Source organism: Cornus florida, unplaced genomic scaffold (assembly GCF_030987335.1).
Source record: "Cornus florida cultivar Cherokee Brave unplaced genomic scaffold, ASM3098733v1 CherokeeBrave_3.0.0_Hap2_Chr09, whole genome shotgun sequence".
Classification (NCBI taxonomy): Eukaryota; Viridiplantae; Streptophyta; class Magnoliopsida; order Cornales; family Cornaceae; genus Cornus; species Cornus florida.
In genome coordinates, this window is record NW_026775579.1 from 22807047 (window position 1) to 22879135 (window position 72089).

The 72089-nt window shown below is 34.7% G+C and overlaps 2 protein-coding genes and 1 long non-coding RNA gene across 5 annotated transcripts; 2 read left to right on the forward strand and 1 right to left on the reverse strand.

Annotated features, from left to right (window-relative positions):
- Positions 1 to 26163: 26163 nt before the first annotated feature.
- LOC132273594 (uncharacterized) lies at positions 26164 to 30701 on the reverse strand. 3 transcript variants are annotated; one of them, XR_009470180.1, is made up of 5 exons: positions 29889 to 30698; positions 29652 to 29797; positions 29387 to 29491; positions 28005 to 28374; positions 26164 to 26509 (listed from the first exon to the last, which is right to left on the reverse strand). It is a non-coding gene; the product is annotated as an uncharacterized LOC132273594 (long non-coding RNA). The 3 variants fall into 3 exon arrangements; XR_009470179.1 differs by having other exon boundaries at positions 26168 to 26509; positions 28005 to 28067; positions 28267 to 28374; positions 29652 to 30685; XR_009470178.1 differs by having other exon boundaries at positions 29652 to 30701.
- A 782-nt stretch (positions 30702 to 31483) lies between these two features.
- On the forward strand, positions 31484 to 46920 carry LOC132273595 (uncharacterized). The gene is made up of 5 exons (XM_059774576.1): positions 31484 to 31952; positions 39835 to 39899; positions 39990 to 40165; positions 44485 to 44593; positions 46321 to 46920. The coding sequence occupies exons 1-5, from the start codon at positions 31676 to 31678 to the stop codon at positions 46621 to 46623; spliced, it is 930 nt and encodes a 309-aa protein (XP_059630559.1). The 5' UTR covers positions 31484 to 31675; the 3' UTR covers positions 46624 to 46920.
- An 18906-nt stretch (positions 46921 to 65826) lies between these two features.
- Positions 65827 to 70456, forward strand: LOC132273596 (serine carboxypeptidase-like 42). The gene is made up of 10 exons (XM_059774577.1): positions 65827 to 66522; positions 67661 to 67768; positions 67881 to 67973; positions 68108 to 68200; positions 68517 to 68602; positions 68898 to 69176; positions 69259 to 69392; positions 69733 to 69825; positions 69921 to 70038; positions 70157 to 70456. Exons 1-10 carry the CDS (start codon positions 66288 to 66290, stop codon positions 70322 to 70324), a joined length of 1407 nt encoding a protein of 468 aa, XP_059630560.1. The 5' UTR covers positions 65827 to 66287; the 3' UTR covers positions 70325 to 70456.
- Positions 70457 to 72089: the final 1633 nt, after the last annotated feature.

A 72089-nucleotide genomic window follows, 5' to 3' on the forward strand; every position in this document is an offset into this window, starting at 1 on the left:
ACAGTTGGATGATTTGAAAGCTAAGGGCTTTATTCGTCCTAGTGCTTTGCCATGGGGAGCACCGATTCTTTTTGTGAAGAAGAAGGACGGGTCTTTGAGACTTTGCATCAATTATCGCAAGTTGAATCACGCTATGATCAAGAACACATATCCTTTGCCTAGGATTGATGACTTGTTTGATCAGTTGAAAGAAGCGACATGCTTTTCAAAGATTGATTTGAGATCAGGTTACTATCAGTTGAGGGTTAAGGATGAGGATATATCTAAGACCGCTTTTCGTACACGGTATGGCCATTATGAGTTTCTGGTGATGCCATTTGGTTTGACCAATACTCCAGTAGCCTTTATGGATTTGATCAATCATGTATTCAGTGACTATCTTGACAGATTTGTGGTAGTGTTCATTGATGACATTCTGGTATACTCGACTTCGGTAGAGGAGCATGAGTATCGTTTGAGGACAGTGTTGCAAATCCTTAGGGATAATCAGTTGTATGCCAAGTTCGAGAAATATAAATTTTGGCTACCGGAAGTGAAGTTCTTTGGACAGGTCATGTCAAGGAGTGGTGTTGTAGTGGATCCATCAAAGATTGAGTCTGCGATAGATTGGGAGCATCTGAAGATAGTGTTCAAGGTTCGGAGCTTTCTTGGCCTAGTCGGCTATTACAGGAGGTTTGTTCAGGATTTCTCTCGTTTAGCGGCACCTATGACTCGACTTACTCACAAAGGAGTTAAGTTCATATGGAATGAGGCTTGTGATTTTGCTTTTTAGGAGTTGAAGTTCAGATTGACATCGGCTCCAATTTTGATCATTCCTGAACGTGGTTTGGGTTATGTGATCTATTGTAATGCTTCGCGGGAAGGATTGGGTTGTGTCTTGATGCAGACAGAACGGGTAGTTGCTTATGGGTCTTGACAATTGAAGACTCATGAGTTAAACTATCTGACACATGATTTAGAATTGGCAGTAGTTATCTTTGCCCTGAAAGGGTGGAGACATTATTTGTATGGGGAGAAGTTCGAGGTTTTCTCCGATCACAAGAGTCTCAAGTATCTTTTCTCTCAGAAGGATTTGAACTTGAGACAGCGCAGATGGGTTGAGTTCATAGAGGACTACAACTTTGAGCTACAGTATCATCCAGGGAAGGCCAATGTGGTGGCCGATGCATTGATTAGGAAGTTACGGGGTACTCTTGCTAGCATTTCCATTCACAGATAGAAGATGCTAGAAGAGCTTGCAGATCTTGGTTTACAGTTGTATGAGGATGTTTCACCGACTATCTTGTTTAGCCTTGTGGCTCAACCGGCTCTTGTTAGTAGAGTTATTGAGGCACAACAGGGGGATGGGGAGATGAAGTCCATCCACGATCGAATTTCAGGTGGCGACAATGTAGAGGGTTGGACCTTGCATTCAGACGGTGATCTCAGGTACAGAGGGAAGATGGTTGTTCCTTTGTCTTGTCGTGACGTTGCTCTTCAGGATTTTCACCATTCTCGACTCGCAGTTCATCCTGGTGGTACGAAGATGTATCACAATTTGCGAAGACAGTTTTGGTGGGAAGACATGAAACGAGATGTTTCTCAGTTTGTGGCTAAATGCCTTACTTGTCAGCAAGTGAACGCAGAGTATCAGAGACCGGTAGGGTTGTTGTAACCACTACCAGTGGCAGAATGGAAGTGGGAGCACATCACTATGGATTTCGTAACGGGTCTTCCTTGATCCAAGGCAGGGAATGATGCCATTTGGGTCATTGTTGACAGATTGACTAAGATGGCTCACTTTTTGCCTATGGCAGTGACGGATAACGTAGAGAGGCTTAGTGGACTATATGTGGGGCAGATTGTCAAGCTTCACGGGGTTCCGGTATCCATTGTTTCAGATAGGGATCCCAGGTTCACGTCTCACTTTTGGCAGAGTTTTTAGGAGGCTCTTGACACGGGGTTTCATTTCAGTCCAGCATTCCATCCTCAGACTGATGGTTAGTCGGAGCGTACCATTCAGATATTGGAGGATATGTTATAGGCTTGCATTCTAGATTTTAGGGGTAGTTGGGAAGACTACTTACCCTTGGTTGAGTTTGCCTACAACAACAGTTACCAGGCCAGTATCAATATGGCACCTTTTGAGGCGTTATATGGCAGACCTTGCAGATCTCCAGTTTGTTGGACCGAGATAGGTGATACAGTCGCCTTGGGTCCTGATATTATCTTTGAGACTGCAGAAATGATTAAGTTGATTCGGCAGCGGTTGGCTACAGCTCAGAGCAGGCAGAAGAGTTATGCTGACAAGAGGAGGAGATCCTTTTCTTTTGAGGTAGGGGACCATGTCTTTCTCAAGATTTCTCCACGAAAGGGACTTCTGAGATTTCGGCAGAAGGGCAAGTTGTCTCCTAGGTTCATTGGACCATTTCAGATTCTGGAGTGTGCCGGTGAAGTTGCTTATCGTTTGGCGTTGCCGCCAGATCTGGATAGGATTCACGATGTCTTTCATGTCTCTATGTTAAGGAAGTACGAGCCAGATCCATCGCATGTTTTACAGTGGACAGATGTTGTTATTGATGAGGATGTGACCTATGAGGGGGGTCCGGTCCAGATTCTTGATTCACAGGAGCAGGTTTTATGGACCAAGACCATTCCATTGGTTAAGGTTTTGTGGAGACATCACAGTGTTGAGGAGGCTACCTAGGAGCTCGAACAGGAGGTTCGCTCTCGGTATCCCATTTGTTCTCTCTTTCAGGTACGACTTGATTTCGGGGACGAAATCCTTTTAAGGAGGGTAGGTTGTAATGACCCGGTTTTTTTCCTCCTTTTTCTTTTTTCGGCAATTTTCTTTTTTTGTCTTTTTCCTATTTTATCTTTTCCCTATTTCATTTTTTTTCCCCTTTATCATTTTTCCTTGCATAACCTCACTTTCGGTGCTCAGATTTGATTTCGGTTTTGCATGCATTCATGATATTTGATTTCCATGGCATTTGTATTTTTACTTTTGTAGAAAATACATTCTAGTTGCTTACTTTTTCATAAAGGGCATGGATGCATACTTTATTGTAATTATTCCTTTTTTTTGGGATTTTTGTGTAATTACATAAAGTAATTATTTTTTGTCTTAGGGACCATTTTGTAATTTATTTTGGAAGATATTTTCAAAAAGGACCATTTTGTAATTTTTAGAAAATGTGACAAGTGTCACATTCTCATGGTGTCACTTGTTGGCAATGGGGTGGAGTGACTTAGATATATAATCTCTTGACATTTTGAGGGTAAAGATTCACCCACTTGTTGGCCTAGGATTAGAGCACTTGTTAGCTTAGATAGTTGACAAGTGTAGGCTTAGGATTAAGCCTAGGAAGGAGCCTTGGATTTGTGACAAGTGTAGGTTCACAATTAAGTCTTGCATTGTGTGTGTGAGAGGTAGTGTAAGAGCACATAGTAAGTGGAGGAATACTAGATCCTCCATTCACCACTTTCACTTTATCCCTTTCATTTTCACTTGTTTTCTAAGAACCCTAACCTAGCCACCATTGGAGAAAAGCTTGGTTAATAGCTTTGACTTCATTTTTGGCCTCCTTCCATTCATCCTAGACTTAGAACCGTGGAACACAAAAGTTTCCCCTCACTCTCCTCTTCATTAACCCTAAACTTGTTTTCCATTTTGAGTTTGGTTGTTTGGATTATAGAGATTCAATTCTCTATTGAGGTAGGGGTAGTAGTATGTTTATATTTTAAGTGTTTTATAATCCTTGGGGTTTAATATATATTGTATACATGCTTTTAATATGATAGATTTGCATATTATAGGAACCCCTCACTTCTTGACTTAGGGTTTATTCATTTAAGCATGTATAATATGTATAAACCATGTGTAGAAGGATTATATAATTTAGTAGTATGCTAAATTCTAGTATTTTCACATGTATAGTGATATAGAACTCTTGTAGAATTTTTAATGTTAGATACAATTCCTATTGACTTGAATTGCTATATTTTTTGTGGTGTTAATTCTATAATCTTGTTGACAATAATTGTGATTATTTTAGAAGCTTATTGCTAAAATGTTAAGATTTAATGTATAAAGCTTGTTGTTAAGGCATGACTTAAATTGATAAGTTGGTGGTATTGTTTTGCACATTATATCATGTTAAGGACTTGTCATTTATTATGTCATTCTAGACTTGGAACCCTAAGACATGGTTTGTGTGGTTTCAAAATACTTGTGCATGGAAGGTGGTATATATGTCTTAATATTATGTGTAAGTTTTGAACTTGATGTATTTTGGATTCTCTTGGGACATTGTTGCAAGTGACATGACTAGAGTTTGGCTCTAGTACGGGAGGTATGAGTTCTCCCCAATTGAGATAATGCGCACCAGGGTGATCTTCCCAGCGGGTTAATGCCCGGAACAACCATTGAGGTCTCGGCAGAATTCTGAGCTTAGGTGTCCAAGGATTCCACTTTTTGATTTCACATTCAATTCCAAGTTGACAATTAATGTTTAAATTGTAACTTATAATTTTGGTTTCATGCGATTTGATGTTGTTAAGTACATCCATTTTGATATGTGTTGCTAAGAGATATTTAAGTTAGCTTAAGATGATCCCATAGAACACCTTGAACATAGACGTTAAGTGGAATGCTCCCTTGTATTCGTCTATATTGATCTTACACTGATATTGAAACTTTAGGGTACACGCATATGCTTCTTCCTATGAGTAACTTGATTACTCACCCTAGTGGTTTGGGTTGTTTTTCAGGTAAGGAGACCATGTTCGTGGACGCTCATCATCCTTAGAGGCTTATGAGCAATTTGGAACATTTTTGTATATTGACATGCAAGTGCTTAGCATGCTTCACTTTTGATGTTATATTTTTGCATACCATGGATGTATGGTATTTTTTAGGCTAATGTAGCTACCTTGATGTGTAATGATACCTAAGTACTTACTTTTAATATTACAAGCATGTATGTAAAGAGGCCAAGGGCCAAGCATGTTTATTTTAGCACTTGTGTTCATTTGATACCAACTTTTGCTATAAAAATGTACTTTTACCAATTTTGGAGGTTTGGTGTATGAAAATCTTGTAATGAACATGTATGAGGCTAGGAGCCATTGTTTTACATTCAAATATGCATATGAAGTTGGTTGTCATGTTCACATACTCAAATCTCATAGAAAATCACATTTAAACTTTCATTTTTGATTCATTACATGAGGGGGTTTTAAGCATGGGTTGAACCTTTACACACTTGGCACATAGTAGGTCATACAACAGCATTTTGAGGTGTTTCGTTCGACCAAAACTCTATTTTGGTCGACCAATGCCAATTGGAATCATCAATGCACAGTAAAAACTCATTTCCAGAAGCCATTTCTACTGTTCAGGGCCATTTCGGTCGACCGAGGGCCTATTTCGGTCGACCGATGCTTCATTTCGGTCTACCGAACCAACCAACATTTAAAAAAATGTTTTTAGAAAATATTCTGTCCAGTTTAGTCGACCAAAACTCTATTTCGGTCGACCGAAATAGCTTGAATATGCACAGCTTCTCTATTAGGTTCCAACACTGAAGTTCCAACTTCAAAAGGGTATAACTCCTTCATTTCTAACCCAAATAGGGTGATTCTTGAGGCTAAACTTAAGGATTTTGAGTCAGCTTTCAAATGTTGCCAATGTAATTCTCATATTCTAATCACAGTGGGAGTTATTTATGTTTTAGTGAGGTAGTGTCAGTTTTTGCTTAAACTGGGAAAGGACATTTTGTGGGATTCTTGTCCAAAGTTCTTAGAACCTCTTGGAGTGTTGTGAAATAATTAGATTAGGTTGTATTCACCTTTTTTGACTTGTTTAGAGTCAATTTTCTCCTTTTAATTGTGAATTGACCATTTTGCCCTTCATTAACGATTTTTGTCCGTTTTAACACTAGTTTCCTCTTTCGATCTCTTTAAGTTCTGTGACATCATGGAATGTCACATTGGTGCCTTAGAGATGATTTGTATCTCAAAGGACTATGGTTTTATCTTTTGCTTCCGCATTTCGGACCTAATACCGGGTTAACTTTCGGGTCATCACTAACGCACCGGGTTGAAAAACTTGGGCCGTCACAACCGGCGATAAAAGCAGCCTTGGTTTTTAGGACCCTGCCCTTGTACGCGAATGCTTAAAATGGGAGTTGATGGAGGTTTTGGATTGGGTCTAGTATTACAATAAATTTAAGAAGTTTTTTGAAGTTCCCATTTTTTGTTGTATTTTATGATACTATTTTGTTGCTTAAGTACATTAGGTTGAAAATATTTATATGGAACAATTAATTCCTCTGAAGGCGAATGTGTCCCATTTTCCATCGTTGTTGTGGTCGAGAGGTGAAAAAGACAATACTAGTTGTTCGGAAAGTGAGGTTAAGGTAACAATATATTACTTTACGGTTAATGAGTATGAATGAAATTGTGAATATGCAATTAATCAGTGACAACCAATAACAATTTTTTATGCAGCGTTGCGTTAAAGATATTCGCAACGAAATGTAAAAAGACAGAAAAATATTAAAGAGGAAGCTCACACAAATGGAGAGTTTGGTGAGGAAAAAGTCAAAAAGGGGTGGAAGAAAAGCAAGTGTTTCTAGAGCAGATAGGAGAGCGTCTGTTGAAGAGAAAGATGCGCCACAGAATTATGAACATGAATTTGAGAGGGAAACATTTTACTCCCCCGTTCACACAAGTGAGGAACTATAATTTGGCGATAAAGATGATGCCCACTTTACTCCCACCAGCAATGACTTACTAAATGTGGGTGAGAGGACAGAGTTGAATGACGCTGTGGGTATGGCTTTGGAGGAGAACCTAGAAGCAGCAGAATCAACTCTCACTTGTTCAGTCCCTGAAATTTCCCTACAAAATTTACAAGGTAAAGGGAAGGATGCGGTGGAACAACTCAGATGAGGTACGAGGCACCCCGCAGCATATTACTACCTTCCATGGGTATGTAGGGACAGTGAAACAATTCAATTGACTCCAAAGAAGAAGAAATTATTGAGTTACGCTGCTGCGCGAGGTCGTGATGATAGGTAAGTGTAACCCACATTTCTAACATTCCTAAGTCCATATGTTGTTGTTTATTGTATTTTCCCTCTCTAATTAGTTAGTAAGAACAATTATAGTACTATTTGTTATTTCATAATTACATTTGTTAGTGAAATATTGGTTTTCATATACGATATGCATCTTTCTCGGACGGAGATAATGAGTTGTTTTACCCGAACTGGATCTCAATCTTAGTGCGTGGATTTACACAACACATTTAAATTAATTGATATGTATTTAGTCTGGTACCTTATGATATGATCAAGCTATTACAATTTCATTTCTCAATTCAGGTGGTAAAATTATCGGCAATGGTGTTGAACAAAGAGCAAAGAGGGAAATTGAAAAAGTACTATTTTGATAGTTATGCTGTCCAGTTTCTGAAAGAACACAATGTCATGAAATATGCAACTCCAAAGAATCGCAGTTATGTGATTAAAAAAGTCTGGGAACAATATAAACAAGGGTTAACTTCACCAATCTGAAAGAACACAATGTCATGAAATATGCAACTCCAAAGAATCGCAGTTATGTGATTAAAAAAGTCTGGGAACAATATAAACATGGGTTAACTTCACCAACATCCCCTCAGGTTTGGCCAAATATCACCCTCAAACATCTTTCGAAAATAACTATCACTCATATTACAAACTTTTGTTCCGTTTTTTACTCACACCCCAACCGTTAGTTAAACACTTCTGACACCATATAAAATGACGTAAATATCATTTGACTTTGTCAAAACAACTCTATTGCCTAAACAATTGAATTAAAAAGACTAAAATATCCCTAAAATTTTGTAAATTTACAAATTATATAGATATACTAGACATATATATACATACGTATGTATTTGTATATATATATTACACAAGACATATATACTCTTCTCTCTTTCTCTCTCCACCACCGTACCTATCTCTCTCCACCACCACCGCCGTTACTCTTCAATGTTTTTCTAACTGGTCTCTCTAATTCTTACTATTGTTAATATGTTTGATTCCTTTACGTAATTCTTGATTTTGCTAAGTACTTATTTTGGCCTTTTTTGTTCTTTAAACATTAATGTGTAGAAACCTTCTGTTCTAAACTTTTGTTTCCTTATTTCATTCGTGGTGGTCATGATATGCCATTTAATGAGTCCAATCTTCGTTTTTATGTAATCCAAGATCTGTTGTTCTTAGATGATTTTTGCATCTTGTGTCACTCAGTTTAGAAGTGAGCAGGTGCTTATTTTTATAGTAAAGTTGATACCAAACTGTTTAAGAAAGATTTAGATAATCATGTCTATGCTCTCGGGATCTTGCTCTATTGTCCTCTTGTTCTTACATATTTGGAACCAACTGTAGGTGACATGGGATGAGCCGAATTTGCTGCAAAATGTAAAGTGTGTCAGCCCATGGGTGGTTGAATTGGTTTCAAACATGCCAGTTATTCATCTCTCACCCTTCTCACCGCCAAGAAAGAAGTTGCGGTTACCGCAACACCCAGACTTTTCCTTTGACGGCAAATTTCCAATGCCGTCATTTTCAAGCAACCCCTCTGGTCCCAGCAACCCCTTGTGTTGTCTCTCTAACAACATTGTTGCAGGTATATAGGGAGCCAGGTATGCTCATTTTGGAATACCTTTACCAAATATCCACCCTAGCAATAAACTGCAACTGGGCTAATTCTCATCTAGTTTCCAATGGTTTGATTTACGTGCTAAAATCTTTAATAGCATCCTTCCAGGTAACACAAATAGCAATGAGAATATATCTTGCTTGCTAACCATGGGGAACTCTGTTCATAACTCAAAGAAAGCTGATAATATAAAGACACCCCGGTTCATACTATTTGGTCAACCAATACTGACGGAGTAGCAGATATCCCATAGTTGTTCTAGTGATTCAGTTTCACAAACGTTATGTAGAAAGGATTCCAAAAAAAGAAGAAAGATCTGCACTTCACCGGCAAGATCTTTCAGAAAACCAGTTCAGTGCTGGATTTCCATAGCATCAAGGTTTCCACAAAACTGAACCAGTCACTGCAAAGTGTTCACGGAGTCCGAGGATGTAGGCCGAACTATACATGTGTGTGTGTATATATATATTAGAGAGCACTTTTGACCAACTCAAAGGGTGTTTAGGGGCAAAAATTGTCTTTTACATATTTTTAATGGAAATTGTGACATAAAAGTGAAAATGGACTTAACTTTTTGAAATATGTTTGAGAGTGATATTTGGCCAAACCTAATGGGGTGTCAGTGAAATTTATCTTACAAACAAATATGTAAGCTCAAAGATTCCACGGTCTTCAACAATTCTGAGCTAATTAGTTTAATAAATTTGGAGTTATTTCTTGTGCATTACATTAAAGTAGAAGATGTATAATGTACGAATGATTGAATCGTACGAATGATTGCTATTTTGCAGCAATCTGTGTTGTTGTCCCTAACATTATATTCATTACTGTGTAGTTATTCTTCCCTGCAATGATTGATAAACATTGATTTTTATTCATGGTCAATCGGCCCAAGAAAGTAGTGGACTATCTATGCTCATTTGGACGACCGCATAGATACCCTGCATTTGCCAATTTTGTGGTACGCATCTATCTAATCAAATCAACCCCATTTGTTTATGTTTGGTTTATGAAAAATACAATGATGCTTTTTATGATGTGTATGACAGAAAGATTTTGTTGAGGTTACCCTGGAGGAAGAGAAGTGGCCATCTTACAAAACAAAGTTGGACCATAAAATCCCTATGCAGGATGATTCGTATGTAAACAACTCTTTCAATACAAGTATATAATTAAATTTTTATTCACCGTATCATAAATCCAATACTATCCCTTACTGAGTACATTACTTATATACTGGTTGTATATTAGGCATAGTTGTGGTCTGTTCGTAATGAGGTACATGGAGTTATGGAATGGCAGTAACTTCAGTCACAAAATTTGTGTAAATAGTGTTATAATTATTATTTCTATGTATGTGTAAACTACATAAGCTACACGTTGTAGTATTGTTTGTTTGTAATATTTTTAAATGTTACAGGGAGACTCCACAACAATATGTTCTGAGTTCCTTGTGCAAGTATTGGATGGTCCTAGGAATAAAGTCCGAGAGGAGTTGTACAAGGTTGCCAATGTTAAAGAAGTAGATGATTAATGTAAATGGTGTAATTTTTAAAGTGGTCATTAGAGTTCTTTGACATTTGTAGTATGTAACTAAGTTGATGATATGGTGTAAAGTTCTTGTCACTTACCTTCCTAATTTTGTTAGTAGGGAAGAAGTATAGTTGATTGGTACCTAAGGCTGCACAGCAAATGTAACTTGTACAAATATAGTAGTTGCTTTGACACTACTTCACACTAAATTTAAGATTATTTGTTTAGTGTTCCAAAATTTGTAGGGCCAAAGTAATAGAATGAAATATAAGTTCCAAGTTGTGGAAATGAAGAAATCAAATAAGGATGTGAATGTGAATGAAATTAAGAGAATAGAATGGTCTGAAGAAATGGATGACATATTACTTGATGCACTATTAGAGCAACAAGAAAATGGGAATAGAGTTGATGGAACTTTAACATCTCCTGTTGCATATTCAAATGTTGTGAAGATATGCTCTCAAAAACTTGGCTATCCGGTCAATAAACATCACGAGAAAAATCATATGATAACATTGAAAATGAATTTTAACACGTGTTTCGAATTATTCAAAAATTTAAGTGGGATATTATAATGTCCAGAAACAAAATTTTTTGAGGCTGAACCAGAAGTATGGAAGGCCTTCGTTGAGGTATGCATTTTATTAGACTTTTACTTTAATTATTAAAGGGAAAATGTTTTTGCAAATTTATATGTACCAATCATCCCAAGATATGTGAACAAATCTTCTTTCTAAGTATTTTGAGAACATCTCAATAAATTCGTAGGAACCAAAGTATTTGTTTTCACACTACTTCACACTTAATTCAAGATGATTTGTTTAGTTTTTCCAATTGTTGTAGTGCCAAAGTAATAGAATGATATGCAAGTATAAGGGAAACTATTTTTGAAAATACATATGTACCAATCATCCCATTATAGTTGAACAAATCTTCGTTCCAAGTTTTTCGAGAACTTCCTGATAAATTCTTAAGGGATTTTGGGCATTTGTTTTCACACTTAATTCAAGATTATTTGTTTAGTGTTTCCAATTTTGTTAGGGCGATAGTTAGGGGTGCCAATTCGTATTGGGGGGTTGTAATCGTCTCGTGTCGATGTAAGGTATTATAGTAAACAGGTAAACCCAAGCCCAAGCCAATATATTTGAACCCCTCAACCTTAATTTGCCACCTCTAGGCAAAGTAATAGAATGAAATATAATTTTATGTTATTTTCTTTTCTAAATATATATGTAAAATTCATCCCAATATCCCAATTAGAAATATATGATCTAAATCTATGGTTGAACCCATATAATGGGTGAGATATGGGTGAAAATGAGTGACTCATATTCAATAAATTCAATTGTAAATAGAATCCATTTAGAAGTTGAACTTATTACCTTTTCCAAATACATATGTACGAATGTTCCCAATATATTTGTACAAAACTTCTTACAAAGTTATAGAGAACATTCTATAAATTTGTCTAGAAGCTTGAAATTCGTACTCACATCACAGTTTAACAAAAATAATTACAATTAACATAAAACATAAGGATGTCATAAAGAACCTAAACTTTGCTAGCAGCTCACATTTGCATTGCTGGCTTCGAGAAGTCTCACAGTTTAAGCAAACACCGTAGTTTCAGAATTTATATCCTCCACATCATCCACCCAATTTATGTCTTCTCCCATGGACTGATCGAATGGTGATTCATGTTGGTTAGTGGCACTTAAAGTTGCAATTTGAACAATGTTGGTTGAAATAGGGTAACACCATTCCCAGAAGCCGCAATGTTGTTGTCGTTCCTTTGGACATACATAATACAGCTTTCCTTTGTTTCTGCCTTATTTCCCTATGATTTTAACTAGAACCGTATTATATACATCTCGACACCAACAAGTTTTATTCATATACCTCAAGTCTTGTATGTGGTTGCTTGGTTAGGTGGAAGATGGCACTTGGAAGTCCAATATAATATATTAAAAGAGTTAGGGAAAAAAAAAATTAAAACATAACAACGAATTAATACAAATGAAAAGACAGGCATGCAAACAAAAGTTTTAATTCTTGAACCGTCGTGAACACATTCGTTGGCCTGAAATTTCTTCGACTTGCACGAGTGTTGTTTGTGGAAGCCATTGTACTTTAATGATTACAGCTTCCAAGACTTGAGAGGGTTGAACGATAAAGATGGATATCCAGGGATATTAGGATTTGCAATGTCCGAATTGATAGAAATTTATAAGGGTTGTATTCGTAACGTTAGTACAGTACCAAAATGGTCACTGACAGCCCCAAGCCAACAGTAACCCTTGGGAGTTTTGTATTTCAAAATTTCAACGTCAAAACTATGCAATTTAATAATAATCTTAAATTTCTATACATAGGTGGGGTTGTAGTATTTAGTGAGGAGATATTGATGAGTACTGAATACAGGCAAACAAATCCTAATTTATTTAAATACCCTAATTTGGTTTTTTTTACAAACCCTAAATTATTTTAATAACACCATAATAAACCATATTGTGTAATACATGACTTTATTTCACAGAAACCATACAACGGCTTTTACCACGAATTTAATCATTGTATATAATTACTTGAAAGCTTTCCTTTCAACAACATGACATTTAAATCACACCAACAACGATGGCAAGTAATGACTTTCTCGTTAAGAATCCAGCATCGCCAGTTCATGTGGTTGCCTTCTTGGCAGTATTGAGGGATATGTTCAAAGAATCTACTACTCCAGCATTTCTCCTTTTTAATCACTTTAAGTATTTTTGTTCACGCAATCTTTAACACTCCCTTGAGTTGTTCATTTGTCCGTAAGAAATTTAATAAATTTATTCCAGCCTTTTTCTGTACTCCGTCTTTGGACAGTAACTCAATACACATGACATATGTACACTTAAGTCCACCTCTACGTAGGAATGCCAACCCTTTACTTTGGTTGTACATAATCCATTCAACCTAAATCCATACAAAAATATATTATAATTTACATTTGTAAAGTAACAATTTATCAAAATTAATATTTACTTTAAAATGGTAAAAATCGTACCACACCCTTTATAAACCTTGCATCATTATTCCTATACTCAAAACAATGTTGTACGTACATACACCTCTCTCTGATTACATGCCCTGGGGCCTCAGTTGCTAGTATTTGCTCTGCTACATCATAATGGTCCCATGAAGAGGTCCAAGGTGCATTCCCAAGTTGTTGCATTTTCCTAAAGCAATTAAATCTCCTAATGAAGCAGCAATGCATAAAAACATTAAATGCAATATTTTACAAATAACTCACCACTCATACTTGTCAGTGTGAGACTTGAAACATATCCCTTCATTTCGCCCAATCACGCATCAATCAAATTTTGCAGGTCTATCTCTATATGTACAAATCACAGTTTTGTTTTTAAGAGGATTCTGATTTAAATACATATAAAAAATAACCGTCTATATATGTAACCCCTATATTCATTCAAAGGTAACCCTTCCTTTAAATGGTAACCCTTCCTCCTTCTTGCAAACTTTAAATGATAACCGCCATAAATGGTATCCCTTAATTTTTAAAGCTGCCTGACATAATTTCATTACCCAGTCTAGTTAATTAATTGTACATAGTATTATTGCTTTTCATCAATGCATTTATTTCACAATACATCCTTTTAAAAATAACCGCCATAAAATTTGGTATCTCTTTCATTTTTTAACCACACTAACACCAATTCATTACCCATTCTACTGAATTAACTGTCTGTCATATAAAACCATATTCTGATTCAGACAATTCAGAATATAAAAACCTGCGTAAACTCATGTACTCAAAGTATCATACCTAATGAAAAGAGTTAATAGTTCATATATATATATATATATATATATATAACCCCATTATGTCGATTTATAATTTACACATCCCAAAAACTACAAAATAACAAAATCCAAAGGGACTTAATGGCTTAGAGAGCCCAAAAACATCAACCATCTCCCCCATAACCCAACAACAACGGAGAGCAGACAGTAAAAAAACTTGAAAATATCAGACAACCAACCCAACAAGAACCACAAAACCACATAACCACCCCTCACAGAATCAGAGAACCACAGAACCACCCCTCACAAAACCAGAGAACCACAGACAATCAATTAGCATAGGAGGCACTGGAGGAGCTGGCTTCACCCAGCACCTCCACTATTATCGAGTCGTCGTTGTCGTCTCCCATATCCCTCTCCATGCGCCTCAACTTCCTTCTGATGGCCCGGCATACCCTCAACAGCTAATTTACTTCAACCGACAAGTTATTTACTCACATGAGTAAATATTTAGGATCAGGGGCAGCTTGATGGCCTGCTGTTGGAGGAGGAGGAGGAGGTTGTATTCTTCTTCCTCGACGAGGTTGTCATGAGGCACCACTACTTTGCCCATGCCTTGATGACATTTTGGTTACCTGGTGGTTTTAGAAGACGTCCAAGGAGTCCTATTTATAGTAAAAACTAGGATACTGTGGATGAGTAGAGTAAGTTATTCCATTTACTTCTCATTTATGAATTCATTGAAACGTGCTCACCTAAACTGCTGCAAATCGGTATAGAGGGAGGATCTATTGAAATAAATGAGAATGTCAAATGAATTTATTAGGATTTTAAGTATACAACTTCCACATATCCAATTATATCTTGTTTATTTGTATATAATTAAAAATGTGAATGTTTCTCATTTTTTAATAGCATTCCAACCTGACCTAAAGTAACTATAATTAAGGTTGTGGAAATGAGTAATAGTTATTCATATAAAATCTAACTTGGGGTTAAGACTAGTCCCTATAATGCTTCTAATTCAATAAATACAACCACACAGTCCACACTTATTAGCAGTTAAAGCATTTTCATTCTTCCATGAAAAAAACAAATGCAATTCTTGAATTACAATGAATTTCTGAAAATTAAACAATATATTTTGCTAAATTACAAAGCAAAATAGACTGATTTTCTTCATAACTCTATTTAGTTATTGAATTAAAACTTCTAATTTTGTTAATTCAATGGATATGTTTATTTTAAGCAAAACAAGGCTTTAATACTACAGTAAACTGAAGATATATCTATAGATTATAAAATAAAAAATGAGTTGAACAAACTAGGATGGTACCTATATTACAGTAAGTGAAACTAGTACAATTAACTGTTGGGATAGTTTTTAAATATACATAACTATTGAGAGGTGTAAATGGATTCTATTAATTTGGGCATTCAGCAATGTTAAACGAATTTATTAGGATTTTTTTTTTCATATCTTCAGACCAACAATATCTATATAAACATTGGGATAATTCTTACATATGTATTTACATAAGCTTTAACTTAGGCGTATTTAGATTCGATTATTTTGGGCCTTCAAAAATGTCTTACAAATTTATTGGGATATTTCTTATAAATTCATACCAACAATTTGTACATTACTATAGTGATATTTTTGACATATATATTTGCATAAGTGTATAACTTGGGTGTATTTGGATCCTATTACTTTGGGCCTTCAAAATTGTCTTACGACTTTATTGGGATATTTTTTATATCTTTATATAGACAATTTATACATACTATTAGGATAGTTTTTACATATACATTTGCATAAGCGTATAACTTGGGTGTATTTGGATTCTATTACTTTGAGCCTTGAAAATTGTCTTATAAATTTATTGGTATATTTCTTATATCTTCATACAGACAATTTATACATAATATTTGGATATTTCTTACAAATTTATTGTGATATTTCTTATATCTTCATAACGACAATTTGTACATAAATATTGGGATACTTTTGACATATGTATTTGCATAAGCTATAACTTAGGTGTATTTGGATTCTATTACTTTGGGCTTTCAAAATTACCTTACAAATTTATTGGGAAATTTATTATATCATCGTACAGATAAATTATACATAATATTCGGATATTTCTTACATATGTATTTGCGTAAGTGTATAACTTGAGTGTATTTGGATTATATTATTTTGGGTCTTGAAAAATATCTTACGAATTTATTGTAATGTTTCTTATATCGTCATACTGATAATTTGTACATAGATATTGGGATAGTTTTTACATATGTATTTGCATAATCGTATAACTTGGGTGTATTTGGATTCTATTACTTTGGGCTTTAAAATTGTCTTTCGAATTTATTGGGATATATCTTATATCTTCATACTGACAATTTATACATAATATTCGGATATTTCTTACATATGTATTTGTATAAGCGTATAACTTAGGTGTATTTGAATTCTATTACTTCGAGCCTTCAAAAATGTCTTACAAATTTATTGGGATGTTTATTATATCGTTATACCGATAATTTGTACATAAATATTGGGATAGTTTTTACATATGTATTTGCATAACCGTATAACTTGGGTTTATTTGGATTTTATTACTTTGGACCTTCAAAATTGTCTTACGAATTTATTGGTATATTTCTTATATCTTCATATAGACAATTTATACATAATACTCGGATATTTCTTACATATGTATTTGCATTAGCGTATAACTTAGGTGTATTTGGATTTTATTACTTTGGGCCTTTAAAAATATCTTACAAATTTATTGGGATGTTTCTTATATCTTTATACCAACAATTTGTACATAACGATTGGGATAGTTCTTACATATGTATTTGCATAACCTATAACTCGGGTATATTTGAATTCTATTACTTTTGGCAAGGCAGTTTGTGGATTAGCAACAGGAACATAGCCAGATGATAAGACTTGGTCAAACCTACGGTTCAATGCTTCTATTTGAGCAGCTAACTCACTAGATTTTTCTACTTCAAAAAGTTTTTCAACCTTATAAATTCCAGGTGTAGACCTAGACCTAGAGGAAGAAACATGTTGCATTGAATTTTCACTTAGGGCCTCAAACAGTTCCCAAGCGTCAGCTGGACTCTTTTGAAGAAAAGCTCCATTACTTGATGCATCAACTATGTTCCTATGAGAATCAGAAAGACCATCATAGAAAATCTATACAAAGTGCCATTTAGCAATATCATGGTGTGGACACTTTCTCAAAAGATCATTATATCATTCCAATGAATCATGAAATTGTTCACCTGGGATTTGGGAGAACGCCATGATGTCTTTTCTCATTTGTGAGGTTTTTCCCACTATGTAGTACTTTTTCAAGAAATTTTGTTACAACATGTCCCATGTAGATATGGAATTAGATGGAAAGGACTGCAACCAAGTTTTTGCTTTGTCCTTCAGAGAAAATTGGAAAAGTCGCATCCTAAATGAATCATTGGTAAGAGTGGTCAACTTGGTAGTCGAACACAATTCCAAAAATACATTCAAGTGTGTATAAGGATCCTCTATTGCAAATCTATGGAAAGTAAGAAGCATTTGAATTATAGCAGGCTTGATCTCATAATAGGTTGCATCAGCATCAGGAAATACAAAGCACGAAGGGATGTATATAAAGTAAGAATAAAGTGATCCCTTAATTGTTGTTGTGGAGGAACAGGTGCTTGTGGCACTTGTCCTCCATTACCCGGTGCATTACGATCATCAGTCATGTTATTATTAGAGGAACATCCTATCAAATTTGAATCCTTTTTAAGTTTTCTAAGTTGACTAAGAGTTTTTTCTATTTCAGGATCGTATAATATCAAAGGTTTTGACTGAGAACGACGAGTTAACATGCACAAATTCCACTACCACTAATAGTAACAAAAACAAAAATTCCAAGTTAAAGAAAAGCAGCAAAAACTCACAAAAGGTTTTATAAACTGAAACTTTTTATCCCTTAAGCGTCTTTGTCCTCACTGGTAATTTCTTATACTTGAAAAGAAAAAGAATTAAGGTAAGATATCAGAAAGTCCAAAGACTGGTAAACCAAAAATAAACTAATAAAAAACTAAACAAATAAACAAATCTTTTAGGCGCTAAATGTTACACATTTTAGCCCCTTTACTTGCATGTTTTATTATCTTAATGGTAGTTTATTTGAGATTTTATATTGTTTTATTGTTTTTATTTATTTTAGGGTTTTAATTGTAAAATCAGTCAAGACTAGTAATTCTGAGCTTTAAAAGATGATTTTTCATGGGACCGAGCAATGTTGAAGATTCAAGTCTAATTATACTTAGAAAATAGTCCAAAAGAAGTTACCAGTTAATGAGAATGGAAAGAAGAGGAAAAGGAAAAATCCTTCTCCAAAAAGGATTTGTTGCCAAAGTTGGTAACTTAAACCCATTTTGGTAATCTGGCTGTATCTCTCTCCTCGAGCGTCAAAATAGCTAAATTCTCACTTAAGTTGATAGGAAATTCGAAGAGCTACAATTTTATATTTCACGAGGATTCCCCAAAACAGCTGTTTACCTTGTCAAAATTAGCCTAGAAGTCTGTACGAATTTTGGAGTCCTTATTTGCCAGAATTTCTATGTATGTCTCCTATATGAAAAAGGGAACTTTAAGGCTGATCTTTTACTATTTAAAGGGGGTTCTCTACAACATGAATCATAATACAGAGGAGCTTGAGGCTGAGATCAGAGAGGAGCAGTAAGAAGAAAGAAGAGATCGATCCATGGTGGTGAAGATGTCTTCCTCAACCATGAAGAATTCCACTCCAATCATGCTTGGCTAAACGCTTTGCTAGGGTTGTGATGTAGCCCTAGCTTAGCACACTGGTTTGATTATATTTAATTATTGGAGAACAATTTTTATCATGCATGATTGTGTAATCTATAGGGTTTTTAATTGAATTTTCAGTAAGAATCAGTTTTAAAGTTTTAATTCAATTACAAATATTTTTCTATCTTGTCTTAGATATTTTGATCTTGTGATTGAACACAACTCATTCGCTTCTTGTAGTTGTGAATGAGATGATTACACAATAGTATTTCTCTGAATATAATGTTAGAGATTTGATGGATTATGGTTAGAAAAGATAGACCATGCTACACCCTAGAGTAAAGTAGATAGGTAGATGGTTTATATCAATCGAAGATATTCCATACTTAGCTTTAAATTATATTATTCTCTAGTTGAATTAATATGTGCTTGTAGCCATGATTAATTCCCCGTGCATGTTATATCATATATCTCCAATAAATTGATGTAATTGACTGGTGGTGCGATGTTAGTGGTGAAATCATACCCCTAGTTCTCTCTCTATTTTCCACATCATATTTAATCATTGTTCTTTAGTTTATTTTATTTTCTATTTAGTTAATTTAGAATTAATTATTACGATTCGATTATCCTACTTTTAAGTTAATTTGGAATTTAAGAAATCTGTTGACAAACTTATTTTACACAAGTCTCTTGGGTACGACACCCTTACAAGTAAACCCTATCTACAAAGATTCGTACACTTGCGAGTAATACATATAAATCTCACAACAAAATCTCCCCGGCAACGGCGCCAAAAATTGATGTGTGTTTTATGTTACCACTCGCAATAGTACGAAACTTTGTAGGATAGGATTATATAGAGGGTGTCGATCCCACAGGGAGATAAGTGTTCTTTACTTAGTTTCTAACTAATTTTATTGTTTTTGGTTTACAGGTAACTGATTGAATTTGATTGATTGGTTGTCATAAACATAAAATGAAATTAAACTAAAATTAAATTAAAGAGATCAAAGAGAGAAGGTCTTAGGGTTTTGACTTCACCACGAGCTTTGTACTATGGTTAACTGTTCAACTCTGGGATTTTAACAATTTATATTTTAAATGAATTGAACTCAATAATATTCGTTCAATTCAGTTTTAAAGAAAGATATTTTATAAATTTCAATTAATAATAACCTATTTGCAGTTAGCATGGACTATCCACCTACATACTTTAACTAATTTGCAGTATAATCCATCTTTCCTAAGCGTTGACTATCAAAACATTCATTTATAGAATACATTGGAATACCATTACATGATCTCCATTCTTATGTCCGACAGAGCTCTGCCAGATACCATCCAATAAGAATGGGTTGAGAATAGTTTAAATGCAGTTATATCTAAGACAAGGCAATAACTATTTAAAATATTAAAATCCAATTGAGTTGTCTCAATTACTCAGAATCATGCAATCAAAAATATAATATATTAAAAATACCCAAAGTTGAAACAATCAAACCATAGTACTTAGATCGGGTTACATCAGTGCCCTAAGAGAAGAATTAGTTACTCACGACGACACAGAATATCATTTGTGTTGTTGTCGTCTTCATCGTCACGGACGACACTTCTCTTCTCAGGAGCTTCACCTTCTAAGGTTATGGAAACCCTAAAAGCCGCCACCATAATATCAAAACTCTAAACAATACGATAGAAAAAGGATGTATTCTTATAAGGCCTTGTGCCTTCTTTTATAGAAGAATTAAGGTTATGGCGGGCTTTTAGGTCTTTTGGCCCATCTGGAATAAAATTAGACTTTAAAAAGGATAATTCCCGTAACTTAGAAATCTCATCTATTATGGAGACCTCGAGCTTTAGAAGCAGGGCTTGAGCTATTTGGCACGGGCTTGAGCTTTGGAAGTAAAGCTCGAGCTTTCTTGAAATATGGTTCAAGCTTCAAAGAATGGTGCTCGATCTTTACTTTTATACTTAGTTAAATCTCTTCAACTATTTTTCGAAGTGTTTTTTCCATCAACACTTAGAATATTTTTGGATTTTCTTCCTTTTAATATTGCTCGATCCTTTCTTCATAGGGCTCGAGCTTTAGGTACAAAGCTCGAGCTTTTGGCTTAGGGCTCAAGCTCTGAATGATAGTGCTCAATCCCTTGAGGTCTGGCACGAGGCCCTGGGAGCTTAGCTTTCTCTAAAATCAACTCTTCAAATTCTGACGCCTCAGGCTTTAGCTTGTAGGCAAAGGCTCGAGTACCACTATGTAGGGCTCGAGCTCTGTAGGTCAAAGCTCGAGCTTTAATGCCTTAGTTAATTTTCTTCTTTTCTTGCAGAGCTCTAACCTTAGAACTGAGGCTCGAGCTTTGGCACTTGAATTCCTCCAAACTTCACCATTTATGCTCTCGGCTTACTTTGAATAATCGGCAACGATAAGCTTCGATATCAGTCTTTTCATCATAAAGTCTCGATTTTAATCATTTCTTTGGGAAAGTACCTATAAACACACAATAAACATAAATCAACCTAACAATGGATAAAAGTATCACTTTAGGTCTTAACATACGTATATTTAGGGGCTCGAATATGCAATATTCAGCACTTATCATACCCCAAACTTACATATTGCTAGTTCCTTAGCAATACAGAACTAAAAAACTGCTTTTGTGGGAATCACGGTTGCATTTAACTTATGCAACAAGTCTTTAAACCCCTAGGTTACCCCTAGTGCACGAATTGCAATTTCGTGAGGGTTTCCAGTGATGGTACCCACAAACATCTCAGATAGTGCCTTAATTGCACAATAAGCTCCTTTAAGTCTATTTTCAAATCACAATATCCTAGCAGTTCATCAATCAATCAAACACAGCAAGTACAGCCAATTATATCAATCAAAAAAACTTTCAAACTTTCAATTTCAATTCAACAGCCATGGTCCCCATATGTCAGTTTAATTATTTATTCAACAATTTCAATCTCCAAAACCCGTTTGAAGTGAGCTCACAATTTCAAACATGTGGTTTACTATCCATACTTGTATTCATTCCATGTTATCCCTCAATTTACAGGCAAATTTTTCAAATTCTAATTCCCAAGGTATATATTTTTTTTAATTTTCTATAGGTATGCATTTTTCAAAAAGGATACTGTGCAATGCTCAGGTCTATTAAGCTTTCTAAATCACCTATGTAATGAACTTTTGGCCAATGACTCCCAAACCAGATGGTTTTAGGACATTAAGTGATAAAACACCCCTCCGGATCTAATTGTTTAAATAATCTATGCAACCTAAACCTCTTATGTAACAAGCTTTCAGCTAATGACTCCCAAACCAAATGGTATTATGGCATTAGGTGTTAGTATACACCCCTAAGAACTTAATTGCTCAAGCAATCTAGGTACAGACCTAAACTTAACCATTTTCTACTTCTTTTCTTCACTTTTTTTTTTTATTTATTTCTTTCACATTAGTGAAGAATTTATTTATTACATACATACCAATTTTTTCTTTCTTTCTATTTTTTTTTATACCTTGGTTATTAAAATCATCAAATTCACATGCTCATCTCAGTTTAACTTAAACAAGACTTCCAGTTCATCCCCCACAGAATTCATCCAAGTGTGAATATGTGCAAAGTGAAGTATTTTAGAGATTAAAATCATCAAACAGTAATCATCCTGACAAAGTGGACCACAAGACACCAACTGATTTAAAAAAAAAAATCAAAAATTTTCAAAAATTATATTTCAACATAACTTTGGCATACAAGCCATCTCTAACCAACATCAAATTGTATAAAGAAATCATGAAAATCAACAAACTCAAATTATGCTTTCAACATCTACGATTCATGACCATTGTGTTCAATATATCCTCATCAAAAATTTGAATTCCCTTACCCCCAAATTTAGTGTGCACATTGTCCTCAATGTGTAAAAATAAAGGAGAGTCAGAAAGATATTACCATACTACACTAGACCAGCAAAAATATACCAATATAAAGCACAGAAGGGCAAAATAAGGAAGTCACCCCCAAACTTAGTCCTTAATACCTAGCAAAATCATCAAACTCCAACACGCACTAGAGTATTAAGTATATGGAGTAATAACAGAAATATATCAATATATAGCTCAAATATGGCAACAAATATTAACACAAGGGTATAATAGGCGAAAAGCATGTATATAAATAATCATGATCAGTACAATGTTTTGAATAACAGACTTAGGGCCGAAATACAACACATAGAATGAAATACATAAAAAATACTGCCCTAGTCAACAAAATATGCCTATCTAGCAAAAGAAAATACAAAGAAGCCCTAGATAACTAATTTGTATAGGATGGCGGAGGATCGGTAGAAGTAGAACCAGCAGACAGAGTACAGCGTAATAGCTTGTGATACCCCCAAATTTTCGAATGATGGTTGGCCAGGCCCACGCCCGAATACCCGAGGATATCAAAAACAAATTGGTAATAATCGAACACAGAATACAAATATGATAAAAAGAATAAATAAAATGCTGAAAAGAAACTAAAATGATAATCCAATAATTCCTCAGAATAAATTTTCATTAATAAATTCTTCTGATACAAATAATTCTCTAATTTATACAACTCGAGAATCCATACTATATGGACCCCTAGAAAAAAAACCAAAACTGAATAATCAACGATCAACAACTAAACACTGAATCATAAAGGAACTCCTATGTAGATAATCTGGAAGAGTAAAGTAGACTGATCCCTACTCAGCACGAACAATCTCTACTCCTGATGAACACTTGAAAAATAATGGTGGGTCAAGCCCACAAACAAGTTCTACCCTACTACAGTCTAAGCAGAGATCTGATACACGTATGCATCCTAGTTAATCCAACAATATCTAGTAGTCCGTGTATATATATAGAAACACACTAAAAGGTGTCCTACTGGCTATAGGGCGACCTTAACCTGAATAATAGGTAACATGCAAAACGCACATATAGTGGGTATGAGCACTTAGACCTATTAGGGTACATAACGATCCACTATATCCAGATAGTCATGCCATGCAATATACGCACTCTAACCATAGATCCTGAGACTCAAGCTCATATCATGGCTCATAACTATATATATATATAATCCATCCTAAAACGCACATATAGTGAGCACGAGCATCTAGACCTACCGAGGCACACAATTACACTATATCTAACTACACATCCCAAGCAATATACACACCCTAACCATAGATCTTGAGACTCAAGCTCATATCATGACTCATAACTATATATATATATATATATATATATATATATATATATATATATATATATATATATAATCTATCCTAAAACATAAGCCCATATCAGAGCAGTTGGTATCAGAGCACTCCAAGTTTAAGAATCCTTAGGAGTGTCTTTCGTTATGTGACTTCCGCGTTGCATCTCTTAAAACTTAAAACCCATATCAGGATTCGTTGTACTCTATTTACGGTTCGTTAGGAGGAGCTGATGTCAATTATATTCTGTAGTCACAGAATGATTGGCATTGGGAATAGGATTGGGTCTAAGGCGAAAGCGATAAAGACACAAAGAAGTAAAGGAGTACGTTATCGATTTCGTTGCCAGAAGGCAGAATTAGGGATCGAAGGTTTAGGTTCAGTTGGCGTTACTTGAAAAGTATACGCCAAGAAAGGATTTAAGTGTGTGTTTTAGGTCACCTCATAGTGGGGCCTGCACGATTTCAGTTATTCTCACAATAGAGAAAAACGAAGAGGAGAAGCCCGAAGAGGATCTTAATGGAGAACATTTCAGAGTATCCAAGAAAGAAGGTACTAAATCTTGAAGATGAATGATCGTGCGACGATGATCTTATTTGCTAGTAGTATAGCGAATGATATTAGTAGAATTGGCTTTAATCAATCTAAATATAGTTACACTTTCTTATCATCTCTAAAAGAGATATATAAAAAGTACTCTTCTAGAGTTTGGGGATCGGATGGAGTTCTTATCAGAACGAAACAATGATTGTTATATCACATTCAGGAGAGCATTGAAATTATGTTGACGTTCTATTCACTTTATAAAGCCAAGTTAGACAGTTTACATTCTGCGTATAAGGAGGCTGAGGGTTAAGTCCTTGGTATTTGCTTAGGCACACATATGTTGCTTTTAAGCTATGTTTAAAGGATAAGTTTTGAGATTGGAGGATTACCTACAAAACTATAAAAGGAAATTGTCTGAAACAATTTTTACAAGTTAATTTCAGAGGAGATGTTCCTTAGAAAGAATGATGTCTTAAGTAGGAGTATTTTGTGAGATCGTGTTTATCATACGTGTTTTATTTTTTTAACTATTTGGAATGTTTAGTATGTGGTTTAGTTGGGAACACAAGTTATGTGATCAGCTAACTATCATTTTTAATAACATGGAGTAATAATGTTATTTACGCTAGGATTGTGAGCGGGTGGTCATAGAATTTGGTAAAAATACATAATTTTAACCAATCTATTAGACCTGGACATGCGTTATTATGGTATGCTATTTAGAATGGGATAGTTAAACCATCACTACGAGTCAAATAATATAGTACAATTAGTTTGATATATTTTTCGCTAGGTCTGGATACGTATCGTATTATAATGCCATGATAATAGTGGTAGTTAATGCTTCAGTATTTGTGAGGTTGTGGTAAATAAAGATCACTGTTATGCCACGATAATTTATCAGAGGTGCCGGATTTGCTAAATATCTTTTTGAAAATTTCAGAAGTTGTTACCAAGTCGGAAGGAGGATTTCGTGTTGGTTTAAGTACCTATTAGAATGACATCAAGTGAGGATAGTGTAACGACCCGAACTCGTGGGTCCAAACCGTTAACCGAGTCCTTACCTGAACCCGAGGTCACCTAAGTCAAATCCCGTCATGTCTAGTGTCAAAACATCATTCTTAGGTCATAATTATGCTTCACAAAGGCTCTATGCAACTTCCCAAGACTCTAGGTGGATTATGCCGGAGAAAGGGATAAAGAAAACCAAACAGCAACAGTTCAATTGACCGAGTGGAGCTTCAATCGGCCAAAGTGGACCTCCCTATTTCGGTCGACCAAAATGGCCAACCGGTCAACCGGTTGTGACCAAAAATGATGCGAGGCTACTAGAATTGAAAATGAACAGTAACCAGTCGGCCAAAATGATTCTTTGAGCTGAAAAAACCTGTAACTGGAATGCAACAAGTGTGGAGATAAAAAAAAGCCAATGTAGAAACTTTACAATCTGTTCTATACTTAATCTAAGACGACACTAAAATTGACAAAGCTACATGCCATGGTTATAAACATCAACATTTGGATACAAATCAACTTCTTTCATCCCATTCAAGTAAGAAATACAACATAGTCTATACATTTAGCCCAATTACATTAAAATAGTATCAAGGCTCATAGTTACATTACAAGACCATGCTATACAGCTTAAATACATTGCAAAATGACACTTTACAAAAGAATGGGCTCTAAATACAAAAGGTTACAAAACACCCTTCTTATCCCTTCATGCTAGTGGTGGATTGTCATCCGCCACTTCCTTTCCATGACTTGAAAAATGTTAATATAAAGGGGTAATCAAATTGCTCAGTAGGTGGTGCCTAAAACACATCTCTTGTGACCCTGTGAATCCAAATAATGAATAGGAATAAGGGAAAAGGGATCATGTTATGCCGGGAAAAAATATAACAATTTCAAGGCCAAAAATGAACAATGTCATACCATGAAATGCAATGCCATGATATGTCGCTCCCCATTTTCAAAATCCATTCCATTCATCACTTTTCAAACCGTTAACACAACATGTCCCACAGTGACCCCATGGCGACACGAGAGAAAGATTGGCTACTGTCCCTGGCCCATGGTACCCCCGTGGCGTCATTTGGGGCCCAAATAACTCAACCATGCTAGGGTGATTTTCCTAATTCCCTCTAGGTCACATTAACGCCACGGCCCCAGGTGACCCCTAGGCGACCGGGTTTTCGCAAACCTTTTTTATCAAAGCTTTATCCCAAAATTCCCCTTTTTCCTTTTCAAATCAATTCTTTCCCATTCCATGCCCAATGACATGCACGAATGTCTCATGCTTTCCAATGCTATGATAGTAGAAATTTTATAATTCACAAAACAACATACTTCCATAGAGCTAATTCTAGCGAGTTAAACATAGTAGACATGGCATATCACCACTTAAGCATGTTTTTCATACAAATCAACTAGCACACATAATCATAAGCTTCATATACAACAATTAAATCATTTTTAAAGGACATTAACACAAATTAAGTATGCTTGACAACAATTAATAAAGAAAAATTCACAAAAGGTGCAAGAATGTATGGATTAGAGACCCCTACCTCAAATGAGAGAAAAACACCTAAAAATCCCTAGATTTTTTAAAATCCTAGGTTAGCTAAAAATGTGATTTGCTCCTAATAACGCGTAGATCTCAACAAGCTCTCTGTTTTGCCGCAAATGGCACTCGAAAATTCCAAAAAATGAGAGTAATTGAAGATTGAAGTTTGTGAAAAGGAAAAAGAAAAAGAGAAGGGAAAGAGAGAGATAGCTGGGGAGAGAGAGAGAGAGAGAGAGAGAGAGAGAGAGAAATGAGGCCAAATTGGCCTCTAGTTGATATGTGCTGATTGCAGCTTCACATAACTCTTCAAAGTCCATCTTTTGATAAGACAGTGGTGCCATCTACAATAAAAGACAAGCACCGAGAGTCGGGAAAAACAATGTTAATTTTAAACTTGAAAAAAGAAGAAAATAATTCAGTGTAATATTCAGGATTCACAAGACAAAAAGCACTTATAGAAATGGAATATGATAGAAAAAGTCTATAAATTATTTGATTGCTGCAGATAACCCTGGACATATTCCAACTAATACCTAATTGAAGTTGTAGTTAAGTAACAGGTATTAATTTAGCTTAAAGATTGTTTATCATTAAATAAACATGTTACCAAGCACGAAAATCAAGCAAAAATGGTTATTTCATAAGGAACTACTCATTTTATAAGCATTTAAACATGCAAAAATATCATAAACACTAGAATAAATATCAGAAACAATGATCATATACTTTTTCACTGAGTAATAATGATCCCAAAGTCCTCACCACATTGAGAATATCAGGAATCCTTGACTCCTTCATTGCATCAGTTGCATTTCGCACAAGAGCCTGCAAATTTGTTTTCAGTTCTCGTTTGACCATAAATTTGACTTTATAGGAAGGAATGAGGATAAGAAGACTGGCTAACACAGAACATAATTTCTTTTATCACATGACCATGTCATCTCCATAATTAGAACAATAATTCCCTGAAATCATAATCAACTTCAATTTAAGGATCAAATAGAAAGAAAGGGAAGTAAATAACCATTTTGAAATTATCAAGCGAGACATATCCATCTTTGTTAGGTTCCAAAAGCATAAACTGAGCTCTAAGATAAACCAACTCATCCTCTTTTAAAGCTTTTGAGAGAGCCTGCAATCGAAGAACAAACAACAATAACAAAAATTATAACTAAAACCAAAATCTTCAATCAGTCATAACAATAGCATGAAATAATTTTACGGATATGACTATTTTCAAGCCATCTAATTGAGGCATTCAACATATAAAGCGATCCACAAACTTAGCAAGACAGATAAGCTGAGTCTGTTTTCAAGCAGCTATTCTCCAGCTTCATGGTCAAAGGATGATGGGTGGAGAATAAATGGTCAGAATATTCCACTGGATGGGTGTAAGCCCATTTCTAATTCGTTTTCAAAATAAGGAAGGCTTTCATTTAAGGCAGTTGATGGATGAAGATAAATGGGACTCGATTGAATGTATCAATATAAATATCCTTTCTGTCAACTGAAATTCCTCCGTAAAAATGAAATGGCAATAACTCATCTAAGTATCATGACTTGTACTTACCATTCAAAATAAACAGAGACCCCAGTAATACTAATGCTTTAACTGATAAACTCAACGTGAGAACGATGATACACAAAATGCAAAAAAATCAATAACCATGGCTAAAGTAATACAAAGTATAATTACAATTCCCTTATAAAAGGAAAGTAAAATGTATATTTATGATATAATACTCAGTTAGTAAAATAAAATTCAGATTATTTTGACAATGTACAATTAAAAGATTAAGAAACAGAAAACACATGATACAGAAAATGTAATTGGATTCCTATTTGCAGGCGGGAAAGTTGAAAATTTTGACTACAGAACAAATATATATATATATATATATATATAGACAAATTCTTGAATGCAACAACTAACTATCTTATTCTTCCTTCCCTCATGGGAGGGGAAAAAACAGGATTAAAAAAATTTAAAAAAAAACATGATAAAATGAAAAAACATTACATCAGATTTAAAATCATCTCTCATCAATCAAGGGGGGAGCGGCCTTAATCAAATTATAAAAAAATTATAGAAAAAAAAATAGAACCTCGTCCTTAATCCAAAGCTTGTAGAGATGCATACTCACCACCACCTGAATCAGAGGGTTGAGAAGTGGAGGTGTGGCCCTCAATGTCCCTGTTTAAAGCAGCAGTGAACGCCTCCACATCCGCCCCAAAATGCATAGTTCGTCCTATAAATGTATCAGATGATAAAAACTTAGATTTTACTATCCCAACAATTCCCCTTTTTTTTTCAAATCCAATAAATTTCAGCCCCATATATATATATAAATATATATATATGTGAACATATTCAAACATGTATTGTGCAGTAAGAGAGAGAAATGTAACCTCGTCCTCCTTAAGAAGCTTCATAATGGAAGTAATCTCCCTGAAAATGAGATAGACATGTGTGTATATGTATATATATATAATATATGTATGTATATGTTCGCGCGCCGTGTATCGATCAGTTGCATTTCCGGTGAATCCCACAACTTTAGAGAGGGGAGAGAAACAAGAAATCGGGAGGTTATTTAACGATGAAAAGGAGTTGAAAAAAAAAATAAAAACAAAACCCATACATACAAGTTAGCAGTTGCAGAGAGAGAGGGGGCAAGCTTGAGAGTTGAGAGACAGCGGGCCAGCGGCTAAAGCTTGCCAATGGTGAACCCGAACTGGAACAGCGGGCGATGGAAACTGAAAGATATGGGTTTTGATTTTTTGAACAATCTGAAATGATATGCCAATATGGATTTTGATTTTTTGAACAATCTAAAATGATGTGCCAATATGGGTTTTGATATAGGTAATAGGTTTTGAACTTTGATTCTAGCAGACAGATAGATAAATTAAAGTGTATGGGTTTTGAACTTTTGATTCTTGTAGATTTTGTAGTTTGCAGTTGCAGAGACAGAGAGAGGGCAAGTTCAGAGTTGAGAACGAGAATAGAGATGTAGGCGATTGGGGAGGCTGAAGAGAAACCTATGGCTTGAAGTTTGTAGATTTTGTAGTTTGCAGTTGTAGAGACAGAGAGAGGGCAAGTTCAGAGGTGAGAACGAGAATAGAGATGGAGGCGATTGGGGAGGCTGAAGAGAAACCTAGGGCTTGAAGTTTGTAATGTCGGATGAGATTGGTAAACTTAGAAACAAGTGATAAATTAATCAAATAGTAAAGTGAAATAATTTTAGAGTGCTGGCTAGTTTCGCACTTCCGAGCGTTCTTGCAGTGAATGCCGATTTAAGCAATATATACCAGCACTCCTACAAGACCGCCTATAATTATTTTTGTTGTAGTTTATATATACATGAAAATCAATTTAACACAAAACATATGTATTGAAAGAGTGGTAATGGTTACCCAGGAGAGAAGAGTATTCTGAATCCAAAAGATGGAAATCTGGATCCCAAATAGAAAGCCCATGCCAGATTTTAGAATGAAATTCAAAATTTTTAAATCAGAAAGTATATATATATATATATATATATAAAAAGTTAGAAACAAGTGATAAATTAATCAAATAGTAAAGTGAAATAATTTTAGAGTGCTGGCTAGTTTTGCACTTCCCAGCGTTCTTGCAGCGAATGCCGGTTTAAGCAATATATACCAGCACTCTTACAAGAACGCCGATAATTATTTTTGTTGTAGTGTATACATACATGAAAATCAATTTAACACAAAACATATGCATTGAGAGAGTGGTAATTGTTACCCAGGAGAGGAGTATTCTGAATCCAAAAGATGGAAATTGGATCGCAAATAGAGAGCCCATGCCGGATTTTAGAATGAAATTGAAAATTTTTAAATCAAAAAGTATATATATATATATATATATATTTCATAACGGTTGCTTCTTTCTAGAGTTTCAAAGCGAAGAGTGGCTAAGGTGTAGGCGAGTTGTCTATGATTTGAGGAGAGAGTATGGTGTAGGAGGGAGAGAGAAATAGCAATTGTTAGTGCTTACGTTACAATTGGCATAAGAATTCATAAAGGTAAAAATTGATAGTCCAGTTGACATGGCATTGAAGGGCCTATTTTATACCCACCTGTTATATTTTTAAAATAACAACCCATGTGGCATTGGATTGGAGTTATGCTTTTCAGTCTGCTCAAAACAACTGGCCGTTACAATATAGTGTGTTTGTTTTTTTTTTTTTTTTTTTTTTTTTTTTTGGCTTTTTACTTTTGAGAAAAAGAAGAAAAAAACCCCCAAATTGTACAGAATGGTTCGGGTTCGGAAAAAGCCCAACTAATTTATCCAACCAGAGGATCTTTGTATTTTGGAATTTTGGCGAACAACTAATTTATCTACTTACTGGTTTCTTTGATAGTCTCCGAGAGAGTTGTGGAAGAGAGAGACCCAATAGGCCAAGGAAATGGATTTAAGTACAAGTTGGAACATCAGTAACGGCTGTGGATTCTTACTTTCACCGACTGGTGTGGCTGATGGTAGCTTTTTCATACTTTCTCGCCTGACCCATAAGTTCTCATGCCCCGTTTGGTGGTACCCATTTCCCTATACTCCTAAGGGTTTCTGTATTGTTCATTCCAGCAAGAGAAATTCGCCTTCTGAACCAGTTTTGAAGCCAAACATTGTTGAACAAGTGTCGGTGGACGATGAAGACGGCCTTCTCCTTGATGACTTTGGAGACGGTAATCAGTCACTATCTGATTCTTGTTTTCTTTTTGTGTTCTGTTTTATTTTTTTATTCAATTATGTTCTTTGATAGTTTTGAATTCTATAATCTACTTTTAACATAAAGAAAGTAGTAGTAGGTTTTTAGAGTGATACAATTTCATAGTATTATTTTCATGGTGGTATTAGTGAGGTGAGGTCAATTGGGTCTCCAATATTTTCTAATGAATCAATAACTTATAACCTGTTTGGTTCAATTTTTTGAAAATGGTTCTCAGTAAGTCAGTAAACAAAAAAAAAAAAATTATAAAAGACAATTCTCTGAAAACATGCCTTTTTTTTTTTTTTTAATTGGGAGTTTTAAAATTTCATTTTTAGAAAACAACAATCAAACAAGTTTCTATACAGTTTTTGATTTTCAGTTCCAAACAGGCTCTTAGCCTCTTATACTCCTCCGGTGTGAATCTTATTTTTTGTCATTAGGAATTTTGAAGTTTGGGTTTTTCTCTCCACAAGTTTGGGCCTTGTTTAATATAATGCCTATTTATGGTTATACTACTAGAAGTGTCTGCGTGGTGTTATTTAGTGTGTTCTATGATTTGGGTTTAAATATGTTGTGGCATAATATATGGCTTGAAGTTCAGGTTGTGTGTCAAAATCATAATCACCTTTGTAGGGGCTTAATAAGAATGATGATTTTGGTTTGTTCACCTCTTGGTCTTGTATTGAAAATTTTACTGATATTTAATTTGCCTACACAACATAGGTCATAGAATGGCACAAAAGCCATGATCTTGCTGAAACGGACTGTGAGTTAGACAAGCATGGTAGAAGCCATATGATAATGTGATGAGTTTCTCTGGATGTTTGGTATGTGAGTCATGGGTTGGAAATTTCTTACTCAAACCTTGGTTGTAATGTGTCATGTGTCATGAGTCATGAAGAATACAACCATTGAAGACTATGCAGACAAGATTTGCGAAGAAAACAATGAGAAATCTGCATCCTCAATCACATATCTAGGGCACAAGTAAATGACCTTAGAAAGTCCTTAGACAATCTAGTTTTGATCCTGGTGAGACTCAAAATACTTGATTAATTTTTTTTTTTCGATAAATAGATTTTCAAAGTAATGATTTTTTTGGAAGGTAGAAGTAATGATTTTTTAGGAGGTTTTAAAACTATGTTTTTATTGAAGAACAGTATGTGTTCTATTGATCGAAGGGCTCTCCAGTAGACTTTGGTTGATAGGTGGATCGATCTAATTTTTTCAGAACATTTTATTGTACCCATTATGCTACTACTGGTTGGTTGATCGAACGAGTAGTTTGGCAGTAGGTGTTGATTGATGCCTAGATCAATTGAACTCTGCTAGGTTTATTTTTGAAAAATCTCTCAAAGGCAATTTCTACAAGGATTCAACTTACCAAAATATAACAAGTACCTATATTGGCTATATATATGAGTTTATTATAGTCATTCTACGAGATGATCCAAGTCTCTAATCATTTAGAATGATAAACTCCTTGTGATAGAGAGAATTTCCCAATGCTGTCATATGTAATTGAATATTCATAGTGGAGGAATTCATCAGAGGAGAATTCAACCAAATAGATTTTTGGGCAGAAGAAAGAATAACCAATGGAGAAGCAGTTAGGTGATATGTGTATCCCACTGGATTTGTCTTGGGTACTCTGAATTTTGATGCTACAAATTCGTAATCAAGAGAGTAGTTGCAGCTGATAGGTGTGTGTGTGTGTGTGTATCAAATTGAATAACAAAATGTGCATTATTTGTAATATTATCATAGAATACCATTCCATGTTGCTCTTTCTTATTTCATTATCTTAATTGGACCGAATGCTGGATCTCTTGGTCTACAAGTGATGATAGTCATTTTCTTATTCTCTTAAATAAAATTATTGTTTTAAGAGTTGATTAGGAAAAGTTGCAAAAGTTGGATATCCTTGTTGAGCAATATAATACCTCTAAGCCTTACTAACTCGGGGTTGTTTATTTATTTATATATTTTATTTTTGTGTGTTTTTCTTCAATATCTTTTCCTCATTTTTAAGGCAAACTGATTCTATAGATAAATTGATCTTTTATACTTCCTCAAATATGCAATTGCTATGCAACTGGTACATTCTCATACCTCCTCAACAATATGCTTAATTTTTTTTTTTGTCAACCCCAAATCATACTGAGAATTCAAAGTGTGATAATTAAATTTTAAATTACACCTTTGAAAAGTCAAAAGTTTTGCAAACAGTCCTCTAATAAATAGACAAAAATTTTATTATATAATTTCCACTTCCTCACTCTCCACACTTAAAAGATCCATCACTTGAGTAACTTAATTAGAAGATCCCAAAAAAAAAAGAGTTTACTCCCTCCGTCACAAAATTCTTGGGGTGTTTGGGAATCCGACTCATGGTAGTGTGTCTTTAATATATACTTTTTATTGTATTGATAAGATTGAATTTATAAATCTATCCTTGTTAAAAGACAAAGGAGTACTCCGTAATTAGTGCACTCGTTTAATCAAATCATTGTCAAGAGGATAGTTTGGGAATGTTATAAAAAACAGTACATCCATTTTTGGATTGGGACGTGCTTTGGGACATCCCAAAATAGAAAGATGGACAAGAAGTTTGTGACGGAAAGAGTACATAGTTCACCAACTTCCACTTGCAAAGAACACTACTTCAACCCTTCAATTGACAAATCGCAAATAGAAGTTTATTTTTTTCATGCCACATTATTATTGTCGTCGCTAGTCCAAAGCTGTTCCCTCATTAAAGCGGTACATGAACTGGGTTCAGAACATCTTGAACAATTTTGTTGATATCCAGTGTGGGTACTAGAGCATTGAGAGGACCTTTCCCTAGTACGAGAGCACTGGGAAGGATGCACCTCTAGTGTATCAGTCATCATGCCCATAGTAAACGTCGGTTAGCCAAGTGCGGAGCGGATAACTGCTGAAAGCATCTAACTAGTAAACCAACTGTTCACTTATCTAACTAGTAAACCCAACTGTTCAGTGTCACTCATAACACGAAAATATCTATAGGAGTGAGCTCAACAACTCAGTAGGAAAAGTGATTCCCAAAATAGTTCCTGAGGGATTTTAAAACAAATAAGATAATGAGTTTAAGATGATGAATGCACAAAAATATTTTTCTCATAGAACATGCTTAAATCAAGAATTTTACAAAATCATTTATCCAATTTAAACAATTCTCTCAAATCAATGGAAACTTGTGGCTTTTACATGTTTGAAATTTGCTTGATTGCTTGAAAAGGCTATTTTCCTATTGGGCTGTTTGCTCATACCTAAGTCCTAACAACATTTGCAGATTCAAACAATGCTTATGAGATAGAAGATATCCCAGAGTTTTCATGAAGATTTTCTTCCTGCATTTTAGTGTTGACATTTAATTTTCATGTGCTTTAGAATTCTCTCTCTCTCTCTCTCTCGATAAGTAGATCTCTTCTCTCTTTTATAAACCTGTTTAAAGCTTGAGTTGTTCAAAGGTGTTATTGTGGTGCTTTCTGTCAAACTTGATTGATTTCAGAATTTATTTTGAATCCGGATGTGATATTTGGCATGCTTCCACTTGGAAGTCTGAATACGTAGATTATTCTGCTAGTAAAAAAAATTATGCTGGTCATGGAACACATGAAATTATTAAACTAAATTTTTTAAAATTGCCCTTTGTGTTCAGGATATTTTTTCTCCATGATGGCAGTTTCTCAATTTTTATAAAACATTATTGATTGAACTGTGTTTTCTGTAAAATCTTATGTGACACTTTAGTCTTTTGTGAATGATTTGGTGCTTATCTCTTGAGGAAACACTAAAAATTAATTTTTAATGAATCTTCGAAGATGGGTTGTCTGTGCTGTAGAAAATTTTCTTGCTGCAATAGTACTGAATAACAAAATAAAGCTTAAATTTTTATAGGTCTCTAAAATTCATGGGATTTAACAAATCATAAGTTTTGTTAGTCTAGTTTCAGATAAAAAATTTCTCATCTGATGTATGGAATTTTAGTTAGGTCTGTACATCACTGGTTCAAACAGAACCAAAGAAGACAGATTATTATCACAGTTTTCATTGACCCACATAACGAAATACAATAAGGATGTAGACCCCTAAATAATTTTCTTGTATAATATTTCGACTCTAGTTTCGTTTGGTGTTGGTTAGACCCTAATTGGACATGTGATTTTAAGTTCTTAATATTTAAATTTCAAAATGGTCAGATTTGACTATTTGCTTAGGAATGTGTTTGGAATCATTTCAGCTGATTTTTTATTTTTATTTTTTTCTTTCAATGAGGATAAATATAATAAAATAAAAATTTACCATATTTTTGAAGTTACAGGGCATGGCTTTTTTGGCCCCATGTTATCATGATTTTCTTCTTCATATGTCATCTTCTGTAGTTCCATTCACCATCGATCATATCAATAGTACACAAAATGTTAACAAAATGATTGTCATCACGTCAATAACTATTTATTCTGGATGTTGCTATAAACAAAATTTTACAACTTTGTACCTGAAGATGGGAAAGTTGAAGATTCAACTTTTTTTAGGCGTGATTGTGTCTGTCTTAAGATAGACATGTCTGTGATTTCCCGTGGCAACCTTTATAATTTCAATTCTTTAATACAGAAACTATTGTGCTTCACATGAGCAATATAGCGAGAATTAATAGATATTTTATAGATGTTTTTTGTTGTTCCTTAAGAGGGCTTGTTTCCTTGAGACAAAGATATCCTTTTACAACCCCTTTCTCATGTCAGCTATGATTGTTCGAATTGATTTGCATGATCAAAACTTTACTTGGATATTGACTTTAATGTAAATGATCAATATTGAATAATATAGCTAGGTAGGTTGCAGCCAACTCTGTATGTTGTCTTATGTGCTTGTTTACCGAATCATGAAGCATTTCAATTTTACAAGGCTATAGAGGGATACAAAAAGTTTCAGTGGCATATGAGTCTGACTAAGTTAACAAATTATGGCTAGTATATGTTATTTCAAGTACATTATGAAATCCTTAGATTTAAGCTGTTATATATTCATTTCTAAATATAAAAGCCAATGTTTGACCCATAAGAAGTGGTAATGTGACAATGATTATAGCTAGTAAGGAACAGTTCTACATTTAGAAGACCTTGCTAACGAAGCTCGGGCTTTCCTCATATGCTGAGAGAGGGGATTCCTCCTAGAACAGAGTAGGGAAGACATGAAAAAGAGAGAGACTTGCGAGTGTAAGGAAAGGAGTGAGACTTTTTGCTCTTAGTTTTACACCATATGGAATAATTCTAGTTTTAGAAGCTGTTGTTAATGACACTCGGGCTCCCTGCATATGGTGAGAGAGGGGGATCCCAGCCATCCTAGAACAGATTATAGAAGATGTGAAAAAGAACGAGTGAATTATGAGAGTAAGTAATGCAGTGAGAGTTTTTGCTCTAAGCTTTCTACCTTAGCTAGTAAGGAACAATTCTACTTTTAGAAGCCATTGTTAACGACGCTTGGACTCCCCTCATACGGTGAGAGGGGGATCCCAACCTTCTAGAATGGATTATAGAGGTTATACATCAAGGTTGATTGCAAGATTCTTTATGAGAATTGGAAAATTCCGTCTTTTATTTATTTATTTATTTATTTTTTATTTTTTCACATAAAAAAACAACATAAGTAGTCTAAATAATCAAAGAAACTTCTGTTGATGGAGTACGTTTTTAATCTTTTACTCATTGCTGCACAATTTCAGGATTGTTTGTGATATTTAATAAAAAATCTCTTTCAGCCCATTTTTTTATACTTGTTCATCTAATTTGGAGAATCTGATAACTACTCAACTTAGGGGAGCTTTTGTGGGAAACCTGGCTAGAGTTATTTTTAATATAGCTCGCACTGAAATTTCAAGAAGTTGTTTAATCTTCTTTTAGGTAAGGTGTCTTAGGAAGACGAGTGCTTTAGTTCATTTTCAGGGGTTAGGGTTGCAATGACATCAAGAAATTTAGTTCTCCGGTGACACACAGTCTGAATGGATTGTATTTTAGCATGAAGAGAGCGTTTTGAAAAAGAGGGCGAGCTTGACGCAACGATAAGGTTGCTTCATTGTAACTAGGGTTGCAAGTTGGGCTGGCCCAACCCAGCCCAGTACCAACCCAACCTCAACCCGAATCTGGATGGGTTGGGCCAGCCCGAATTGTACCCAACATGGGTTATGGTCAAAATCCAGCCCGAGTATTTTTCGGATGGGTCAGGTCGGGTTGACGGTTTGAGTTTTTAAATTTTTTTCCTCCCGGAAATTTATATATATATATTTAATTATATTTTTATTAAAAAAAATTTTTTTAAGCCAAATCATTTCAGATCGCCTCCATCTCTATTATCGTTCTCAAGTCTGAACTTGCCCTCTCTCTCTCTCTCTCTCTTTGTGTGCAAAATCTACAAGAATCAGAAGTTCATATATTTCAGTTTATCTATCTGTCTGCAAGAATCAAAAGTTCAAAACCTATTACCTATTTCAAAACCCATATCGGCATATCATTTCTGATTGTTCAAAAAATCAAAACCAATATCTTTCAGTTTCCATCTCCCGTTGTTCGAGTTCGGGTTCGCCGTTCACAAGCTTCAGCCACTGTCTCTCAACTCTCAAGCTTGCCCCCCTCTCTCTCTCTACAACTGCTAACTTGTTTGTATGGGTTTTGTTTTAATTTTTGGAAGTGACGGAGGCGGCGGTGGATCAGCGGCTGAGGGCGATGGATGGCGGCGGCAGAGAGAGAAAGAGAAAGAAGAGAGAGGAGAGAGAAAGAAGAAAAAAAAATAAAAAAATATGTATATATTTTTTTATTTCGAGTTTTGGGTTGGGTTCGGGTTGAGCCCGAGCCCAACCCGAACATGTCTGGGTTTTGACAAAACCCAACCCGAACATGAGCCCGATTTGTGAATTTTAAGCCCAAATTTCAAAATTTTTGGGTTGGGGTTGGGCTGGGCTGGGTTAGCCCGCCCAAGTTGCAGCCCTAATTGTAACCTAGAGGTCACGTGTTCGAAACAGGAAATAACCTCTCTGCATATGGAGGTAAGGATGCGTACATCAAACTCTCCCCAGACCCTGCAGTGGCGGGAACCTTGTGCACTGGGCTAGCCCTTTAGAGCGTTTTGAAAACTTTCTACATTGTACAATATTATTATGATAAAAATTTATAACTGAACTTTGAAATTGGGATGCAACATTCTAAAGAAATAATCATTTATTATCCATTCACTGCTTGTCCTTACGTTTCTTGCTTATTTACTTTTTTCATGTGCTTACAATTTATCATTTGAAAAGCAACAATTTATTGTAATATGTCTATATTCTTGATGAGAGTAGTTTATCACGAGCTCTCTAAAAGATTCTGTTGTGTTCTATTAAAGGATTACTTTTTTTATTGTCTGCAGTCAGGTTCAATCTTAAACCCGTCCCTCCCTTTAGATGTCATGCCAATGCTTTTGTAGTGTGCTACAACAGCTTTGGTGCATTCTTTAAAAGACCATTGACCATGTCTTTTTGACAGATTTAGTAAGATGACTTAATATCCGTGGAGAATTGGAACTAATACAATGTAAATAGATCACATCTTTTGTGGTTTATTTGGACTATTTCAGTTATTATATGCATTCTGTTTAGTGATATACAACATGTTTTTGCCCATGTAATTTTGTTTTTGGCTGGCATTTGAGCGGAATTGACAAAATTCGAGTAGTGAATTGACTCTAATTTTTCCTTTTTATTGCATAATGCATATTAAAAATTAGCATGTGTATCTATATGTGTGTGAAAATCAAGATATCATGTCTAAATGGATTTTTTTTTATCTGCATAGAGGAATCAGTGGAGGGCGATGATTATTTTGAGGATGAGTATTTGGCTGAAGATGCTGAACTCTATGTAAGTTCTGTGCAGAGAGTTTTCTTAATCATTATTAGTAAATGATTGAAGTTGACATTTTGCATAACAATCTTTTCCTCCTGTTTGAAGGCCGGAGATGGAGGTGGGGGAGGCGGAATCTCACTTGCTGGGACATCATGGGATAAAGAAGCATTAGCAATAGCTGAAGAGGTCGCTCTATCATTTGATGGTGAATTGAAAATATATGCCTTCAAGACATTAGCAAATTCCATCATTCAAGTACGCATTGAGAAGCTTTCAAATAAGTAAGCATCTGACACTATTGAAGAGAAGTGATATTGGATAATTCTGTCATTGAGCAACATATATGGCATTTTCTCCCCAAATTCTCTTTCTAACAAAACAGAACTTCTAATTATTATTTACCTACCTGCCCAAATAGCTAATCACATATCTGAAGAAAGGATGGAAGGTTGGATTTGTTGGGTTTGAATGAAGTTGGATGACTTTATGAGGGAACTGTATTGATGTAGGACGAGTACAAAGTAAAATTCTCCTCCTATCTCTGGTAATCTGATTGATTATGGGATTGATTATGGGCCGAACTTCAGAACTCTCCTACAAGCTCCGACTATCCGATTGATTATGGGACTGACAATGGCATAACTTCAAACTATTAATAGAATCTTCTACAATGGATTTTGTGGTGGCTTTATGTTATGGAATACTTATAGATTTGGCGTTCTGGTAAGGGAGAAAAAAGGCTTTTGGGTTGTATAGGTGACAAGGCATTGGGATTGGTGAGGTTTAGAAGTACTTGGCTGCTGAAAGTCCAAGGAGAAGGCCGTTGGAGTTATTAGACAAGAACATTTTCAAGAGTATTACATATTAGGGAGGAGCCGATATGTTAGGAAAAAATTAAAGGTTGCAAATATAGGGTTTTAGATTGGAAATTTATAGAAAGTCCCTGTGATGCATTTTTTTTGTTTTTTGATAAGTAAAGTCCCTGTGCTGCATTGAGTAATCCAAGAACAATAACTATGCTTATATGTTGTTTTGTGTGCTAATTTGAATGATTTCAGAGAGACAATGGTTGAGCTTATGAAAGAGGTGTTTTAGGGTTGAGTAATTAACAAGATCTGATTTGTGTATGTAAAAGTATATAGAGTTGCAGAAAAGAAGAAAGAAAGTAGAAGGTATGCATCATATTCAGATTATATTATCCATCCACTTAGGGCCAGAATTGCATCACACAATTCTGAAAGAGCTTGAATTTTTTTGGTTTTCTAGTCATCCTGCATATTGAAGTTGACTCTAAAAGAGGAGTCTTTTTGCGCAGTATGCATATAACTTGCCCTTTTCTTAGTCTTTAATCCCTTAACTGATATCTATTGAATCGAAAGCATAGATAGCTACATACACACACATATAAATGTACACTTTTGGGAATTCTTACCTGGATGTCATATTTTGAAACTCAAACTTTACGTATTAATAATCATTCATAAATACCCCATATCATAATCTATATCCTACTACAACCTTTTTTTTTTTGATAAGTATATATCCTACTACAACTTATGTTCAGCAAATCTATAAATTATTAAAATGGTAAATTTGACTCTTAAAAATTAATAAAAATATAAATATAATGAGAGAGGTTCGAATCCTCTTGGGTGCAAACAATTCCTTGAGAAGAGACAGGGAGGGGGGGAGTGAGTACCAACTAGGGAAAAAAAAATATAATGAGAGAGAGAGAGAGTTGACTAAAATTAAAAATTAGCTACACAAGGTCTTACATGGGTCTCACTTTAAAATTTAACCAATTTTTGAGATCATTATCTTCTTTGGGCTTGCTATTTCTTGAGTCTATAATAGATGCACACTCCTCTATTGGAGAAAATTCTTCCTTAAGAGTTTTGAAATGTTAATATATCAGAATTCATGAGCTCCTTAATTGCATACACGGTTTGGTATCAAAAGTTTTAAGTTGATACAACATTTCCTCTTTGTTTGAGATACTTAGGAATATAATGAAAATTTATTTATTTAGTTTTCCAATTATACTAATGAATTTCTGAAATGACAAACTCAATTGTAAGAGCAATTGGAGTAGACACGTCATTGAATTGGTCTAGAACTTGGATTGTGGTAGTATGGAGTCTATGCACATTTGCAACAGTCTCCTTTGGTTCCCGTCTATTAAGGAGTATTTTGATTGGTGCAGTGAAATGAATGATTAGCGACTGATGTTTGCTAAGCCAAGGTGAAACATGTGATGGGTTTGGTGTTATAAGAGATATAAAGTTGGTTAGAACAACAGTAGATATACACTTTGTGGGAGATGATAATTATTTGAGTAACTTGTAAATTTGAAACAATGTAGCATGTCAATATTGTGTATATGCAAAAAATTAATGGACTAAAAACGTGAAGTCAAGGTTTGGAAAACCTCCAATTAATTATTGAAATGACTGGGAAAGTTGAAGAGCCTAATCAGCAAAATTACTGTTTGTAGTTAACGGTTTGCAGCACCAAGAATAGCTTTAGACTACCTACTTTCCTTGTGTAATTACTAAACCCTAAAAACTAATATTTCTAGCAAGCTTTAGCAATAAAAACTCGATAATAAATTTATAATTATCCCTCAAAAGCCTCTGTTTGGTGCTTCTATACATTAATTGTGGTCTCATAGACCAGTAGGAGAGTGTGCTACGCACTTGTCCTACATCATATATATTCCAAAGTAGACAATGTTTTGTCTTCTAAAATTACCTTTGAAGAAGATTCTTTTCATCTATTTATGTATGTTCTTTAAACTCTTTTATTATTTCCTTTTCCTTAATTCTATGTTATTTCTTGAACCTTGCCAATCATTTCTCATTTGGGCATTGCAGAATAGTAAGCAAATGCATAAGAAATCTTCCATGGACGTTCATTGTAAATCCAAACTGTAACTCACAAGGTGGTTTTTTTTTAATTAAATTTTACCTTACTATCTAAATCCTTTGAGATACAAGTTATACAACAGAAGCTTTAATAGAAATGGTCAACGCATATTTTTGTAAACTTGGATTTTATGGGATGGAAATGTTAGAGAGAAAGCCTTTGCCAAATTCTAGAGATCCATGCGAACTGTTTCCCTTTTAAATCTCCACTTTGAAATATTATCTCTTAGAAATCCAACTGATACCAACCAAAAAAAGAATTGAAAAAGATATTTCGTTTCCTAGTTTCATTGTCCACAATTAGGGAGAAATTGGATATGATAACCATAGAATTTAAGTAGTGGGTTGGATGAAGCAGTTCTTCTGGCATTTTGTGTGATCGATGTATACCTCTATAGGGCAGAATGTTGGGTGTTTGATAAATAACATATTCATAAAATGAGTGTTGCCAAAATACGAATATTGAGATGTAAGATATATGTATGGTAAGGTAAGAAAGGACAAATAACAGTGAACCTATCTGATGTAGTACACATTGGCTCATACTGGAAATAGGATACGGCAATCGATTAAAATGAGTTTGCTATTTGCAACTAAGATCAATAATTGTGTACGAGGAAAAGTGATGTAATACACATTGAGGGTAATTGTAGGAGCATGGTATGGCACTATGACCACAGCTAATATGAATTAAAATTTTAAAAAGCCGTGTGATAGCATGTGGTTTGATTGACGTCATGGCATTAGAGCAAAATGACAAAACATGATTGATGTTATCAGCCTAGATAATTGGGGAAAAGGTATTGTTGAATATGTCATAGAAGTCAACATCTTTTGTGTTATTCTTTTAAATTCTTTTGTGATAATGTTGTTGATGGTTGATTAAAAAGCTATTGTCAAGTATTATGTTATAAATATAGAATGCTAAGTACAAACCCAATCACTAACAGGCCAGTGGCCTAGCGGTACCAAGCCCCTACTTCTCAAAGAGAGATTAGGGGTTCGAGCCTCGATGGAGGCATGTGTATGTGAGTACCAATTAGGGAAAAAAAATAAATACAAACCCAATCTCCAGCTATATTTACGTAAAGTGCTCGCCCTTAGACTTGATTTCCTGAGTTTCCACACTTGACAGGCAAGGCTTTTTGATTGTTTTTTTTTTTTTTTTTGGATGGTAAAGCGAATTCACACACATATGCCTTCACTAAGACTCGAACCCCTAACCTCTCCTTTGGGGGGCCAAGTTTGTACCAGCTGGGCTATTGCCCCATTTGGTAAGCTTTATGATTGTTCCATGCAATAGCACTTGTCATAATGGTGTGATTATTTCATCATCTTTTTTTTTTTTTTTTTCCTAGTTGATAGTTGATACTAACACACCCCCCCTCCAAGGAATTGTTTGCACACAAGAGGAGTCGAACCTTAGACCTGATGCTCCATGAGGCATCAGGGCCAAATGACTTACCCACTTGAGCCAATATTGTGGTTGATTATTTTCATAATCTGAAATCACAGAGATCTTTTTTCTTTTTCTTATTTAATTTTTTGTGTTTTTAGTTTTTGTGTTTGGTCTTCGATTATCAAGTGTTTCTGCATTTTAACACATGTTGTGTCTAGTTTTGCACCTAAAAAGAGGAACCTCTAAGACAGCTTTGATCTGCAATTATATTTTTCAGGTCTGGTTCCCCCGGTATGACTGATATTGAAGCTTTCTCGTCGGCCTACGGAGCAAGGCTAGATGAAGCCGAGCTTGCCGGATCTTTTCCTGAGAACATAGCTTTGGAGGTAGTCCTTTAATTTAAATATATCATTGTCTCTGATTTTCCTTGTTGTTTCCCTAAAGCAATTGCTTGTTGTCTTGGAGAGAGGTCCCTTTATTTTTAGGGTTAATTACAACGACACCCCCTGAGATTTGCCATATTTATAGTCATATACAACTTAGCCCTTTTTTAAACAAAGACACCCCCTAAGAGAATTTCTAATCCAAACAAGCCCTTAAAACATTTGAAAAGACGAAATTGCCCTTCAATGTTTAATTATTTTTATGGTAAAATATCATAACTCATGAAAAGTCAAATTTACCCTTATATATATTCACTATTACATCAGTACCATCATATATATATATATATATATATACATCTCATATATAAATATATATATACATATAACCAATCTCAAAGCATCCTTAATCCAGATCCGCCACCACCCATCCAGATCCGCCATCGTCACCATCTTGATCCGTCGTCTCCTTTGCGTCTTGATCCGCCATTGTCGCCGCTGCCTCTTGATCCGCTGCCGCCTCTCCCCAACAACCACAGCCGCTGCCATTGCATCGACGCTAAATCGTTCCAAATCGTTCAAATTTAATTTTTTCCGTTGCCAGCCGCTGCCTCTTGATCTTAGTGAACTCTTCTCCTTTCTCTTTTCCTTTTTTAATTTTTTCCTTCCAAATCGTTCAAATTTATTTCCTTTTCCTTTCATTCTAATTCGTTAAATCAAATCTCTCTAATTCAAGGGTTTCTAGGTTTCCAACATATGCGTCCCTGCCAGATTTCCTGTGAATTTGATTCTTTCGAACTATGGTAAATTGGATGGATCCTTTCAAATTGGTTTGTTATATTTTATTCCAAGCTTAATTCGCAATTGATGATTCACTTCTCAGTAATTTCAGAGCTTTTTTCCTGTTCAATTTTTTGATAGTGGTCACATTTATAAGCTTTTTGAGTTAATCTAGGTTTAGATGCTCTGAGTTCTAGTACGAATGAAGCGGATTGATTGCAATGTTTTCTTCATCTGAAGATTATCTTCAGATGCTCTAGTGGCGGCGGCTATGGTAGGGCTGTGAAATGGTGGTGGTGGGTGTGAACTGGTATGAGTATAGTTTCTAGGGTATTTTGGTCAATAAAAAATAATTGTATTTGGTAAATTGGTAATTGAATGTGTTAAAGGACAATAATGTCAATTCACGACCATTGGGGTGTCTTTGCTAACTTTATCAAATTTAGGGGGTGTTTTCGTTCAAAAAAGGGCCAAGTTATATATAACTGTCAATATGGTAAACCTCAGGGGGTGTCGTTGTAATTAACCCTTATTTTTACCAGCCAAGTGCAGACAGACCACGCTACTCTTTTGAAATGCAGACTTTGACATCCCAAATGTATATGTGGGCCCTATACAAAGATTGTAGGCTAGAGCATTGTGTACAGGGTTTATGGGTATGGTTAGGGATGGCTCAATTGTGGTCTAAAACCGTTTCACTTATCAGGTTAGCACAAATCTACAATAATGTATATGATCTTTATGTGTTGATTGTAGGCCAAAACATTTTGTATGGGGTTTAAGCCTATAGTTAGTGATTGCTTAATTGATCGAAGCTTTTTCACTTGTTAGGTTAGCAGCATTTTGTGGTAACTGCTGCATGAAACATGAATTCCGAACACTGGGTTCAAATTCTTCCTACTGTTCTTTTGTTTACCTATTACATCTGAAACAAGTGTGTTTCCTTTCAGGTGTCTTCACCTGGCGTCGAAAGGGTTGTTCAGATTCCACAAGAGCTTGATCGGTTCAAGGATCGGCCTATGTATGTTAAATATGTATTAGATGGCACTGGTTCATCCACTGAAAGTGATGGTGTTTTCAGAATCATTTCTTTTGATCTTAGAACACATTGTTGCACATGGGGTTTGGCAAATGTTAGGATTAATAGAGAAAAAGCAGGGAAAGGAAGACCTCTTAGCAAAAAACAAAGGGAGTGGAGGTTGAACACACCTTTCGACTCCTTACGTTTAGTCAGACTGTATTCTGAAATTTAAATCTGTGTGGTTTTGTACAAAACCATTATAGTTTTCACTGTTAAAATGCCTAGATAGACATATCACTATAGTTAAAAAACCAAAAAATAAATACATATATCTTCATGGCATGTTTGTGTTCCCTTTTAAGTTCCTAAATGATGACAATCGTAGACTTCAATAAATTTTGTACTTGCCATGTATGAATTTTTTGTTTAGGCAAAGAAAGAGGAGAGAAGAGTGGGAAAAATGATGTAAAGGTTTCTGATGTTTATGAGAATTTACAGCTGAAATAAACAAAGCAGTTTTTACCACTCGCGAGGTGTTTTTGTGTGTGTGTCTTAGAGCACTCCATAATCCACCACCGAGCACATGATTATGCGCGAGGTTCACATAACTTTGATTTAATATTTCATGTTCATGCAGATATAGTTCCAGTTTTCTTGGTAAAACCAGTTCTCAACTGGTTTTACTAGCAAGATGAATTTTAAGTGCTGTTGTGAGAATTGTAAATATGATATACTCCAATTTTTGTTTCTGCCTATCTTCATTCTCTTATAACTTGTTCCGTTTTGCCTTCATAAATCTTTGTAAGGATAGTTTCATAAAGTCCAGTAATCACGGTCAGTACTAGGTGTCGGCCTCAGCGTCTCTACACCGCAGACTGAGATTATGTGAATCCAAGGATTGTATTTCGTTTACAATATATATATATATATCACACATATATAATCAGCATTAATTCTCTACTTTAAAAAAATAAAATAAAAATTAGAAAATATACTCAATCTTGATATTCTCAATAGCCGCCTCCGGTGGACTTTGAAGTGTAGGCTTGACTCTCGGCATACTAATCTAACTTCTAACACTTAAAATATTGATAATCTTTTAAGAATTTCAAATGGTTATTTAGAACTCCATTTCTCTTCTACCGAACTTTTATTGACACTGTTGTTGCATTGTGGTATCATTTTTGCTATTGCATCCTCTGACCTGAGAGTAATCTAAACAATGATAACACTGTAATGCCTGAAGTGATCAAATTGGAGCAGGATTGAATCTTTAGAGAATAACATTCCCATTGTATTAAAAAAAAAAAAAAATTATTTGAAATCAATTACTTGTGTAATTTGTAAATTCTGGGTGAATAGGTCTACTACAGAACAAATCTTCGCTCGACATGTAAGCAGAGAGAGATCTCAATTCTGGGTGTATTCTTGTTTATATAAGACAAATAGTGTAAGATGTGTTGGTTGAGTATTCAAAATATATCGATCAAATGTTAAAGATGCGTTAGCCAAGTATCTCAAATAATAAAAGTTATTTTTAAAATATGAACGTGGACGTAAATGAGTTGCGCAATGTCCAAACCAGCCACACAAGTTGCAAGACGGGCAATCAAAGATTGTTGCTTTTGATATGGTGAATGAGAAACTGTCGGAGATTCCTTTGCCTACTTTCTTAACCAATTCTGATGGGTTGGGAGAGCGTTATGAATTTGTATTATAATGAATCTCCTCCTCTGTAGACTTTTGTTGTACCTGACAAATTTCATGTCAGATTATGGTGTGAACTACCCATAATTCAATTTCTTGAGTGGGCCATAACCTATATATATATATATATATATCTATATGTACACATGCATGCCTTCTTATCTGGGCTTCACATGTCCCAAAAAAAAATAAGAATAAAACTTATACAGAAACCTTGGCTGGTTGGAGTCTCAGAAAGATAGGAATTGTCAATGAGGTGAGCTAAAGTTTACTCTTAAATCCGTTTTTGCAGAGAGGTAATTTCAAGACTCAAATTTATATCAATAGACATTTAAGTTATTGTGGAAAGATATAAGTGGATTCATAAGGACAATCTCACGAGAATGCAAGTATAATAAATAGAGAGGGTTACGATTTGTAATATCTTTACACGATTATAATGAATCTCTTCATCCATAAACTTCCGTCGTGACCAATAAGTTTTTTGAGTGGGTCATAACCTATATATATCTCTGTACACGTGCATGCCTTCTCCTCATCCATGACTTCATATGTCACCGAAAAAAAAAACCCTTGTATTGGCCAATTGGCCAACATGAGTCTTAGAATAGGTAATTTCAAGACTCAAATTCATATCAATCATACCTACGTGTTGAATCAAGAGACCGAACAAGAAAACAATTGTTCATTTTCACAGTGAGCGGGAAACTTTTTTTCTTAAGGTAATGGAGGTTTAGGATGCCATTTTTTACTAAAACTGTAAATTTTAATTCAAATATCCAAATCCACAAACAGGTACAAGAAGGCAGCAGTTACATTTTTTTTACCTCAACAATTACGTTGTAGATACAAGAAATTTGACGTGAAGAATCAAGACGAGGCTCATTGTACAAAACTTCAGTGGACCCCGTTATTTTTTAACATCCCATGTAAAGAGAATACGTATTTTTTTCCCTCATAAATAAGTGAATTGTGAACAGAGAGATTGAAATTAGCGGTGTTGGGCAGGCCCAACCCGACATCAAACCAACTCGGGCCGGCAGGTAGTGATTTAAGTTTTGATTCTGTTAATTAGGAGTGACAATAGAATGGGTTTGGACGAATTTTGAATTAATCATAAATGGACAAGTCAGCAATGAGTCAAAACCCATTATCAACCCATTTATAATAGGTTATAACCAGGTTATATGTTAAATGGGTAAGTGAACCCGACTCAAATATTTTTAGACATAAATTATTTAAGTTACTTTGATAGTTAAATACCCAAAAAAAAAAAATAAAAAAATAAAAAAAAATAATTGTTCTTACATTAATTTTACAATTATATATATATAGATATATATTTTGAGAAAAGTCACTGTACAACTTATGTGTGTGTGTCATCCAACTATCAAAGTAATAATAGCATATCATTAAACCAAATTTTATTTATCACAACCTTCTCAACTATATATATCTGGTTCACAAAAATAAATATGTTAAACTAGTAACAAAATTGATCCCAAAAAAATAAAAAAATTAACTTGGAAAATAGCACAAAACTTAGAATAGTTATTTTTCTAACCAAATACCATGAAAAAAAAAAAAAAAAAAAAAAAAAAAAAAAAAAAAAAAAAAAACCACTTTTTGAATCAATTAACCTATTACCGTATAAATTTAAACTTGCATCAATATTTCAAATTTTTATTGAGATTAACAATTAAAAAACACAACCACAAAAGAGCCAAAACATAACTCAATAATGTTACATACGAACCCAATACGTATCTATATATATTAAGAAAAGGCATGTGTAATGCACGTGATGAATATATATATATATGTAGGGTTTTTTTTTTTTTTTTTTTTTTTTCATATTATAGTGTTTTTTTTAGCGTAAATTTTTTTTTTTTCAATTTTTTTCCTGTACATAGTATTCTATATAAAAATATATTAGTTAAATTTAGTAGGTAAACAAAAGGTAAATTTATTATTAAAAAGCAATTGCATTCACAAAAGAAACATATAAGTGAATTAATTATTTATAAAAATAATGTAAAGAGCAATTATAAAAATAAGCAATATATCTAATTAGTAACTTAGAGAAAAATAATAATAATAATAATAATAATTCAGATGTCGATTAGTGGAGAGAAGGAAGAAATAACTTATATATATGGCATATCAAAACAATAAAATAGCAATTGAATTGTAAAAGGAATTGATTAAATTTATCAGGTAAACAAAAGGTAAATAATATAAAGAGTAATTACCTATTATTATTAAAAAGTAATTGTATTTACAAAGGAAACATATAAGTGAATTTATTAGTAACTTAGACAAATATATATATATATATATATATATATATATATATATATATATTCCGATAACTTAGACAATTAAACAATCAAAAAATAAACAATAAAACTAATTAGTGACTTAGTCAATTAAAAAATTAAAAAAAAGCAATTACCTACTTAAATTAAGGTAAATAATGTAAAGAGCAATTACCTACTATTATTAAAAAGCAATCGAATTCACAAAGGAAACATATAAGTGAATTTATTTGTAAATTAGACAAATTTATTTTTTGGGTAACTTAGACAATTATAAAAAAAAACTAAATATAAATATATAAATGAAATATATAAAAATATATAACAGTTTAATATATTTTTAAATCTTAAAGTTCTATAAAACTCTATCACAGATTACCTAATTAGAAAAAAAAAAAATCTAATTAGAAAAGGAAACATTTTAATATATAATATTTAATTATATAAAAGGAAACATATAAGTGAATTAATTGGTAACTTAGACATTTTTTTTTCGGGTAACTTAGACAATTAAACAATTAAAAAATAAGCAATAAAACTAATTGGTAACTTAGACAATTAAAAAATTAAAAAACAATTACTTATTTAAATTAAGGTAATTAGTGTAAAGAGCAAAAAAGCAATTGAATTAACAAAGTAAATATATAAGTGAATTTATTGGTAAATTAGAAAAAAAAAAAAAAATTCGGGTAACTTAGACAATTATAAAAAAAACTAAATATAAAAATAATTTTGTATAATTTCCTTTTTTATATATCTTTCCTTCTTTAATTAGATTTGTCTATATTGTACTAAAACCCTTTATCCTTTTAATAATAATATAGACATATATAGATATATAACAATATATATTACTATATATAACTTCCTTGATTAAAAATAAAAATAAAAAGCATTTAGTACTGGAAATAATAATATTAACATATGATCAAAGATAAATAAATAAAGGCATCAGATTTAATATATACTTTTTAAAAAATTACAAAAATTGTATAATATTTATTACTGGTTTCGGGTTGGGCTGGAGCCCAAACTGAACTCAACCCAAAATAAGGCTCGACCTGGAAATTTTCAGCCCGAGTCCAACGCGAATTCAGTTGCTAAAAAGCCCAGCCGAAATTCACGGGCTGGTTTCAGATTGAGCCAGCCCAACTTGTACCGTAATTTGAATTTGTTTATAAACAAATTATTATTCCAGGCGAACTCTACTTTTCACGACTGTACTGTTCTTCGCTCGGCAGCATTTAAGAAGCAGAGAGATCCAATTATATTCACTTTGAAGACGAAACGGTTTTAAATATATCACCTTTCTAAATTGAGGATGAGTTAGTTATCACTGCAAGTTATGGCTTGGCTTTTCCGCTTCTTGCTTCGGCTTCCCTGCTTCTGTTTTGGAGAAGAAGAAGAAGAAAGTATCAGACGAGAAGAAGAAAGTAACAGACAAAGCAATGAGTTGAAGGCCAAAGAGATTACGCCTTACATTCCTCATCCTCACCATCTCCTTGTCGAAATATTATTAAAATTGCCTATGAATTCTCTGGTACGATTCAAGTGTGTTTCTAAATCATGGCTTTCTTTGATCTCAAACTCCGACTTCACTAGAACTCACCTCAATCAATCAAAATCAATCACAAAATGGATACTCATAGTCAATTTCTATCTGAGTAGCAATCATCTATACACTGTACACCTCGGATCAATACACAATGACGTCATTGTGGCAGAAAATATTGATAATATTTTTGACATCAAGCCTCATCATTATCATGAGTTTTTCGATATCATTGGTATGCATAAATTCCTGTCTATCGTATGTAATATTCAATCTCTATACAAGGGAGTCCAAGCAAATACCATATTGCAATTTACGTCCTTTTTCCCATTCCTTCATACGTGGATTTGGATATGACAGTTTATCTAATGATTATAAACTGGTGAAATTAGGTAGCCAGAGCGTCTATATATATTCACTAAGAGCAGGTTTTTGGAAAAAGGTTGAAGACTATGTTGACGACAGTTTTTCTATTGAATACAATTCTTTTCCCACTTGTGGGATACTGCTGAATGGAGTCATTCATTAGTTTTGTTTGGATATAAATAACTCAAATAGGCAATCAAAGATTGCCGATTTTGATTTGGTGGGTCTTCACCAATGTTCATGAAATGTGCGGAATAGGGGTATTTGGAGTATGTCTTTGCGTAAAAGTACCGAATAGTGATGAATTTTGGATAATGAAGGAATACAGAGTGGAGTAGTCTTGGACTAAAGTTCATGTGGAATTCCCAGATTCACTTTATGCAAAGCCATTGGATTTGTTAAATAATGATGAAACTCTTATGACGACGTTCTTCTCAAATTTAGTTTTATACAATACAAGTGATAGATCATATAGGGATTTTGTACTGTATTACCTCCCAGATGAGTCCATTTATGATGCAGTAGTGTATGCGGAGACCCTTGCATCACCTGCCAATTCTTTTTACTAATTCCGTGGAGCAAATGGTGGTTTTTGTCATTTTAGTTTCAAATATTTATAGTTTTATATTAAGATTCATGTCCTTAAAATTCTTCTCTTATTTTTCTTTTTTTTCTTAATATCCTTTTATGTATAATAAAAAGGAGTCTACGATAAAAAAAAACACAAGGTGCATTGATTTGCTTTACTTCTATTTGGTGGTGTTTATATTGTCATTCAATAACATATTTTACAATGAGTTTCTTCTTTATCCTATTAATTATAACACTATTTACTAGGGTGTACTTAATAAAAATTTCCATATCTAGATTCACGTCTGTATCTTTTCTTGTTGACCCCGTGTCTGTCTTATAAATATGTGATCTCCTTGACCCCCCGGCTCCCTCCGTTTGCAGCAACACCAACATAACTACTCTTCCGATTCTCCAATTGTTTTTTCCACCCCTAAGTCGGGGTGACAAATCACGACACAAACACGATACGAATTAAAAGAATTTGTGTTTAGCATAAACAAGTTTGTGTCATAAAAGGATCGACACGATTAACTCGTTTACTTAACCGTGTTGAATTAGGGCTGAGGGGTTCAACCCGTGTAACCCGTTTGTAATCCATTTAACTCAACATGTTATAATCGTGAATATGACCTATGTAATATATTACCTATTTAAACTCAATTACTATGAATAGTTAAGTCATTTCAACATAAAAATTGTATTGTATTTATTTAAACTCAATTATTATGGATAGCTAAGTCATTTCAACATAAACATTGTATTGTCTATGCCTTATGATTTTTCTTTTTATTTTGAATATTTGAGTTAATTATGACAATTTTTTTCTATTATTTAGTATTGATTAAATATTAAATATTTCGTTTTGATAAACATATTATTAAACGGCTTAACACGTTTACCTGTTTAATAAACGGGTTGGGTTAGTGTTGAGAATTCTTGACACGATTATTAAATGAGTTAGGTTTGGATTTATCTATTTATTATAATACCCTTATATCGACACGACACGAACATGACTCACAAACGCGAATTACCTACCTTACTGCTAACCAGCATTTGAAATTCTCGTCAATGCCAAGAAGAGGATCATTAACTCGTTTTGAGAACCATGAGTGACTAACTAAAAGTGAATGTGCTAATATGCAAGTTCTATAGGTGATTAATTCAAAGTGAATGTACTAACGTGCAAGTTTCTTGGACAATAATATATCATCTCTACCCAAAAAAATATATATATATCGAAATAAATATAACAAGTTACATATGAACCAAAAAAGGATTGTTTAGTAGTTTGCAAGAATAGTTTATAACTTTTATACAAGACTATAATTAAAATAAAATAAAATTATAAAAAAACATTAATGTTCTCTATTTTAATACATGTTACAATTTTATTTTATTTATTTTTTATGCCCAAACGAATTGTCAATTGAAGGAAAAGGAAAGAACGAACTATTACACTAGTAGGTTTCTCTTTATCTCTATTTTTTTTTTTTTTTTCTCTACTACTATTTTTTTTTTTTTTTTTTTTCCTTAATCCACAATACTCCAAAAAAAGAAAAAAAATAAAAGTCCCATTTTTTGCGTAATAGTTAAATTCATTATGCATAAATTAGCATCATTAAAACATGAATTATGCAAGGAAATTTACAAACAAGCAAACACCAATTCATGTAAAGGCATACTGTTATAATTGAAATTAACATGCGAACCAGATTAATCTTTAATGTCTATTTACTCCTGGGGTTGTGTTAGGCATGTAAAGAATACGAGTCAAAGAGAGAGAGTTAGGAATAAAACTTGCCTTTGAGATTTTAGTTCAAAATCTCAGCGTCACCTTCCTAAGGTTTTCGGCGAACGCTCTGTCTTCTCTCTCTATCTTCTCCTTAGTTCAACCCTCGAACACACCCCTTTAATCTTTCCTTGGTTTAGCCTTAGTCCTAGCTAAACCCTAAACAAAGTATTATGTTCTTCTCTATTTCTCTCCGTCTCTCTGTGTACGTGAACAGGGTTTACAAACCCTTGGCATACAGTTCTATTTATAGGCTTCACTAAAAACCCTAATTCTAGTTTAATTTAGAGATGAGAAAAGAACCATTCATATTATAACTAAGTTGGCTAACTCTGAAGAAACTAAAACCCTAAAAAAAAAATAATAAAAATAATAAAACAATTAAATCAAATTTTTAAGTAAACATATATTTAAGACAGAAAATAATTAAAACAAATACTCAATTAAATAATTCAAATAAATACAACAATTAAATAAAACAAATACTGTAATTAACCTAATTAATTAACCACAATTAAAACAAATAAGCAAACAACCAAATAAACCCATAAAAATGCAAAAATTACCATAAAACCATAAAATAAACTACCGAGACTATCCTTTTAAAATTAGGGGTATTACACTTCTCACCATCGCCCCACAAGAACCTTTGTGTCGATCTTCAACCAAACTTTGCAACTTTCGGCCAATAAATAAAACAATGATAATCTTTGCAATCACAATCGTGTTCTCGAAAGCTTGTGGTCTGGTACCAGTGGCCTTTTCAATTGCAGGGCTGTGATTGTAATCGTAATTGACATCGGAATAGGACCCTTATATAAGCACGCACACAACCACAACTATTGTGGATCTCCGGCAACGATCGATCAAACGCACTAACCAATTTGCTTCACCGACAACCCTCAAATCTAAGCATGCAACCAAAGCTGTCGTCGATAAGGTTGTAACCAACGATTCGCAGACACCATTGGAGGCCCTGTCCCTTCCTCTCTCTAAGATGGCCGACGAGAATGAACTGAACACGTGGCGCTAATCATCTATTTCATACAGATCGTGTTCGCGCCACCACTCTGTCAAGACGAACCTATGCGTAGATCTAACACATTCTACGCGCCAATTCACCTACACATCCGTCTTCGTTGCTTTTTCGGTGTTTGATCCCTTTTAGGGCTACAAATGAACCGAGTTATTCATGAACAACTCGGGCTCGGCTTGAACTTGTTCATTTAGTAAATGAGCCGAGCTCGAGCTTATATTTCAAGCTCGTTTAGTAAACGAGCTGAGCTTGTATGTTTCCAATTTTTACCATTTTTCAATTTCTGAATTTTTTTTGATTTTATGAGGGCAATTTTGTCTTTTCATGTTTTGCGTGCTGGACACCGTGGGGTGTGCCGGGTGTGTCCTAGAGTTAGTTAGAGCATTCCATTGACTTTAGGACTCTTGGAAATGCATCGGTTGCCATTTCGACATTTTTTCGTTTTTCGGGCTGGAAGGTCTTGTGTGGGACCTACTACCAGAATTGTTGCGTACGGGGGTTTTGTCTAGGTCCATTTGTATACCATTTATTTTTATGTGATGTGTTTTATATTGTTTCATTATGGCTTGTGCATATATATATATGTGTGTGTGTGTGTGTGTGTGTGTGTGTGTGTTGGGGGGGGGGGTGTAGAATTAATGTTAAAAAAAGAAGAAAAAAAAATCTTTTAGTGGTGGGACCCACCACCACCTTTTTGACTTTTGAATGGTCAAGAGGCCATCCTTTTTGCCTCATTTTCTTTCCATCATCTCTCGGCAGTCTCTCTCTCATTCTTCTTCCGTTTTTCTTTTTTCTTTTCTATACAAACTTCAACTTTTGATTAATCTTCAACCGTTAGGAGTTTTTGGGTGCCGTTTGCGACAAAACGGAGAGCACGGCGAGATCTACTCATTGATGTAAGCAATTCATCATTTGGTGCATCATATAAATTTTGAATTTTGGACCCATTTTGGAGGTTTTTCTTCCTCTTTGAGGTAGGGGTGTTTTAATTTGCAATCTCTTAGATTTTTTTGTGAATTAATTCCCTATAATTGAAGTATAGAATGCTAGATTGTAAATTTTTCTTAAGAAAAAGCCATGATGCTAGATATATAATGTGTATCTCTATGTGTGTTATGTGTATATAATATATGTGTGTATGATTTTTTGATTGGATATAAAAAATGTGCATTTGTGATTATGTTCTTGTTTAATATATGTAATTGTCGAAATTTTGTTAACCTAAAGCATACTATAATTCATGAGAAAATTCTTCTTTAGTATGAAATGTTGTTGTGGTTTGATGATGTGAAAATTATGGTAAATTGTGAAGCATAAAGCATTCATGCGTCCATTGGAAAAGAAAAAGGGAATAAGTATTTTTTTAAAACTAATGAAATTATTTTTGGGAAACGTGTTTGAAAGTGTTTGTGAAAAATCGGACACCTAGGAGGCGCTTAGTGGACCGTTGTGTTAGTGTGGTCTAGAGGGGAGCTAGAGAGAGACTCTAGTGTGATTAAGCTACCTAGGCCCAGGCGACGCCATGGAGGTGCCATGTGGTCCGATAAAACTAGCCAACCCTCCCTTTGTGACGCCTTGGAGGTGCCTTGGATCGAATCGCACTAACGGTTTAGAAGTTGAAACGGTATTGTTTCAGAAATGGGGAGCGACATTGCATGGCATGGCATTGCATTACACTAGCATACGTTGTATATTTGGTGGTTATATGACTTACGTATGTATTTGTTGATTATTATTATTACTTTACTTGTTTTCCCAGAGGCATGATCTCATTTACTTCTACTCTATTTTTTATATGGATTCACGGGGTCATAAGAGGTGCGCCTTATACACTTCCTACTGAGCTTTATGCTCACCCTATTATTTTAACATTTTTCAGGTTTGGGAAAAGAATGAGAGGGCGACAATCCATCGTAAATTAAGACTGGACTAGAACTCTTATTTTGTTGTCTTTTGTATAGAAACATGATCATGTACCTTTTATAAAAATTAAGTGTAACTGGTAAAGTGTTGCAGTGGTCGAATTTGTGTAAATAAATATATTTAATGGACTGTAACTTAATTAAAGTGATTCCTTGTTTGGATGATATAGAGGAACGAGACATTTTATATGTATATGTTGATTTTGGGGATGTTGTATATTATTGCATTGTGCATTGGGACAGTATAGATTAGTTTTGAAGCCCAGTGAGGCCATTGCATTTTTTAGGTATTTCAACAGGTTGTAGAGGGACCTTTTCTGCGGAGGTTATGCTGAAATTTTATTTATTTTATTATTATTATTATTATATTTTTTGTATCTTTTTGGGTCGTTACAAATTGGTATTAGAGTTTTAGGTTCAAAAACCTAAGGATGACGGGTAGTGGCTTACCTAGAGAGGTAGAAGGTTGACATGCGTTGATTACGTGATGGTGTTTATGTACTTGCTATTTTATGAAGCATGCTTACTTGCTACTTGTTTATATGTTTACAGTTTTGAAGGTATGTCTATTTGCTAAGTACTTACGTGTTTAAATTACCGTTATATGTAAATGAAATGTGAAAGTATTTGAAAGCATGTTATACATGATAAGGTGAAAAGTATGTGATACATGACGGTGGCAAGCAGCATGCACTGTTGGTGTAATTTTCTTTTATGCTAATGTGACAAGTAATAGGTCTGATATATGCAAGCATGTTTCGTATAGTATTATGGGTTTCATTCATTTTGTATGCGTATATATCTATATTCCTATATGTTAATGTGGTTGAGTATGAGATGGTTGCTAGTACGGTAAAGTACTTGTTACGGCATGAATAGTTGTGTGAGTTTTGACCTGAGTAGGCGAAGAGCTCAGTTATTCTAGGGTTATTTGGGTGCCGGTTCTTATCGAACGAATGGTATGGACTTCTAGCTCGTGGATTGAGTTATTGGGTGTGTAGTCATTTTCATCTTCTTGTTGCATTTTGTGCGGTGCTTAGAGCACGACTTTAGAATGGGCTCGCATTTTATGGCATGGTGTCTATGTTGTGTGTGAGTTTCATGCATCGGTGTGTGGTTTCTTGTAACCGTAGAGGTCAGGTGTACGAGTGAGGGTTTCATAGGAGAAAGGTATGACTTTAGGGGGTTAGTGTTTGTGACTTAAGTCACGATTTAGTATTGAGATTCTCTTCGAACCGGTTTGTGGTGGGTGTGATAGAGGTTGCTTGAGTCATGAGTGTAGTCTATGGGTTATAGACGTGTATTTTGGGTATTCTGGTACTGTCTAAGAAAGCATGTTGGTTTTGATTGTTAAGGGGACTTGTTGGACTCTATAAGTCTAGGGTGACGTGGGACCGGTTGCAGGATGTGGATCATTTCGTGGTCATGTAAGAGTATGTCTTAGAGACTTGTTAGTCGAGGGTAATTCCCATTTCTAGAAGTTATGGGAACGTGTTGTGGGTAATTAACTTTTGGTGAGTTGATTGCTTTACTTAGTGGATGAGCGGGATTATAGGTTGTCACAGTTGTCGAGAGAGTCTTGAGGTGGTGTATAGTGGACAATTTTAGCTATGTAGTGTAGGATTAGACGATAAGGCAGGTATTATGTAGTCATCAGTATGTTTAGTGGTTGCGGATGAAGTGATAGATGGTAGGTACTGTGTTACCAAATAGATTGTGTTTTGAAATTGAAAGTTGTGAATTAGAGTTGAATTTTATGTTGCATTTGGGGTATGAAGAAGTAGTGCTAATTGTTTGAGGATCCGAGGAAATAGACTAATGCTTGAAATGATTGGGACGAGGGTGATCTCGTAAGTCTAGTTGGCAACCCCATTTGACTTTTGTCAGGATCAAGAGTGTTCTGAGGAATGGTGAAGAGGAGAGGTAATGATGTTGAACCAATAGTGTGAAGTTATCTTACTTAGGCACGTAGATTGTCTTGAGAAGAATGGTCGGAGTAGTCGATTAAGTGTTAATGACTGATTGTGTTGTAGATGGTTTGAGGAGACATTTGAATGTTGACCATTCTGGTTTTTGCGCTCATTTTTCCTTTGGGATTTGTCGGAATGGTATTGCCATATAGAGATTCTTTTCTAGTGGCAAGTAGTGGCTGTTGCGGGAGGTATCAAGAGTAATGGTTATTCTTTTATTTTGATGGTGACATAGAAAAAATTGCTTGGTAGTGACTTGGTGATTTGGTAAGATGAGAGGTTTAAGTTGTCATTCGAGGATGATGGTAGTAGAGGCGTTATGGCGTGATGTTTAGTATTGATGAGCAGAGCGGTTTAAGGTATGATCTAAATATGGTTTAGAAATTACATATTGTTGTTGTATGTTATCAGGTAGGTGATGAGGATTGTACATCAGTTGAGGTGATAATGAGTAACTTAGTCTTTAGAGCCAGTGACGACGATGTTGCCAGATAGGCACCTTTTTCTTTTGACGAGTCAGTGGGTTGTTGTAACTGAGGTTACGAGTTGGGTGTGCACGGTGATCGAGGCAGTATCGTTTGGGAAGGTAGTGATAGAACGGGTGATAAAGTGTCATTTTATGGCATAGGGGTTGTCATTTGGGAGTAACGGGATGTAGTGTCCAATGGGTTGTGATCGTTTCTAGTGTTGGTATGTTGTGAGCATTGATGCTCTTGTCTGATGGTTGTATTGTGAGTTGTATCTTAGTACTCGACGAATGGGCGGTAGGGATCTGATTGGTTTTGGTTAGCATGGGTGTTGCGGGGTATTGTATACAAGGTTTCTGTGTTGATAGTGTATGATGGTTTGTTAGCGGCGAGGTCACTTAGAATTGAGTTCGTAGTTCCGTACGGGTATCCATTTGGTTCTTCTCTTTGTGTGTAAGGAGTTTAGTTCATCTCAAGCAAGATTGGGTGTCCATAGTTGGACAGTTGGTGTGTAGCATGTGACAAGATGTCGGGTGCATTCAGGTGTGAGTCGTCAGTCTCTTGTGAGAGCGGGGTTTGTTACCTTTTCCATTTGTTTTAGTCCTGGCAAGGACATCGTTTATTGTGAGTCTTGTTTTCCATTTAGGAGTTGTGCGCATTCTCGGATGGACGGACCTATGTGTGGTTTGTTACGCTGTTAGAGTTGACCAGTAAAGGTTTGGTTGTTTGGATTGACTCACTCTCACGGAGGGAGGTAGGGTCTTTGGTTTTGGTGGTGCTTTTTTTGAGAGTGGTTTTGATCGGTGGTGTGAGGCAAGAGTTGCCAAATAGGGATTATGTGTTTCTGGTGTCAGTACTAGTGGTGAGGGATAAGGGATGTGTCATGAACTGTACGTTCGAGGATGATTAGGTGATGTGATGTGAGTCATGTACTTGAGTGTTTATATAGTCGTTTGATTTAAGCAATGTTTTGAGGACTAGTGTCGGTATCATCTCAGGATTTCATGATTTTAAATGTGAATGTATAATTCCTCTGAGGAGTAATCCTAGTAGTTGACTTTGGTTTTGAGATCTCAGGTATGAGATAGTCGCATTGTGTGTTTTAATGAGGTAGGAATTGAATCGAGTGATGTTATGGAGTTGTTTACCTGGTATCGGTGTTATGAGGAGATTTGAGAGCTTTTATGTTGGTCGATGATTGTGACGTTTGGTGTCGTGTTATTTTTAGCTTGTTATAGGTTGTGTGATTAAAGAATGAGTAGAATTTTTTTTAGAATAGGTATATGACTATATAGTGGTTGAGGTTATGTGGATAGTGAGTGGATCTCATGGTTGTTTTGAGGACTGTGTGAGATTGTGTTTGAGGTTTGGACCTGAGGACATGAACGACGTGTGTGCTGAGATCGGGTCGATGATAAGAATGGCTTGGCCAACTATTTCTCTTGAATTAGTCCCTCTTTAGCATGATGTTGGGTTAAAGGTCATTGATTGTTTTGAGTTGTCACGAATAGTGAGAGCATGGTACTGTGCGTTATGTCAGTGTGACGGTGGGGACTTAGATGAGTTATCTCGGGTGATAAGGTGTGTTAGGTGAGACCAAGTGTCCAATCTGTTTGATTATGAAAGATCTGTTTTGAGGATTGTGTCATGAGTACGGGATAGTGTGCTGTACTATTTTGGTGACTAATGTTTATGCAATCATTGGGGATTCATTGCTTAGCCATCTTGAGGTTGTAAGTGTAATGATTGTTGTATAGTGCGATTAGTAATCATTGGTGTAGTTATGTAATGGTGTAGCCGTGTGTTGTAAGTGTTGGTCTGACTGAGAGGTCAAGATTTGAGTTTGAGCTAAATTGTGTACTGGACGGGGTTTCTTGTTTGGGGTCTTGTATGTCCTTTAGAGGATAAGTTGGATTTGGACGTTGTCATGTTCGGTGGTCTGGCGACCATTTATTTCTCGGGCTTTAGGGCCTTTTGTGACTGTGTGGAGTAGACTGATGTCCGTTTTGAGTCAAACGTAAAGTCTTGCTGGTCTTATGCTATGATGAGGTAAGAGGTACGTACTCGCATTGGGGTTTTAGTAGCAGTGGCGTGGGATTGCGTGGTACGTCTGGTGTCCAAGACGACAATGTTGATAACTTCATGGTCTTAGGTTTTGTGAGGTTTCTCAGGAAGGTGTGTGGCTGTGAGCCTCGTTCTTTAAGGAGGGTAGATTTTTAGGACGAAATCTTTTAAGGAGGGTAGAATGTAATGTTTCCAATTTTTACCATTTTCCAATTTCTGGATTTTTTTTTTATTTTACGAAGGCAATTTCGTCTTTTCACGTATTACGTGCTGGACACCGTGGGGTGTGCCAGGTGTGTCTGAGAGTTAGTTGGAGCATTTCATTGAGTTTATGACTCTTGGAAATGCATCGGTTGTCATTTCAGCATTTTTCCTTTTTTCGAGCCGAAAGGTCCTGTGCGAGACTCACTACAAGAATTGTTGCGTATGGGGGTTTTATCTGGGTCCATTTGTATACCATTTATTTTTATTTGATGTGTTTTATATGGTTTCATTATGGCTTGTGTATATATATAAATACATGTGTGTGTGGTGTAGAATTAATGTTACAAAAAAAAAAAAAAAACTTTTAGTGGTGGGACCTACCACAACCTTTTTGACTTTTGAATTGTTAAGAGGCCATCCTTTTTGCCTCATTTTCTTTCCATCATCTCTCGGCAGTCTCTCTCTCATTCTTCTTTTGTTTTTCTTTTTTCTTTTCAATACAAACTTCAACTCTTAATTAATCTTCAACCATTGGGAGTTTTTGGGTGCCATTTGTAGCAAAACGGAGAGTACAGCGAAATCTACTCATTGATGTAAGTAATTCATCATTTGGTGCATCATAGGAATTTTGAATTTTGGACCCATTTTTTCCTCCTTGAGGTAAGGGTGTTCTAATTTGCAATCTCTTAGATTTTTTTGTGAATTAATTCCCTATAATTGAAGTATAATATGCTAGATTGTAAATTTTTCTTGAGAAATTACCATGATGCTAGATATATGATGTGTATCTCTGTGTGTGTTATGTGTAAATAATATATGTGTGTATGATTTGTTGATTGGATTTGGAAAGCATGCCTTTGTGATTATGTCCTTATTTAATATGTGTAATTGTCAAAATTTTGTTGACCTAAAGTATGCTATAAATTCATGAGAAATTCTTCTTTAGTACGAAATGTTGTTACGGTTTGATGATGTGAAAATTAATTTTAAATTATGAAGCATGAAGCATTCATGCATTCATTGGGAAAAAAAAGGGGAAAAATATATTTTTTGGGAAATGTTTTCGAAAGTGTTTGTGAAAAAATGGACGCCTAGGAAGCGCCTAGTGGTCCGTGGTGTTAGTGTGGTTTAGAGGGGAGTTAGAGAGAGACTCTAGTGTGGTTGAGCTACCTAGGCCTAGACGACGCCATGAAGGTGCCATGTGATCGGGAAAAGCTAGCCAACCCTCCCTTTATGACACCTTGGAGGTGCCTTGGGTCGGATCGCACTAACGGTTTGGAAGTTGAAATGGTATTATTTTGGAAATGGGGAGTGACATTGCATGGCATAGCATTGCATTGGCATACATTGTATATTTGGTGGTTATACGACTTGCGTATGTATTTATTGATTATTATCATTACTTTACTTGTTTACCCCGAGACATGATCTCATTTACTTCTACTCTATTCCTTATGTCGATTCACGGGATCATAAGAGGTGCGCCTTAGACACTTCCTACTAAACTTTATTCTCACCCTATTATTTTAACATTTTTCAAGTTTGGGAAAAGAATGTGGGGGTGACAACCTATTGTAAATTAAGACTGGACTAGAACTCTTATTTTGTTATCTTTTGTATAGAAATATGATCATGTACCTTTTATAAAAATTAAGTGTAACTTGTATAGTGTTGTAATGGTAAAATTTGTATAAATAAATATATTTCATATGCTGTAACTTAATTAAAGTGATTCCTTGTTTGGATGAGACGGAGGAACGGGATATTTTATATGTATGTGTTGATTTTGGGGATGTTGTATATTATTGCATTGTGCGTTGGGACAGGATATATTAGTTTTGAGGCTAGTGAGGCCATTGCATTTTTTCTGTATTTCAACAAGTTGTAGAGGGACTTTTTCTGCGAAAGTTATGCCGAAATTTTATTTATTTTATTATTATTATTATTATTATTATTATTATTATTATTATTATTATTATATTTTTGGTATCTTTTGGGTCATTACATCATTATTAAAAGGGCCATATGTATTTTCATTATACATTTAAAGGTTGGCCCATATAATATATTAGTTTGGCCCACTTACATTCTTTCATTAATTAGGCCCAAAAAGTTATAACTCATTGGCGATTAAGATGTTATCTTATGGAAGGGGGATCTGATTTCTGAATCTGTATGTAATCGAGCCCGAATAAAGCCGAGCCCGAGCTTCTCGAAACTATACTGAGCCCGACCATGGCTAAGCCAAGATTGCCTGAGCCGAGCCTGAACACCACTCTGCAGATGATGAGCTGAGCCCGAACAACCCAAAGCTCGGCTCGACTCATTTGCAGCCGTAATCCTTCATCATCGTTTCCTTCACCACCTCAACGCCAAGTCCGATCTCACCATCATCGTTATCGGCACTGCAAGCCTCAAAGCAGCACCATCATTTTCTCATCGCAAATTTTTGTGGGTATATGTGTGTGTATAAGAGATGGAAGAGACAAAAGAAAGAGAAGAGAGAGTGGTGGTAAGTGATGGTGATAGCGGTGGTGAGTGAGGAGAGAGAAAGATGGGTCAGCGGTGGTGGGTGGTGGCGGCGGCGGTTGGTGGTGTTGTGTAGCTATATGTATATGTAGTAAATGTATATTTGTATGCGTTTTGAGATTTTTTTATTTCCTTAAAATTATTTATAAAGGTTAAAATGGTAATTTTAGGGTTCAAATTGGTCAATTCAAAAGTCAAAAGTGTAATTGTTCAATTTTAGAAATTTGAGAGTCAATGGGATCCCACTCGCCCTATGTTGTAGATGGCTGTCTTTTAGGCAAAACGGAGAAAATTGGTCAAAATTGATGGACTATGGGTTAGGGTTCTTTGTTACAAAATTTTAAATTATAAAAATTTATATGCAAATACTAAATAGTAGATATATTTCTTGTGCATTTTTTATACAACAAGGATTTTTTTTATACTCATACCCAACACAATATAATGTTTTAACATAATCAAATTAATATGGACCACCAATGTTCAAGAATAATATATAACTGTATATATATGGCTGAATGATCAGTCAAATTGACAAGGACTGAACAATAAGATATACTACGTAATGTTTTAGCAGTATGCAACAACTAACCAGTATGGACCATCAATGATGAAGAATAATAAAATCGTGATATATAGTTTCTTTTTGTATTCACTTATCGCGTGATTCCACTGCCGTTCTTGATTAATCTCACATTATTTCCATGATTTCTCTCAAATTTAATGTGATTATATATACAAATATTGAGCCAATGCAGGTTGGCTATAGCATATAATTTTTATTTTTCAAAATTTAATACTGCGTAGCATTTAATTGCAAACCATATATATATATATTTATAATTAATATACTAAAATAGTAAATGACTATTATTGAGCCGAAAAAAGATACTATACTTTTTTTTTGTGCATCGACTTTTCCTGACTGCGTGCGGTTACACTATAGTACCTTTGGAAGATGCCAAGGGGAATCTCAACATCTCTCTCCCCAGCGGCTGCTGGTTCTTCCAACGTCTCTCTCTCTAAACGCTTTCTCTCTGTATAACGACCAAATTAGAAGCCGGCAAAGCTGTCAAAAAGGCCACAACATTACTCATCAAATATATAAATATATACAACTTCGTAACGGCCCCCTAATGTGATATGTACATACATGTATGTGTGTGTATATATATATATAGCAAATTCTGGTTAAATTAGATTAACAGATTAAAGCACACAGAATTCACGTGCACCACTCTGTCAACCTGAAATTATTATTCCTTACCATAATTTTTAATTTTGGTCTATCTATATATATATATATATGCATATACATATAGTATTTATTTGTATGGATAAAGTGGTTGGTTTGGTCTAAGAAGAATGTTTTGAGTTTGAATTGGAAATTGGTGGGATGGGGGTTATGTGGTGGTTTTTTGGGTTGGTTGTTGCTGGGTTGGTTTATGGTGTGAGAGGGTACCCATTGGAGGATCTGGTGGTGAGATTGCCTGGACAGCCAAAGGTTGGGTTCAGGCAGTATGCTGGGTATGTTGATGTGGATGTCAAGTCTGGTAAGAGCCTGTTTTACTACTTTGTTGAAGCTGAGGACGACCCTCATCACAAGCCCCTCACTCTCTGGCTCAATGGAGGTTAGTTGTTTCTCTCACTCTCACACACACTACCTAAAAGCTTTTTGTGTTTGGTTGCATGAAATTGAAGTCCTGAAATTTGAATTAGTGGAATTGGAGAAAAACAACTTAGAAAATTCTGAATTGCTTATCTTGTGGGAAAAAAAAAATTTCTAGAGTTGTTTTTCTCCAATTTCATGACTTAGATTCCATATAACCGAACAAAAGGGCATGTTTTAAATTCGGAATTATTTTTCCCCAATTCTAATTTCAAATCCAAGACTCCGATTCCAGACAGTCGAACATAGTGCATGTCTTTTTAGTGTATTCTGATTCTTATGTAACCATTTTTGTTGTTGTTCCTTAGTTATTGGGTTCCAGTTCCACACACAACCAGTTCTGAAAGCTCTTAATGTTTCTCAAGTGGATTCGGACTCTTGTGTAGATTTTCTTATTTTATTTATATATTTATTTTGTTATTGAGTTGTACACACACAGACATTTATAGCTGTTTGCTCTTTCTTGTGATTATGGGTTGGTCTTTTGTTTCCTTTTGCTAATTTCCACCATTTTTTTTGTTATGCACATATATGTTTGTGGTCAAATTACTGTTATATTCACTTAAATTATGTGCCCATAGTAGAAAAGGAAAAAAAGAAAAAATAAAAAGAAAAAGAAAAAGAAAAAGAAAAAGAAAAAGAAAAAGAAAATCTTCTGATCAACAGCATCAAAGATTCAGAACAGAACTTGTTAATTATAGAATTTACGATATATATATTTTGCATTGGAAAAAAAAAATATACATTTAACCAAAATTTCTTCTCACAATTAGCAATTATACATCCCAGAGTTAGATTTCATTGTATGAATTTAATTAGAAAAATTCAAAATTGAAGTGTGTCTTCATTCCAGCACCTGTGTAGGCAGGACTAATACTGGGTAATGACTGTTTATATGTATGGAGGATTCGTCGTTCTTTAGGCTTTGACATAGTTCAATTATCTGTAAAAATGGTTTCAAGTTCATGGATAAAAGTTCTTAATTATCAGAATATTATGCAAGTTAGGGGAATTGTGAAGTCAAGAAAAACCTCCTATAGTTGTATTGACTATTGAGGGAAAAAAAAAAAAAAAATTTAACATTATATTTCCGCATTCAGGCCCAGGTTGCTCCTCAATTGGTGGTGGTGCCTTTACAGAGTTGGGTCCTTTCTTCCCTAAAGGCGACGGGAGAGGCCTCCGAAGAAATTCAAAATCATGGAACAAAGGTGTTTTACACAAAATGCTGTTTGAAATTATTTTGTATCATCTTGATTATAAAAATTGATTTATCTTGAATTTCATATATATATATATATATATATATATATATATTTGTAGCATCGAATCTTCTTTTTGTTGAGTCTCCAGCAGGAGTAGGATGGTCATACTCGAATACAACCTCAGATTACACCTGTGGTGATGCTTCTTCTGGTAAGAGAAATTCCTTAGAGACATAACCAAGCTTAGTTTTTCAATTATTATTTCTATTATTTGTTGTAGGTATAAGGTATATCGGAGGCTTTGTGTACTCTAATGCTTCGAGTTCATTCTATTTTTTATTGCAGCCATGGATTTGCACATATTCATGATGAAGTGGTATGATAAGTTTCCGGCTTTCAAATCCAGAGATTTGTTTCTTACAGGAGAAAGCTATGCAGGTAAGAACAACAATATATAATTGAAGCTTCAAATCTGGTCTTAGATTATTTATTTGGTAAAGAAAAAGTGGTGAATTTTTTAATCCGTTGAGGCTGCATTTGGTGTTTGGGATAAATACTTTTGTTGGAGCACAAGAATACTGGTAACATTTTGATAACGACAATGCACTTCTTCAAAATGTTCCACACTGCTGAGATTGTTAATGTTTTTATCATGATTAGCAACTTCATGAACTCTAGTCTACGTCTCTTCTCTTTTACCTCTCTAGAATCACCGATTTTTGTTTTTCGATAATTCCATAAAATTTATTTGTAGGGCATTATATACCCCAACTTGCCGTTGCTCTCCTGGACCACAATGCACATTCAACTGGTTACAAATTCAACATCAAAGGAATCGCTGTAAGAAACCTGATACTCATATTGAATGCCCTGCTTTTTCTTATTATAGAACTCTCGGATTAAAATCATTTCCTGTGAAACAGTGTCATGTCCCGTCCAGTTAGTGATGCACCTTACAAAAATGTTGTGAAGTTCAGCCACATATCACATCATTTTCGTAACATATATCACTAACTTGAGGAGACATGACTATTGTTTTGCTGGAGAGGATTTTGATCCAGAGCTCTCGTGCTTTGTTTAGAGACTCCCGGATTGTCCATACATTTTCTTTGATCCTTCCAATTCTTCTGATTAGATTGGGAATCCACTGCTGAGACTTGACCGGGATGCTCCTGCAACGTACGAATTCTTCTGGTCACATGGAATGATTTCTGATGAAGTTGGACTTGCCATCATGAACGATTGTGATTTTGAAGATTATACATTTGCTAGTCCTCACAATGTGACACAATCTTGCAACCAAGCTATGTCTGAAGCAAACAGCATTGTTGGTTCTTATATAAACAGTTATGATGTGATCCTTGATGTTTGTTATCCGTCTATAGTAGAGCAAGAACTGAGATTGCGTAAACTGGTATTAATTCTATCTCTGTTCTATCTGTTCTTCGATTTTCTTAAATAATCCTTTCGATAAAATTCACTTAAGTTTCGTCCAGGCTACGAAGATCAGTGTCGGGGTTGATGTGTGCATGACCTACGAAAGGTACTTCTATTTCAACCTGCCAGAGGTTCAAAAGGCTCTTCATGCAAACCGGACCAATTTGCCATATAGCTGGTCTATGTGCAGTGGGTAAGTAAATCTATCCAAACAGTTCCTCAAATCTTCCATCTCAAACAAATAACTTACTCATACTTGCAATATTTTCCATCAACTGTGAAGGTGAAGATACAGGATTACTTCAAAATGTTTCCCTTTTGAAATTCAAAATGGCATTTTTATAACATTTTCTAATTTTTTTGGTGATGCCAAAAAAGAACAACTTTATTCTACTAACTAGCTTGATATTATCAAATTGGAAAACTAATTATTAATTATTACAGACTATATAAATTGATTTTTATCCTTTACAAATCATCCGGTTTGTGAAATTAAAGTACATTGATTTTTTATCCTTTCTTTTATTGGACAGTGTTCTGAATTATAGTGATACTGATGGTAACATCAACATTCTTCCCTTGCTTGAAAGGATAGTCCAAAATCAAATCCCTGTTTGGATTTTCAGGTATCTTTTTTGAATTCACAGTAAAATTTAAAAAATTCATTCACATGAGCATTATTTGTTCATAAATATGATGAATAAAATTTGCCCAACTGTAGTGGGGATCAAGATTCTGTTGTATCATTGCTCGGTTCACGAACGCTAGTCCGTGAACTAGCCCATGATCTACACTTCAACATTACTGTACCATATGGAGCTTGGTTTCACAAAGGGCAGGTACTTACTCATCTGACTTTGGTTTATCCTTCACTGTCATATAAGAATTCATTTGAACTTGATCTTTTTGTGTAATATATATATATATATTCATGTTCATCTTGTTTTGAAACAACAGGTGGGAGGTTGGGCAACTGAGTATGGAAATTTGCTGACTTTTGCCACCGTAAGGGGTGCTGCTCATATGGTACCATATGCACAACCATCAAGAGCTCTGCATCTGTTCAGTTCATTTGTACGTGGCCGGAGATTGCCAAATACGACGCATCCTTCCATTGATGATTGAGGCGGGGGGGCGGCGGAGGGAATTATATTGCATTAGATGTTGATTTTTACTTGTTTCATACTTTGAATTTACTTATTCAAAGTAAGAAAATAATGGAAATGAAATAAGGATTCTTTTTCTGGCTAATATAAATGGTAGAATCTCTCAAGTGTAGAATAGAGCAAAAAGCTCTTTGACGCTTAATTGAATTTCTTAAGTAATATACGAATGATATGAATGAGAGATAATGAGAAAAATGTGAGAACAAAAGCTCTCTAGTACACACTAAGGTCACTCAAGTGATGTATCATAGTATTCAGACTTTCCCCACTCTATTTATAGAGTTTTGAAGCTCAAAAGAGTGGTTGGGAGTGGAACGCGCAAGGCTCAAGGTCAAAAGAGCCGTTATATTCAAATTTGGCCAAAATTTCAAATTCTGGGCACAAAGAGTCAGCTCCTTTTGAAGGGAGTCGGCTCCCTAAGCTTTGAGAGTCGGCTCTCTTCAAAAGGAGCCAGCTCCCTTGCTAGGAACAAGGTTTGCCTCTTCAAAAGCGCTACTGGAGTGAAAAGAGTCGGCTCTTTTGCTCAGGGAGTTGGGTCTCTAACAAGGCAGACTTCAAATGGACATATCTCAGTCCATTTAATTCCAAATGAGGTCAAATTTTACTCTAAATTTATTGCCTTCAAGTTAGCTTTCTAATTCCACCGGCCTTACAGAAAACCTCCAACCACAAAAATGGTTCTAACTATCTTAGTGGAACCTGGCCAGAAAATTTGCAATCCAGAAACATGCATCTTGCGATGGTCAGATATCAGTCAATTCAAATCCAATTTAGGTGAACTTTGAGTCTAACTTTAAAGGCTCGATGTCATATTTTCAATTCAACTATCTTCACATAAAAACTTCAACTACAAAAATAGTTATAGCAGTTTTAGTCTAGGCTGGTCAGGAAATTTTCTGGGTTAAAAATTACTTCTTATGGATAGCCATCTTTTTAGCAACTAGAACTTTGATGAATGATTCAATTCAGTTCAAGTCCAGTTTTTAAAAGTCTACGAACATATAAGGATGATAAATATCAAGTGCATTATGTCCTAGAATTATTTACCAAATTATGATAACAAATGCTTTAAAGATGAAAGATTAAGTTCAATGCATTAAACTCTACTTTCTAGTGACTAATATGAATCATATGATTGTTATGCATGGTCCTAGTATTTTTTAACTGAAGTGTTGAGTTCTTTCAAAGCTTCTACAAGCTTGAACTAACTCATTGTTTAGCAATGACTTCATATGTCAAATATATATGTAATGAAGTTCATAGTCAATTGCTAATGAATATAGAAATATATAAATGATGTAATGATATGTCTGGTCCTATAAAGATGATCTTCAAATGGATTTATAAATACTTTGACATTGAATCCTAAACACTGACCATAATATTTACCCATTTCTTAATATTTTGTCCATGATCGTATATGCTTTGAGGTATTCTTATTTTCTTCCTTTCTTTGAGTTGCTTGCTTGCTTATTGTAGTTTAAGCTATCTTTTGGATAAACTTTGTATTTTGTTTCTTGCAATTTCAAGTCTTCTTTGCATCTATTTCCTTGACATGATCTTGAATAATGGAATACTTGAAATGATCTTTATTGCTTCATTAAGGTCATTCTTTGAATGTGAATAATTTATAACATTCGATGTAAATATTAGTCCTTAAACACCATTAATGATTTGTAATCATCAAAATAACTAAATTGTTTTTGGATGAAATCCTTAAAGTC

Coding starts and splice junctions, on each gene's coding strand:
- LOC132273595 (XM_059774576.1), top strand. CDS start 31,676: ATGGATTTAAGTACAAGTTGGAACATCAGTAACGGCTGTGGATTCTTA. Junction 31,953..39,834: donor CCTTGATGACTTTGGAGACG/GTAATCAGTCAC, acceptor TTATCTGCATAG/AGGAATCAGTGGAGGGCGAT. Junction 44,594..46,320: donor CTGAGAACATAGCTTTGGAG/GTAGTCCTTTAA, acceptor GTTTCCTTTCAG/GTGTCTTCACCTGGCGTCGA.
- LOC132273596 (XM_059774577.1), top strand. CDS start 66,288: ATGGGGGTTATGTGGTGGTTTTTTGGGTTGGTTGTTGCTGGGTTGGTT. Junction 67,769..67,880: donor TTCAAAATCATGGAACAAAG/GTGTTTTACACA, acceptor ATATATTTGTAG/CATCGAATCTTCTTTTTGTT. Junction 69,826..69,920: donor ATCCCTGTTTGGATTTTCAG/GTATCTTTTTTG, acceptor GCCCAACTGTAG/TGGGGATCAAGATTCTGTTG.